This window comes from Onthophagus taurus, chromosome 3 (assembly GCF_036711975.1).
Source record: "Onthophagus taurus isolate NC chromosome 3, IU_Otau_3.0, whole genome shotgun sequence".
NCBI lineage: Eukaryota > Metazoa > Arthropoda > Insecta > Coleoptera > Scarabaeidae > Onthophagus > Onthophagus taurus.
The window spans coordinates 18,307,504-18,368,803 of record NC_091968.1 but is presented as its reverse complement, the minus strand read 5'-3'; the positions used below and the strand labels follow the sequence as shown (position 1 = coordinate 18,368,803).

General features: G+C 33.9%; 2 protein-coding genes and 5 long non-coding RNA genes across 7 annotated transcripts; 5 read left to right on the top strand and 2 right to left on the bottom strand.

Moving 5' to 3' along the window:
* Nucleotides 1-2,769: 2,769 nt before the first annotated feature.
* LOC111415103 (uncharacterized) lies at nt 2,770-3,484 on the bottom strand. Its single transcript, XM_023046613.2, has 3 exons — nt 3,375-3,484; nt 3,111-3,319; nt 2,770-3,042 (listed from the first exon to the last, which is right to left on the bottom strand). The coding sequence occupies exons 1-3, from the start codon at nt 3,391-3,393 to the stop codon at nt 2,812-2,814; spliced, it is 459 nt and encodes a 152-aa protein (XP_022902381.2). The 5' UTR covers nt 3,394-3,484; the 3' UTR covers nt 2,770-2,811.
* Nucleotides 3,485-20,732: 17,248 nt separating this feature from the next.
* Nucleotides 20,733-21,940, top strand: LOC139429611 (odorant receptor 43a-like). Its single transcript, XM_071195544.1, has 5 exons — nt 20,733-21,269; nt 21,328-21,427; nt 21,482-21,571; nt 21,630-21,785; nt 21,837-21,940. The coding sequence occupies exons 1-5, from the start codon at nt 20,761-20,763 to the stop codon at nt 21,900-21,902; spliced, it is 921 nt and encodes a 306-aa protein (XP_071051645.1). The 5' UTR covers nt 20,733-20,760; the 3' UTR covers nt 21,903-21,940.
* Nucleotides 21,941-22,080: 140 nt separating this feature from the next.
* On the bottom strand, nt 22,081-26,218 carry LOC111415105 (uncharacterized). Its single transcript, XR_002706347.2, has 3 exons — nt 24,642-26,218; nt 24,418-24,542; nt 22,081-24,086 (listed from the first exon to the last, which is right to left on the bottom strand). It is a non-coding gene; the product is annotated as an uncharacterized lncRNA (long non-coding RNA).
* A 1,995-nt stretch (nt 26,219-28,213) lies between these two features.
* LOC111415104 (uncharacterized) lies at nt 28,214-29,187 on the top strand. Its single transcript, XR_002706346.2, has 3 exons — nt 28,214-28,558; nt 28,658-28,782; nt 29,114-29,187. It is a non-coding gene; the product is annotated as an uncharacterized lncRNA (long non-coding RNA).
* Nucleotides 29,188-42,501: 13,314 nt separating this feature from the next.
* On the top strand, nt 42,502-43,728 carry LOC139429216 (uncharacterized). The gene is made up of 4 exons (XR_011639877.1): nt 42,502-43,051; nt 43,108-43,351; nt 43,410-43,565; nt 43,617-43,728. It is a non-coding gene; the product is annotated as an uncharacterized lncRNA (long non-coding RNA).
* Nucleotides 43,729-59,742: 16,014 nt separating this feature from the next.
* LOC139429257 (uncharacterized) lies at nt 59,743-60,587 on the top strand. The gene is made up of 3 exons (XR_011639927.1): nt 59,743-60,292; nt 60,349-60,448; nt 60,503-60,587. It is a non-coding gene; the product is annotated as an uncharacterized lncRNA (long non-coding RNA).
* Nucleotides 60,588-60,687: 100 nt separating this feature from the next.
* LOC139429267 (uncharacterized) lies at nt 60,688-61,057 on the top strand. Its single transcript, XR_011639943.1, has 2 exons — nt 60,688-60,806; nt 60,857-61,057. It is a non-coding gene; the product is annotated as an uncharacterized lncRNA (long non-coding RNA).
* The last annotated feature ends 243 nt before the right edge of the window (nt 61,058-61,300 follow it).

Genomic DNA, 61,300 nt, shown 5'->3' with positions numbered 1-61,300 from the left:
AACAACAAAAACCTGTAACAGAAATGAAAACATTTTTAAATCAAAAATCAAGTGAAAAACTTATTAAAACAGCTGAAATTAAAATAGCTTCGTTCATAGTTGAGCATAACATTGCTATAACTGTTGTAGATCATTTAGTATCTTTGATTAAAAGTTTAAATTTAGGTGCAAATGCAAAACAAAAAATTTTGTGTCACAGAACAAAATGTACCGCTTTAATCCATAATGCAATTGGTCAAATTAGTTTCGAAAATTTAGTTAACATAATACAAAAAAATAAATTCTCATTATTGGTAGATGAATCTACAGATAAAAGTGCTGTAAAACATTTGGCACTTGTAGTGCGCATAAATAATAATTTTGCTATATCTGACGAGTTTTTGGCACTTTTGCCAATAAGTGATGCAACCGCAAATAATTTGTATAATGTAATAACAGACTTTTAAAGATAATCTAATCGGATTTGCAGCAAATGGGACTAATGCTGTGAAGGGTGGCCATCATTCATTAAAAACGTTGCTAATGAAAGATGTGCCAAACTTATTTGTCATAAAATGTGTGTGTCATTCGCTAGCCTTTATGTGCATCTTGTGTATGTATGTAGTTTCATGTGAGGTTGGTTAAACCACAGGTGGTATAACCAAAGCACTTGGGCCCCAACGGTCCCTTTGTACATCCTCACGGTTTACTTCGGCCATGTGTAGGTCTATTTGGAGGAGTGAAAGATATTCGAAGATGGCATCCGATCAGGCTGATACCGCTTACAAGAGAAGTAAGAACATACAAAACTATTTTAAACTGCTATATAAAATCAGATTACATTAATAATAATGATGTAACGAGGATTCAGTATCGAAATCTCGAACACTACAAATCTTTAGACAACATTTATTGTGGTGTGTAATTAAGTTATTGACATTTTTAGATCCAGAAAATATCAAATCCGTTAATTCATTGGGACCGGTAGCAACTTTTTTCCCTCATTTAGTTGTAGATATCAATAATTTAGATAGAGAATGGAGATTGCTTCAGAGTAGTGCTGAAATAGATACAAGTCTAGAAACTTTGCAATTTTGGAAAAAAGTTTGTAATCTTCATAACTTTGTTAGTGCACTGTTGGTTTTACCACACAGCAGTGCTTGTGTTGAGCACATTTTCAGTACAATTAATTTAGAAAAAACGAAAATTACATATTACATTCTAAAAGAGAAATTAATAAAAATAATCAGTCGTGTTTTGATTAAAACACGACTTTTGATTTTGACTACAGTTATTCAATGAATATAATACTAGAATAAAATTCACAGTAGAATTGAAAAAAGAAGAACAAATACCATATTTAGATTTGAAAATAATACAAGACCATAACAATAACAACATTTACACAACCTGCTATAAGAAGACCTCTTCTTGCAATAGAACCTTAGATTACTATAGTAACCACCCTAAGATTTAAATCCTAAACACAATGAAGAATTTAATACATAGAATGATACCAATATGATATTCATGAGATATCATCATGAAATAAAGTACATTTTAAAGTAAATTTGATGAAGATTCCATGTGCAGTAAATAATTTCTTATTTTCCATAAACATAGGTGTTATGATTATTTAAATCCAACGTTTGATTGTTATAGCTTTGAAATAAGGAATTTTAAAAAGCCATACCTCAAGAACAAATTGAGATATCATCATGAAATAAATGCAATTTAAAGCAAATTTACTTAGTATTTAATATATTAAAGATCCTTCCTTCCAAGCATTCGGGATTTCTTCGTCAATCACATCTTGAAAGACGGCTGCCAGCATTTCCAACAATGAGTTAGGCGCGTTCTTTATTAACTCCATTTCGATTGTGTTCTTGATTTCTGCTTACACAGCTATTTAGTCTTTTTTGTCGGTAGCGTGTCGACTATTTCTTTTATTTTTATTGTCAATTCTTGTATACCTATATCCTTTCCAAGCATGTATCATTTCCGATTTTTCCTATTCTTCCATGGCTGGCTTTTACGTTTATAGTGATTTAGCTTTTTACGAGGGGCAGATTGCTGGTCACAACACTCCTTCTTCATCCGGGCTTGGGACTGATATCGCTTCATTCTGCGCCACTCGAACCACAATTTGAATAAAAATCCTTTGATAACATTTTTGAATGATGTTTTTTTCTTTCAAAAACAAAAGGTTGTCAAATTCTTTATGTATCTTGCATCACTGTACTTTCTATTAGACCTGCTTATATGTTAATTTTGAAGTCCTTGTCGGAGGATCTATCTTTCTCAACTTATTAATGGTAACACTCAGGAATCGGAGCATATTTAAAAAAAAAACTATTGGAACGAAAGATCCATGCTCTCAGATCCATAAATAGTTGCACACGCCGTATTTTATGTAGAATATTTTCTTAGAAAATAATGATGCCTAGTGTTTCTACAGACTTCTATCATAACTGGTTTTGCGAAGGTTGTAGATTTCAAGTGTCCACCAATATGTCATTGGTTTTAAGCCGCGCAATATTTTCATGGTTTGATTTCTTAACAATTTCAAATTATCTATTTTTAATTGTTATGTACTCTTTTGCAGTACAGCGGTTAGACAATCAGTTTAGAAAGTTGCTGAAGAAATAATTGGCTTTAAAGAACCGTAATGAAGAGAGCAATGATTTGGTGATGAGTCCAGACTGGCTCTTGCATCTTGGAACCAAACCAGAACTAAAATGCTGTATAACATTTTGAGAGCCTCCTTAACCAAAATTAATGAATGAAAAAATAAAACAATTTTTTTAAGTGTTAATTTTTTAAATGTATTTTTTAATGTAATACAAGAATTTCATAATGATTATAAGCGATTTCCTTCCCACCATACGGAATAAAAAGTTTCTTCAGTTTTGGATGAACTTTTCCGACCACTTTAACGCCTTCGTGTTCTGCTCTTTCTATGTAAATCTTTTCATCATCTGAAACTTCTCCACCAACGATGGCGCCTTTAGGAACTTCTCCGTCAGCACACGGAACCCATTTGTATTGTTTTACATAGAGGATCTTTGCGTTAAGAAATAAAGAATAAAATAACATATGAATTAATTTATGTAATACTAAAATGTACATACATCAAACTTTTTAACGGCAATTTGTTCACCATCATTGACAACGTAAGCGATGTTCTTTTTTGGCACAACTTTCGCAGGGATCATAACTTTATTAACCAAAGCTCTCCCTATACAAAATTCGTTTCCGTCAACATCCTCACCCGCAGTTATCATGGAATCTGGGAAAATGTTATTTTCTGAATTCATATCGCGTTCAAGCCAAAGGAAAGCTAAAAAAATTAATTTAAAAGAGATTCGGTCAATAAATTGAACTGATAAACTTACCAACATTGTCGGCACTCATGTTTGTTAAATAGTTTACGTCCACAATGATTTTAGTTTACGTTTGATCACTGTTGATATTCAACAATTCCTTTTATATTTGGTCGATTAACGGAACAACTTATCTTACAAAAACTATTGTTTATATATGGTTAGTATAAACCGCAAACGATAATAAGACAATATATCTATTATCAACAAAAAATATTATTTGTTTTTAGAAATAAGGTTTAAAAAAATATGATATTTTCAAGAAAATAAAATTAAAAATTGATATCAAAATGACAATTTTAAAACGGTAGTTTTTAATTTTGTTTTATATATACATTTCTGATAGTAATGAGTTCGCTTTGCTGCTTGATGTGTTTAATATGATTGAAAAGTTGAGAAGTTCTGATACCAAAGAAAATGATATTGATTACAGCTGTTAGTAAAAAAGACAATAGTGATGCTAAAAGGATAAAGTTTGACCAACTTGATGATCCCATGTCCAATATTTCTAGTGGAATCTGCAGCCTTAAACAACTTCAAAGCATTCACCTCACTTCTTAATTCTTCTTCTAAAATATCTTGCGCTTTACTTTCTTCCAGGACTTGGACACCGTCTGTATCAATGCCATTGTGTCTTTCTTGCTTTCGATATTATTTTTATTTAAGAGGTTTGCAAAGTGATTATCTCTGTTTCTGTACCCAATTTTTTCTTTTCTTGTTCTTTATTTGTCCAATGCAATCTGTTTAATCTTTATTCTTTGATTTTTGTAAGCTTCGTATTTTTCCTTCGTTTTATCCACTAGATAGACAGCATCTTCTTCTTCTTTATATCCTCCTTAAGTTCGTCATGCCAACATGCAGCTCGTTTCTATCTCGTATTAATTATTTGAAGTTCACACACGTTTGTTAGCTTTCGCGGTTATTTCTTACATTACTTTATGTTCGAAGTAGGAGTCAGTCAAAACCAGGTTATCTATGCAGAATTCTAACATTTTTCTGCCATTGCTCCCTTCCAACTTCAATTGTATAGTATTCCAAAATTGCTTGACCATAACATGCTTCATGAATCTTTCTGATATAGCAGTCCAATTTCTCAGTGCATGTGCGAATTCTTTTTTGATCATGCAAGCCACATCTACATGCACCCAAAGTTTTTTCTCTACTAAACTGTAAATTAACGTAATTTCCTCCCCTAAGCCTATTTCAGACTATACTAGTGACTATATATCCGTGATTATACTAGAATTTTTAATAATAGTAAAAGATGTTTGGATCACATCTTAATTAAAAAAATGTTTTTACAGGTGAACTTTCCTGATAGTTGTGATAGTAATAAGAATATTGAAACTAATAGGTATAGGAAAATAATTAATTATAACAAGTTTATTAGCACTATGGGTTCACAAGATTTCACAAGTCTTCCTTTGAATATTGATGATGCAATTAAATTTATATGTGACAAAATAACTAAACACAGGGACGGTGCTTCTTTCAGAAAGAGAATTCCTACCAAAAATAGGAAGCGTAAGCCTTGGATTACGGACGGAGTGGTAAGATCTATAAATGTTAGGGATACCTTGTATAAACGGTACAGATTAGATGATAGAAACAACCAGAGTAAAACAGCATATAAGCAATATAATACTATGTTAAAAAAATCATTAACAGTTTGAAGTGTGGCAAGGAATTAACTGGAAGAAATAAATTACGAGATCATGCATTAAGATTGATAACGATACTAAGATATATGATGAATTGGGTATTGCAAGTGAGTTTAATGTGTACTTTAGAGACGTTGCTGAAAAATTATTGAAAAATTTGTATGTATCTGATGATCAAGATCTCAAACGTATACAACGTTGTGAGAATTCATTTTTTATAACGCCTACTAATCAGTATGAAATTATGGATATTGTTCAAAAATCAAAGAATAGCAACTCGGCCGGGTGCGGTAATATTTCGATGATTCTTATTAAGAAGGTTATTCATTTGATTGCATCTCCATTATCCAATTTATTTAATAGATGTTTTGTGTTAGGTTATTTTCCAAAAGCTTTTAAAAAAAGCTGTGGTCGTACCTGTGTTTAAGGGTGGCGATCCTCAATGTGTAAGTAATTATAGACCTATTTCTTTAGTAAATAATTTCGCAAAAATTTTTGAAAAATAATTAAATGTACGTTTGATAAATTTCTTTGATGAAAATAGTATTATAAGTACGAAGGCTTTCACGGCCGGTGTTAATTAAACTAAAACTAGAACTAACACTAGACCTAGAAACTTTTGTGATAAGCCGTGCGTTTTTTGAAAAAATGTTTGGCGTTTCGGAAACATAAGGAAGGCAGATAAAACCGGCTGCTGTCGTACTTACCGAGTCATCCTTCTGTTTGCGTGGTTTGGTGGCTCGTCGGATATCTCCCATCGCATAGCCGTTCTTCTGTAGCACATCTTCTAAGAATCTTTCTTCTTTTCTTCGGTTCTCTTTATCGCATATCCTCTATGCTCGCTGTAATAAGGTTTGAATCACGGACCTCTTCTGTTGTGGGTGGTGGTGGGATGAAGCCTGCAGGTACCTATTCGTATGCGTCTTCTTCTGATATATTCCCAATTCCATGTCCCCAACTGTCTTCCTAGTGACTAACACATCCAGGAATGACAACTGTTTTGCAGTTTCTGTTTTCATGGTAAATTTTATCATGGGGTGCTGTGTATTGAGGTGGTCTAGAAATTTCTGGAGTTGCTATTTTCCATGTTGCCACATCACGAAAGTGTCATCGACGTAATGGAGCCATAGCTTCGGTTTCCAAGGACTCTTCTTTAAAGCTTCCTCTTCAAACATCTCCATGTAAAAATTGGCTATCACAGGAGACAGAGGTGATCCCATGGCTGCCCCTTCGCATTGCTCGTAGAATTCCCCCTTCCAGCTGAAGTATGTCGACGATAGGCGGTACTCCACTAGTCCTGGGACATAGTTGGGCAAACCCTCCGGGATGAGTTTCTGGCGAAGACCATCCACTTCATCTTTGACTGGTACTCTGGTGAATAGATTCCACGTCGAAACTTACCAGCATATTCTGAGGGTCTAGCTTCATGCTTTTAATTGATTAATGTGTGGAGTCTCTGACATATGACTCTGTTCTACCTGTAAAAGGAGACGAATAAGCTTTTCTGTTGATCTGCTGGGATTTCTGTGGATTTTACCAGTTCTTTCATTTTCCTTACTATCTTCTCGGTTGGGTCCTTTTTTATTTTCTTATAGGTGGCTGGGTCCAAAAGGCTCTTGATCTTGTCGTCGTATTCCTTTCTGTCCATAACCACGGTCGAATAATAACCACGATTCGAATTTCTTAATCTGCTTATCCCGACATCTTTTGAATTCATGTTCCGCCTTCTCTATGGTTATCCTGTCTACTTTGCCCCAGTCTTCTCTTGCCATGGAATTGGAAAGTGAGAGGTGGAGTCGTAGTAACCCCTCACTTATTCTCTGCAGATCTTTAAAGGTTTTGTGAATTCTTTCTCGTATCAGCGCCTGTTCTGTCTTGATCAAGATCCTACGTGCTGCAGCGGTGTCGATATGGGGCTTCACTCTGAGGAAATTTGGCGTTACTTTCTTTTCTCTGCATCTACGTAGGAAAGCCAAGCCACTTAATAGCTTGCGTTGTCTAATCCGTAAGTTGTCAAGATCCTTGATTTGTTTGTTCTATTGAAAATAGTATTCTTTCTAAGAATCAATATGACTTCACTAAGGGTAAATCAACAAGTGATGCCATTGCGGAACTTACAACAAAAGTTAAAAATAGTTTTGAGAAATCAAGGCCTTGCCTAGCTATTTTTTGGATATAGCTAAAGCCTTTGACACGGTTGACTACAGTTTTTGTTGCGTTAGCTCGATATTTATGGGGTGAGAGGTATACCTTTGAAATTAATGTGGGACTATCTGCAAGAGAGATCTCAATATGTGAAGATTGGTCAAAGTCTCAGCTGTTCGGTATCGATGAATGTCAGGGTGCCACCGGGAACGGTTTTGGGTCAGCTTTTGTTTTTAATTTATATAAATGACTTGCTTTCATTAACACTCAATGGAGACTTAATCTGTTATGCGGATGATACCGTTCTGTATGTGGAAGGCCGTTCTTGGGCGGATGTTGAAGATAGAGCTATAGCAGATTTCATATTAATAAATAACTGGCTAAATAGCAGTAAACTTATTTTAAATGATAGCAAGTCAAATTTTATAAGGTGTACCATTAGAAAGGATACCAATAATTGGTTTTCTAGCCTTCCAATTCATGAAAATGATTGTTGTGTGGACGATTGCAATTGTAAAAGGATTACATCTGTGCAAGTTGCTACTTATTTGGGTGTATTAATTGACAATCATTTGAGATGGAATGCTCATATTGCAAGGATGGTTGACGTAGTACTTACATGTTTAAAAGATTACGTCATCTATGCGATTTCATTTTAAGATATATTACTTTGGAGTTATATAATCAAACCTGCAGTATGGCACTTTGGCATGGGGCTCTGCAGCTGATTCTTATCTTCAGAAATTAATTACGTTTCAAAAATGTGCTATTAAAATAATGATGCATAGGTCCCGTACTTTCCCATCTGCGTTATTGTTTGCTGAGTGTGACTTATTTACTATTAAACTGTTATACACCTTAGCAATTATGAATAACATTTTAAAATCACCGGACCGACTGTCTCACATGGTTACTCTATTCGGATTGCATCCCAGAATGATTTTTCAATTTTTGCGGTTACCCCCATGCGCCAGCTTGGTACTGATCATAATAGAAATTAGTTATATGGGAGTGTTATGGGAGTTTTTGTTTTTGTTTACCTTATATGTGTTTACTATTAATTTAAATAAATAAAAAAATAAATAAATTAGACAAATTTTCAACATTGTTGCTTGTACAATGGCTAAGAAATACAGTTCAAATACTGTTGCTTGCGCTCGAGGTTCAATGATTAAACCCTTGGATATCCATTTCGCCAACGATGGCATCTTCTTCTTCTTCGGGTGCCTATCGTTTCGATTATTGGCGATCATTGTGGATATAACCCTTGTTTATAGATATACATAGTTATCCAACCGGTCGAGTTGGGCTGCTCTAGCTCGTGCTGCCTCTAACGGCAAACGAGAAAAACATCATTTATGAATGAATTGAATAAAATTGGAAATCCAACTTGTAGTAGAAGTTGCATACTCAGAATAAAAGATTAATTGAAATTATGTGATTGAACACGAAATTGTTTAACATATAAAATATTTAATTACTTTAACCCATTTACGGACAAGGTAGAAAATAATAATTGTAAAGTTTAGAAAAAAATTATTGTTTATTGCAAAAAATATGATAAGTAAGACGATTCGGCATAAATCAAATCAAAAAAAAAATTGGGTATATGAAAAAGATGATGGTGCGTAAAGGCACCTTTGACTAATTCAAATCATAAATCATTTTCCGCCTACATCAGACGTACGGCAATGTATGACTTGAAGTCCAATTGCGTAATTTTATTATTATTTGCCATGTTGAACAATTTCCAATAATTGATGGTAATGTCTAGCAAATTTACAAACAACGGCCACCACCACTTTTTGCCTCCCACATTTATTATATAGTTGGAAATTCCATATCATGTAAGTTTATGCCTCCCATATATTTGTTATACTCAGAGATTATATTTGGTTGAGGAATCATAACGATTTTCCGCTCTCTTCGGTTGTATCGTCTAGCGGTGGTCAAAGGTTGCACACTAAAGTTATTGCTAATAATGGTAACTACTGAATTGTCGTTCCATCTAGTCAAGGATATTTTTGTCGCTTTGTCAAATACGGAATCATAACTCCCTTGTTTCTTTTTCGAAATAACTTTGATACTTTCTAAAGGACATTTAGCTGTTCGGTTATCTCTTATGGTTCCCGTAGCGTAAAAGTCCTTTTCATTCAAACATTTCAACAACTTGTACGAAGAGAAAAAGTTTTTAAGGGGTTTTTACGATCTTTAGCAAATCAACAACAACTTGGCCTCCTAAGCTAAGTTCTGACTTTTCTCTTGATGTGTTTGCCCCTTCATATGGAGCAAATTGAAATAAATATCCATCCGAAGACGACAGACACCCTTTTATAAACATTTTGCAACAATGTCTTCCAAAATAAGGCACCATCTGTCTGGACTTGTATTCTCAGGTGAAATATACGTATCTGGCCAATGGTGCACTTATGCACTACCGAGTTTAGCGTAATTTTTTATAAAGAAAATCACAAAACATTTCCAAAGTAATGCACTAATATCAAAATATAAAGATTTGAGTTTACGAATATCCACGTAGAAAAATTAAGATCAAAATTAGCAACAATTTATATAAAAAATAGTTCGGGGACGGGCAAATGTCCAAATTTGTGAAATTTTAACAGATACCATAGCATTAACTCGTAATATTAGAAGAATATAAATTATCGTTAAAAATAACCTAATCTTTTAAGTAACTTTTCATCCTAGAATAAAAGGTGTGTTGCCAATAATAAGTGAAAAAACATTTTTTTAACAGTGGTGCGCTAACGCACCGCTGGCCTTAAATGGGTTAAGCATTACATCTAAATATTTTAAAAAATATCCTTTTTTATAATAGAAAACCAAAAATTAACTTGCTAATTAAATAAATCAATTAGTACTTTTCTCGGATAAAATAAAAAAAAACCAATAATTATTCTCGATTTAAATTGTAGTAGAAATACAAAAAGTCAGTTTTGATTTTTGTTCGTCCTATTACAGACTTAATTCCAGACGTGGTAGCTCCGACCGTTCCTTTGAGCAATTGGCCGACCGACAGTTTAATAGATCACTGTAGCATGCTGTGCACACGACATGTACAAAACAAAAAGAACGTTACTATATAAAATTATTAATATTATTATCATTAAAAATAATCAATCCTGTCAGTCCTATCAATCCTGTGAATGTAGTTATATTAGTGTAGTCATATTATTACTTATTAAAATATTAATTTATATTGTGGACACACATACATATATATCCACAAAGGAATTATAAAATTTGCAATATGTTCCTCCACATTTAACATTCTTTTGGCAAATTTACCCACTGAGATCATCTGTACTGTGGTAGATCTCATACAGAACCCTCCAGACATAAATCCATATTCTTCACTCAAAAAATTGTTAATCGACAGGTTATCATTGAGTGAAGAAAAACGGCTGGACGATGTTCTGTTAGGTTCGCAAATGGGAGATCAAAAACCGTCAGATTTTTATCGAGCGATGTTGACCACGGTTGGTGGTTCTCAGGTGGTTAGTCCAAATTTATTATTAAAATTGTGGCAAAGGAGACTACCCGTGTTGTTTCGGTTGCACTCCTCGCTTCTGGTAAAGAGGACGTGGTGGACATTCTTTCCATTGCCGACAAGGTGTGGGAATCAATGAATTTGACGTCGACCTCAACACACCTCTCGGAAGGAAAAAACATCGCACCACAAAAACACCACCACACGACGAATTACTAACAACAATCCAAAATCTGACGTTAACGTGTCAAGCACTAGTGACTACCATTACACAACAACAACAACAACAGGACAAAAAATTTGGAAAATCAAATAAATTCTTTGACTACCCAATTTCAAAACATACCAACAAATACGTCGAAGAATTGTAATTGTAATTGTTTTCACAATTCTCGAGATAGACATCGTTCTTCGTCACGTCATTCGCGGAATAGATCTAATTCTACGAGTTATTCGACTATTTGTTGGTATCACCGTAAATTTGGAGACAACGCGGTTAAATGTGGAGGAACATATTGCAAATTTTATAATTCCTTCACCGACAAAAACAAAAATTTTCCATCGACATCAAAAAACTAATAAAGGTTTCAAAAGAAAAACAAAATTTTTCCAAATTCAAAATTTTGACAAAAAGTCAACCTCAATTTACGGTAAATTCTGTCAATTTGCGACTTTTCATTTTTGACAATCAAAATAACCTAAATTTTTCAATTGACACTGGAGCTGACATTTCGGTTCTACCTCACAAATTATATCCGAAACGTAACCAAGATACCAACTCAAACCTTTCTGCCGCTAATGGTACTACAATTACTACATACGGTAAAAAAATGCTTACAATTTCATTAAATCTAAGAAGGAATTTCCCATTCGTATTTACTATAGCTAATGTTAGTAAACCAATCATTGGTGCGGATTTCCTTCATGCATTTGGTATCTTGGTGGATATAAAAAAGAAGCGATTGGTAGATTCGAAAACCAATCTGTTTTCAATTGGTTCCATTGTCAAAAATACTATTCCAACTCCCAAAATTTTTTCTTTTGAAACCAAATATACAACACTCTTAAAAAAATTTCCAAAATTAACGTCTACACCGGACTTTACAAAACCAGTTGGACATAACACTCGACACAGAATTGTTACCAACTCACACTTACCGTTTTGTCGTCCCCGACGTTTAGACGTGCACAAACACAACATCGCAAAGAAAGAATTCGAACAAATGGTGGCATTAGGAATCTGCCGACCCTCTTCTTCTTCTACAGCGTCGCCTCTTCACATGGTTCCTAAGAAAGATTCCAACGATTGGAGACCATGTGGAGACTACCGACAACTCAACAACATCACAGTTCCAGATCGTTATCCTCTTCCGCACATTCAAGATTTTAATTTACATTTACACAATTGCAACATTTTTTCAAAATTAGATCTGGTACGAGCTTATCACCAAATTCCTGTAGAAGAAGACGATATTCCTAAAACGGCTATCACTACACCATTTGGTCTGTTCGAGTTCACGAGAATGCCTTTCGGTTTACGTAATGCGGCACAAACCTTTCAAAGATTTATAAACGAAGTTCTATCTGGCTTAGATTTCCTATTCGTATATCTAGATGATATTCTAGTAGCCAGTCGCAATGAAGAAGAACATTATCTTCATTTACAACAATTGTTTGAGAGGTTAAGCTCTTGTAATATTAATATACAACCAACAAAATGTGTTTTTGGAGTTACAGATTTAAATTTCCTAAGTCATCAAATTTCTGCTGAAGGCGTTCGCCCTTCGCAATCTAAGGTTAATGCCATAACTGAATTTCCAAAACCAACCACACTAAAACAATTACAGCGATTCTTAGGAATGATAAATTTTTATCACAGATTTTTACCAAACATCTCAAACATTTTAGCTCCTTTACATCATTTATCAAAAACACTTTATTCACAAAAACTTAAATCAATCACCTCTTGGACACACCTTCACGACATTTCTTTCACTAAAGCCAAAGAACTTTTATCAAAATCCGTCACTCTTGCACACCCATCACCACAAGCAACTCTTTCACTGACGACAGACGCCTCAAGTAAAGGTATAGGAGCAGTTTTATCACAGACTATAGACAATAAAACACAACCTTTAGCATTTTTTTCTCAAAAATTATCTTCAAGCCAAATAAATTATTCAACTTTTGATAGAGAATTGTTAGCAATTTACACTAGTATCAAATTCTTTAAACATTTTTTACATGGACATCAATTTGTAGTTTACACTGATCACAAACCTCTAATCAACACAATTTTTTCTAACACAGAAAAAACTCCACGTCAGACACGATATCTTACTTACATAACACAATTCACATCAGATATCAGGTACATTACAGGAGAATCAAACATTGTAGCGGACACGTTGTCCAGAACAAATATTGATTCTCTAAATTCACAGTACCCTGACACACAAACCTTAAAAAACGCGCAATTTAACGATACAGAATTAACACATTTACTAAACAAACAATACTCAAAGACACAAACTACTAAATATAACCTATCGCAACAAACAACATCACATTCAGATGTAAAGCTTTGGTGCGACATTTCAACAAACAATCCTCGAACATACATACCACAAAAATTTCGTAAAACAATTTTCAACAAATTTCACAACTTAACACATCCTGGTATTCGCGCTACTACACACATCATCAAAACACGATTCTTTTGGCCTCACATGACAAAACACATTCAGTTATGGACAAAAACCTGTTTGCGATGTCAACAAACAAAAGTTCAAAAGTACACAAAATCACCTATTAGTAAAATTCCGATACCAAAATTAAGATTCGACCATATCCACATTGATTTGGTCGGTCCTCTCACTCCGTCCCTTGGCTGCACATATGTGCTCACCGTAATAGATCGTTTCACGCGTTGGCCAGAAGCTTTTCCTCTCAAAGATATTGGTTCTTCTTCTATTGCGGATACTTTGTTTCGACATTATTTCAGCCGATTTGGCATTCCTAGCACTATAACCCATGATCAGGGACGACAATTCGAATCAAAACTCTTTTCAAAATTTCACACCCTTCTAGGAACACGTCAAATTCATACATCCACCTTCCATCCCCAAAGCAACGGAATTTTAGAAAGGTTTCACTGTTCTTTAAAAACAGCCATAACTGCCAGAGGTAACACTACGAGGTGGAACAATGATCTTCCCTTGGTTCTCCTAGGCCTCAGATCATCTCTAAAGGAAGACCTAGGTTGTTCATCTGCCGAACTTGTATACGGTCAACCACTTAGGCTTCCAGGAAAATTTTTTGTTAATATTCAACACCCTTTGGAATCTGATCCATTGCTATCTAGTTTACGAGAAACATTCTCTTGTTTGAAATCAGTAAACACAGTTTTTCATTCTAACCAAAAACCATTTATTCATAAAGATTTATTCATTTCAAAATTTGTTTTTGTCAAAATTAATGGGATTCAACCCTCTTTAACACCAAGATATGAAGGCCCATTTAAAGTGATAAAAACATTTCCGAAATATTTTGTAATTTTCAAAAATAACAAGGAAGTAGCTGTTAACATCAACAACCTTAAACCAGCATTTCTTTTAAAAGAAAATTCAACTTGTCACCACAGCGAGGCAATCAATTCTCATGATATAAAAATTCAAAAAAAAGTTACTTTCAATTTTTAAATATGATTTATTTGTTCTTTAACCACCATATTCCTCTTTTTATTAATCTTTATAGGCTGGGAAGTGGCTGTAGCATGCTGTGCACACGACATGTACAAAACAAAAAGAACGTTACTATATAAAATTATTAATATTATTATCATTAAAAATAATCAATCCTGTCAGTCCTATCAATCCTGTGAATGTAGTTATATTAGTGTAGTCATATTATTACTTATTAAAATATTAATTTATATTGTGGACACACATACATATATATCCACAATCACACATATCAAACGAGTATGTAGTATAAACAAAGTTTTTTTGCAACTACTCGAGTTTGGATAAAGGACTTCACGTATACAAATTCCTTCTTTATTATTTCCTCGTTGAGAATTCTTTGGTTAAAATACAAATACGAAAATTAAGAAACATTAATTAGAATCAATTAAATAAATAAAAATGAAGTATTTCTGATTTTATTATACCAGTGTTTCTAAATTGATGTGAAAGATTTCAAGGGATGATTTTTCATCGAAAATTACGGGGTGTCTTTCATATAACTTTTCGTTTGAAACCCCTTCTCCTCCAAGTTATATAGCCCTCTAAAATTAAGGGAAAAATCTGCAACTTTCTTATCTCTTGACATTTTATTACTAACAAATTGTTAATTTGATCATAAAAAATAAAATAATGCTGAGAACAATTTGACATAACTTCATTTCTTTGACTAATAATAATCAATCTCTGAATTAACTCACTTGAGCCTATGTATTATTTTATTTTTTTGTGATCAAACTAACAATTTTAGGAGAAAATGTCAAGAGACAAAAAAGTTGCGTATTGAATCCTACTATTTAAATCAAGTTTTTAAATAGAAAAATGTAGACGTATTAAAAAGTTCTAATGCAAACTATTATGGTGTTGATTTGTTCAGCCTCTTGTAATAACATTTTCGGGTTATAGAAATCGTCAAAAAGTGTCATTTTATTAACAACAGTTACCTGCAATGTTTCAATGTTCTAAATTCCTCCATAGTGGATTTATTAAATAAAAACAATTTTTTCCCCTAACTTTAGAGTGCTGTAACTCGGTGGGGAAGGGGTTTTTTGAACAAAAAGTTATATGAAAGACTCCCCTAAATTTTTGTTGAAAAATCACTCCTTGATATCGCAATTTAGAAACAGCCTGTATATTAATGAACTTTTTTAAGGTTGACTTTATTGTGTTGACTGAACATAATGAAAATCATTAATACATAACAACAAAAAACATAACAAATCCTGCTAACTACTTATAATTGCAAATTACAAATTACTTATGTTGTAAAATAGTAACTTTATTGCTTATTTTAATTATGCATGGAAAGGGCACAATTGCTGAAAAAACTAAAATGACTTTTGTTTATGGAGCAGGCAGAGATATTAATTATGCCCAAAATTTATTCGAACAAAGATTTCCAGACAGAAACATCCTATATTGTGTAGGTCCCTTTTTATATGAAAAAGGCGCTACAAGAAATTCAATGTTTAAGCTGATGTTCGTAATAATCCATATATTTAAAAAAGGACACGACGAAATTTGTAAACTTTGCGACAAATTACAACTAATTAAACGACAATTAATGCAATATTTTTTTCTATTGAAATCGCAAGATGTAGTGCCAACTTGACAGACGACTTTGCATCAAGAGCTTTAGGAGAATGATATCCAAAAGCTAATTTCATTTTGTTATTAGATACAAGTATGCTTTATTGGTTACGTGAAATGAATTACTAACGACGTTGGGCAGCTAATATATTGTGTGGGATTATAGGTAACTTTTTAATTGGCCCTTTCTTCGAAAAACCATGCTTATCAAAAAACATGTACCTTTTGGAAAGCATACTTAACAATTGAAAAATATTGATGGCGCTTCTAATATGCAATAAAAATCGTTCAAAATACTTTCCGCCTTTATACGATGAAAGTTCTATCTGAAACTTTTTTGATAAAATTGATGTTTTATGGGTTATTAGGTAGTCTCAATTTGAATGCCTTACAATGCCTTAAATGCCTTAAAATATAGTCTTTTAAACAAACGTCTTAAAAAGACTCAACGCTGTTGGTTTCCTCTCATAAAACCTGTTCATACACCTACTTAAAAAAATTTGGCGTCTACAAATCGGTACCTACCGACGTATTCGGTATTATTCTCGAAGGACACATTATCGATTTTTTTTCTATGCAAGAAATACTAAAATACTTGCAACTTATTTTACGTTTTTCGTAGTAATACGTTAGGGTGCGTATAGTAAAATTTAAATTTTGATGAATGGCGCCACATAAGTCACCCTGCCATCTAGGCATCATGACCACGAACTACATTCTTTGGATAACTATGTATATCTATAAACAAGGATATAACTTTATTCACAGCGGTTATGTATAGTTCGGTGGTAGTATTTGAGAACCATGCCCTTAAGTTTCTTTACGGCATCCTCTTCTACCATACATTTTCCCTTGGAGGACGGATCTCAAAAGGCGGCATTTGTGTCTGTTTCTTGTAATATGTCCTGCTTAATAATACTCCAGTTCATCATCTCCAATTCCTCATCCTAATCCACCGTTTTTATTACTTTTTTTATTTTTCTTTCGACCGTAAATTTTCACTTTGTTTACTCAATATACATTTCTCATCGATGAAGATCTTTTGAAATCTAACTCTTACTTTCCTTCCTGACTATTTTTTAGATACTTTACCTGTAACGAAATTTTAAAAAAATTTTTCAATTACATTTTTTTATAATGTTTAATATCTTAATTTTATTCAATGCTTTTCAAAAGATCCATTTAATATGAACTTGAAATGAACTTTGCATACGACGTTACAACCTTCATTATATATCACATTTAATAATTAACCTTAATGTCTTTTAAATGTACTTTTGCAGCTGCGTATTAATATTCTCCACCAGTTGCAATCAGTGATGCCATATTGCTCCAACAAGAAATCACTAGATGTCCATGAAAAAATCCCTAGTATATCCCTAAATTGTAAACACTCTAAAATCGCTAGAATATCTCCAAAGCACAGAATCATTGACATGCATATTATTTGTAACGAACAAATAAAAAGTTAAAATTAGCTAAATATATTTTTATTTCACAAAAATACTAATAACAACATAAGTAACATAAATAAGGAAAAGGTATATTTTTAACTCTTATAAACGTTCATTTGCTATACAAATTACTAGCTGCCATCAAACTGAAGTGATCTTTATCTATATGAAAATTTTGACAGCAGTTGGCACTAGAGAAACGAGTAACACAAATGGCGTTTAGTGCTTCGCTACTTAATTTATTTCTTTTTTTTGTTTTTACATCAGTTATTGCGGAAAAAACTCTTTCTGTTTGTGCATTGCTATGAGGCAACGACATGCACAAGGTAGCTATGTCTTTAAATTCTCTCTCATCGTTGAAATTTGTATATTGTCCTAGTTTGAACCAAAATTCTTCAACGGATTGTTCTGGGGGTTCAGTGCTTTCACTATAGTGAATAGCTATCTTTTTCCACTGAAAATCAATTCGATCTCCATTTATTTCCTCTAAAGAGATAAATTTAGACCATACTACTTTTAAGGATTTTAAGCTGTCCGGCTTACTTATGCTTTTAGCAACTGCAGGGTTCAAAAAGATTAAACTGTTAAAAAAATCGTCGTGTAAAGGAAATCGCTTTTGTATCTACTCAGCAGCAGTTATGAGGTACTCCAAACACAATTTTTTAATTGATATTTGCACCGGTTCCGGTAAATTTTGTAACAGTGTGTTACAATTTTGTCCTAGGTCTATATCCTTGAGATCCAGAAAATGTCGTGGATTTTTGCAGTTGAATTGAAAATCATTTAAATATTCAGGCTTAATGTGCATTGTTATGCTTTTATATATTTTCTTACACTCAGTCGACAGTTCATGAATTAAGAGTTTTTTGCAATGGAACAAAGCATTAAAGGTATTGAAGTACTTCAGAATATGATTGAGGAACAGCAGAATAGCCTTTGTGCTTTTGTTGTTGAGTTCTTCAAAAAGGGTGGCCACGACTTTCGAGTTTTCCTCTAACATCTCTAGTCTGAAATATTCGATCAAAACGTCCCAATTTTCTAAAACTCGCTCAACTACATGTTGCATGCAAAGCCATCTAGTAACAGATAACTTTAACATAACTTTAAAACTGTGCACTTCTCTTTGCCGACACCGAAAAGTAGCTAGCCATGTTCCGTAAAAATTCTTCTGGAGTCCGTGACAATTTCGAGCAGGCTCTACTTGCCACTAAAGCAGACGAATGACATATGCAGGGTAAAACTACAAGAGTTTTTGTTTCTGCTTGAAGGCGCGTCATAAAAGAGTAGTTTTTTCCCACCATGACACTGGCGTTATCTGAAGAAAGTCCTATCACATTAGAGATAGAAATACCTTTTGATGTTAGGCAGTTACTGAATGCTAGAAATAGTTTCTCGGCACTACAATCCCTCGCATCAATTGTTATCAACTGTAGAAGCTTGTCACATATTTTGCCGTAATCATCGACGTACTTTACTACAATACATAGTAATTTATTAATCAAGACACTAAAGTATTTTGTTGCCAGTAATTTAGAAAGATCAGCGGTTTCTTTATGGGCGATTACATTTTTGATTATATTAACAGTTTTTGTACGTCCTTTAAAATACTCGAATCAGGGAAACAATCTTTCAAAACTGGAATTAAATGATCGGCGAACTGATATGCTACGTTATGATGCGCTAAAAGGTTAGCTAACTTAATTTCAGCAGTTGTCACTTTGCTTTTATTTGACGCACTTAAATTAAATAAAGCAGTAACCGGTTGTAAACCCCTCACTTTGGCGACATTTTTCTTGCGTTTAGCTCTCGTAGTGTGCCGCACCAATTCCGATTTGCCGCATTTCAATTCAGCATTGCATGCTGTACACATGCAAAGGGTCTTGTCGCCGGATGGATGTTCTGTTAGCCAGCCCTTAAAATGAGGATGCTGCTTCCATTCTGGTCTAAATTTTTGAGCGTATTGTTTCTGTTTAGATAGCTTGTGACGCACTTTCTGTAATTTCAGCTTCTTAATTGGCGTTCGGTCATCATCGCGAGACATTGACGGTTGTGGGGATTCTTCACCATTAAGGGACAAAGGCCTTTTGTTAAGGTTAATTAAACATAGTCGTCTGATGAAGAGCTCATTTTTCGCAAACAATACACATATTTACTAGTTGCCGTTACGTGAACTGTCATAAACTCGAGTCATAAACTGAACGCTGCACTAAATTTTATTTAGAATAACTTTATTCGGTAAATCCTCGGGCAACGCAATGTTACTTCTCCGGATATCGTAAATCAAATAGCTGCCTTCAAATCAATTTACTAAACATTCTGTTACCCTTTACTAGATAGCGCAGAATGTCTGTATTCTACATACTGTATTTTGGTATGTATCCTACTCTATATTATGTGTACACCGACGGCACGAGTTTATTGCGGATTAATAATTAAATAGTTTAAAATAAGCAATAACCGTGGTGGCGAACAACATGTGAATACTTGAGTAAAATCCCTAGAAATCAATCAAAAATCCCATTATCCCTTTTAGTCGGATTTGTCCCTAAAACTAGGGATAAAATCCCTAATCTGGCATCACTGCGTCCAGCGGACATCAGTGAATAACTTTGTTATTTTTCTGTAAAATTATTCAAAAAAATTCACAAAAGTTGTTCGAAATATAAACAAAATAGTGTCAAAATTTGATTAAATTCTAATCAATTCTTTCCACCCAAAAAATCCTAAAAAATCAATGAAAATGAGCCTCCTAATGTGGTTTCCCTCCTTAAGCTAAATTAAAAAAAATATGTTTCAATTATTTTTTTTTATAAAGTCTTATATCTTAATTTTATTCAATACTTTTCAAAAGATCCATTTAATATGAACTTGAAATGAACTTTGTAAACGACGTTAGAACATTTATTGTACATCACATTTAATAATTAATCTTAATATCTTTTGAATGTACTTTTGCAGCTGCGTATTAATATTTTCCTAACATTATATATATATTATTTCTTGGCTACTTCGTTCAATTCAGTCAGTGCAGTTGCTACAAAATGTCGAGAACCCTTGGTTGTTACCTTATCGAAAAATATTTGCAGAAATACCACAGTTGGCCCACCAACCAAAGATTTGCAGGACTCGGGGGAATAATTTTGGTTGCTCTAAATATATCTTTCAGCGCATATCCTGCGCTAAAAGAATTTATGAGTAAGAATTATCTAACTGTTTAAAGAATGGAAATATTTTTTTTTATTTTCAGATTACCAGGCCAATTTTTACAAATGTTTATTTCATTTGCAATTTATTATGGTCGCAGCTCTATTTTTGTCTGGTTCTATGCAAGCATTGCAACATCGAAATCAAGTGTTTGAGATGATTAAATTATTAAGCGACTTTAATCATTTTGATATTCCGCAAAGATTGGAAATTGTTGAAAGAAACATAAAAAATGTATTAAAAATAATCAATTATGGTACCTACCTTTGGGCATACTTCATAGCATATCTTACTCTGTTGGACGATAATTGCGCTACATTTAAAACAACTAAACATTGTTTACTATTGGAATATTATTTCCCATTTAATCTGAAACCATGGAGTATGACATTAATAATACTATTTCAAACATTCATTATGAGGATAGTACTTACTATTATATTCGTTACGGTAGTGATGTATTGTTATTCGTTGGAATTATTGATTATACGTATTGAAAAACTTAATCAGATGATGGATGACATCACATTAACCAAAAATAAGGAAAGAAATTTTAGAATACTCCAACCTATTATCACGTATCATCAAGAAATATTCAGGTATCTTACCCTTAAAAAATGTGTTAGTACATAAATAAGTATTTTTTTTTTATTTTAGGATGTTTCAATTCAGTAATAAAGTGCACATCAAATTAGTTGTACCTCAAAAACTGCTTGGTGTATGTGTTTCAATCATCTCCACTACTTCATTTCTTTTGGTTTCAATTTTAATTAAACGTAATGATATAATTAATAAAATGTTATTTTTTTAGAGAAAAGATATAACAAGCTTTACCGTTGGTGTAACAACTTGGTTTGGGTTATTTTTAAGTCACACATTTGGACAAAAAATGACTACGGCGGTATGAATTATTTTGAATATGTAAAACAAAAATGTTTGATGTATTTTTATTTTGTTAGGGTAACAATGTTGCGAACGTGGTGTATAATTTGAACTGGTATGATGCGGATGTGGTGACACGAAAACAAGTGTTGACTTTACTTTGTTTGAGCCAACAACCACTCACTATACGAGTTCCTTTATTTGGTGAAATGTCCTATACTGCATCAGCAAATGTAAATAATTTGAATTAAAAGCAGAAAAGCGATTTAAATATATTTTTTTAGGAACTCAAGAAGTCCTATCTCTTCATTAATTCTTTAGTAACAATCATCAAAAAGAAATTTTTTTGAACTCTATTTCAAATTAAGTACCCAATTACATATTGTTATTAATAGCATAAAACACAACACATGTTAAAAAATTAATTATGTTTAAATGATTTATTCAAAATAAAAATATTGATATCACGATAACGCATCTTATAAATATTTAATAAAATCATTGATTTTGTATTCCTAGTGTTTCTGGTTTACTTGTCCGACGCTGAATATTTTTTCAGTTGTTGATTCTTCTTGATTGATTCCGTCGGCAATTAAAAGATAATAAATATTTGTACGTAATACACTGAATTGTTTGTCTCACAGTCCGTTTTTCAGATCCCGAATTATTAAAATTATGGGTGATACAAAGTGTAGGGGGAGACAACGATCAAAATTTCACAAAAGAAGTATAGAAAAGATGTTCTACAGCTATTTGGTATGGAAAACTCAAAACCAGTCAGTACACCAATGGACCCAAATTCAAAATTACAAAAACCTGAAGTAATCAGATATCAAAGTCTGATCGGAAGTTTAATGTATGCATCAATTGGTACAAGACCAGATATTACATTTAGCGTTAACTTCTTAAGTCAATTTAACACAAATTATAACGAGAGTCATTGGATTGCCGCAAAAAGAGTGTTAAAGTATTTAAAAGGAACAATAAATTTGGAACTAACTTATAGAACTTCAGGGAAAGAAATGGAATGTTGTACAGATGCAGGTTGGGATCATCTATAGATGATCGGCGCACCTATACTGGTTATCTGTTTAAAATGGCAAACGCAACCTGATAGTTTACTTGTCTGACCCTGAATATTTGGTCAGTTGTTGATTCTCCAGCATTAAACCTGGCCTGGTACTCTCCTAATATTCGTCTGGTTTCTGCCATTTAAACTAGTATTATATATAGGTACACGTTAAGTATAATTTACATTGCATACTATTGTATAACGGCTCCTGCAATGACGGAACCGTATTATATTCCTAATACAATGATGCATTAGTGATAGATAAATGTGTGTATAAATTGGCGTAAAAGTTATACGTGGCGATATTCTCCGTTTGATACTGAAGTGAAAATCTTAATACAAAAATGTTGTACTTTGCTTCGTACCTGTTCACGAGGTTCTCAAAGGTCGAACTTTCGGATTTTCAAGAGTAAGCGATAACTTGCCTTCGTTGAAACAAAAATTGCATGAAAATTGATACAAAAAACGGAATAGTTACCGTCAATGTGGTACACATATGAGTAATCGGGAAATCGTATACATATATATAAATCATTTCATTGAAGTAAATTAGAAAAGGTCACTCAAAGAACATGTAAAAATCCTTCAGAAAAAACAAAAGGGTCGAACCACTACAAGTGAATTTGAAAAACATAAAACTTAACTTAATGAACAGAGTTTATGTAACTTACTTGAAAAGGACGAAAAACAATACTAACAAAATGTTCAAAGAATGTCAGTTGATCTAAAAGTATAAACGCGAAAGTACAACAGTTAAAGAACAAGAATGGGACGCGTGCTATACAGGTTTTTAACAAAGAATAAAAACCTATCGTTGTGAAAAATAGACTTGCGCGCGAAGAAATTAAATGTATTTTATAAAGAATCTAAAATTGTTGATATCCGTTATGTTGTTAATAAGTTTGTTTTCTGTAGATATGAAGTTCCTCGTATAAATCTAAAAGTTTGGATTTTTTAATATTCTTTAGTATTTTTGTACAATTGAGACTGGTTTTATGATTATTTTCTTTTAGGTGTTGGTATATTGCGGAGTTTTTACATTTAAGATGTTCCTTAAACCTGGTTTGGATGTTCCTGCCTGTCTGTCCTATATAAAACCGATCACAATCTTCGCATTCGATCCTGTATACTCCACTTAACTCGGACTTGTCAAAACGGTGTTTGTTATTAGTTAGCATATGACCTAATTTCTTATTGGAAGAGAACGCCGTAGATATGTTAAACTTTTGAGTGATTTTATGCTGTATGGAGGGCGCAAATGGAAGGGAGATTATCTTGTTTCTATTGTTGTGTCGGGGATATACTATTCTGTTAATTAACGATGAGTGAACTCTGTTGTATATGAAAAGAGTTATCCATGTTGCAAGAATAATGATCAAATAAAAACCATATAAAAACTTCTAACTTGCGTTTATTAATATAAAGTCGTACTAGTTTCGGGTTACCCCATCATCAGCGACAACTATAAAGAGTACGAAAAATAAGATAACAATCAAAAAGTGATAAATATAATAAAGTGAAGTTAACTCGATAAAAAATATATTTTATAAATAATAAATTTTGTTGAAAAAAAGTTAGAAGTTAAGTTAAAATATAAAACGTTCAAAGAATTTATTTAAAAAACGCGAAAAAACTATAAACTAATCTTAAATCAAACAAAAATAATCTAAAATTAGAGGCAAAACAATCAAAAAGGAAAACTTTTTATGGAGAAAATTTAAATTTTAAATAGAGTTGACCACGAGGAAAATGAGGAAAAATGAAAAAATCTCAAAAAACTGAAAAATACTTACAGTCAATGAAGCTATAAAAGGTGCAGACTGGAAATCAGGTGAAAGTAAAGCATTTTGCTATCTGATGGATAAACAAAATGAAGATGAAGTTGAAAATACAAATGGCGACGTTAAAAATGTAGAATCTAAAAATAATAAAAAGGGGGAAAAATGAAAACCTTATAAAAATTTAATTATTAGAAGGACCAAATCAAAAAATGAAGTATAAAAATGAAAAAACTTACGTTAAAAAATTAGAAATTCGAATAAATCTTTAAGATCGTATTAAAGATGTGTTGGTGGGATGAGATGAGGCGAGACTGAGTAAATCAAGCCAGAGCAAATGTTAAACTGGATAAGAGAGATAAAAATAAAAGAGAAAAAGATGAGGGAAATAATCGCTCTGTGAAAAAAATTTTAAAATTTAAAACATAAAGAAAAAGAATATTAGAATGTAAATTATTTAGATTGAAGGTATGTGAATATAGGTTTGTATAAATTCTGAATTTGGTCATTAAGCAAAGTAAAGTTATTATTATTATTATGTCTATGGATTTCTAATAATTCCAATAGATCAAGTCTATAGCTTTTCTGGCATTTATGAATAAGTGAAATATTATTAAAATTAATGTTATGTCCCGTTTCAACTCTATGTTTGTAAATATTTGATTGAATTTTGGTTTTGTGTTCATTAATTCTGTTTTCCAGTCTACGGCCAGTTTGACCCACATAAATTCCCTTACAATTAGAGCATCCGATTGAATACACCCCACTCTCCTTGAGAACATCAAATTGTTTATAATGATAATTAGATAGAAGCTTAAGAAGAGAATTATTGTTAGAAAAGGCTAAGGTTATATTAAATTTTTTGAAAATATGTTTAGACTCCATAGTAATATGATTGAAAGAGATGGGTTTATAAATGGAAATGTTATCGGTTTTAGTGAATAACGGATCTTTTTGTTGTTGTATTTTATTATGTAATTTACTAATGACATTAGAAGGAAAACCGAAATGATAAGCTAAGTTATAGATATAATTAAATTCCTTTATTTTGTTAATCTCTGATAAAGGGTAATTAAGGGCTCTATTAATCAAGTATCTGAAATTAGCTAATTTATGTGACATGGGGTGAGCAGAATCAAAAGGAATTGTGGTAGGAATAACTGTTGGCTTCCTAAAAATGTCATAAGTAATGGAATCAGAGTTATCTCTGGTAACAGTAAGATCAAGAAAGTTGAGAGTTTTATTCCCTTCAATTTCTAGTGTAAAGTTAAGTTTAGGAAATAAGCTGTTAAGGTAGTTATGAAAATCGTTTAGCTCGGCAGCACTCCCCTCCCAAACACAAAAGACATCATCCACATATCGAATCCATTTATAAATATGGTTTTGAAAAGGATTGTTGTTGTTAATTATATATTTATTTTCAACATGATCAAGGAAGATGTCAGAGAGAAGACCGGACAAGGGCATGCCCATAGGAAGTCCTTCACTGATATGGTAAAATTCATTGTTAAAAGAACAATAGTTTTGAGATACGACATGTTTAAGTAATTTATTTAAATGTTCTGTAGTATTATTATTATTGAAGAAATCTTTAAAAATTTTAGAAACTAGGTTTAAAGTAAAATCAATTGGGACATTGGAATACAAATTTGTTACATCAAAGGATATTAGGATTTTATTTTTATAATTTAAATGTTCAGTTTGTTCAATGAATTTAGTGGAATTATTAATCGAGAATTTAGGTTTGAAATTTATAGTTTTGAAAATCTTTAGTAAAAAACATGATATCTTTTCTGTGGGTGAGTTATTAAATGAAGTGATATGCCCATTCGGCCTATCACGAGGCCAACATCACGAAGAGAGACGATCTACGTAGGAAAATGAGGAAGATAGATAGTTTGAGGAAGAATAGGGATAAGGTCAGGACTGATAATTACAAAGAAAAACAATTTAATAGTTTAAACAAAACATCACAATTCACCAACTTAACTGACATCACCTTCACCGAAGAAGAGGTTAATCTCATTGAAAAGGGTTATAAGTTTGCTCTTTCTAGTAAACCTAATTTAACTGATATCGCTGTTGATTTTGATGTCATCATAAAAAACCAACCCGAATTCAATGAGATTAAAAATCAATTAATATCCTTTGTTAAAAAGAAAGAGATTCAACAGAAATTTAATAAAAATAAAAATAAAGATAAAAATAATTAACTCTTCACAGTGGAAGATCATAAAAAGCATAAAAGCAAAACTCGATGAGGGTGATGGTATTTTTGTTAAAGCTGACAAGGGCGCCGGCGTTGTGATTATTAGTAAGAGTGATTACATTGATAAAACTCATGATTTTATGTTAGCAAACAGCTATGTCAAACTTAACATCAACCCACTTGAGAGAACTATACGAAGGACCAGAGAAGTAATAAACCAATGTAAGGAGACTCTGATTGAATACACACCCTCTCTGCAGAACCAAACATTTTTTAATAGTTCACTTTTTATTCACATGAACCCTACTATACCTAGGTTGTACTCGCTTCCCAAACTATATAAGATAAACATGCCCATTCGGCCTATCACTTCATTTAATAACTCACCTACAGAAAAGATATCATGTTTTTTACTAAAGATTTTCAAAACTATAAATTTCAAACCTAAATTCTCGATTAATAATTCCACTAAATTCATTGAACAAACTGAACATTTAAATTATAAAAATAAAATCCTAATATCCTTTGATGTAACAAATTTGTATTCCAATGTCCCAATTGATTTTACTTTAAACCTAGTTTCTAAAATTTTTAAAGATTTCTTCAATAATAATAATACTACAGAACATTTAAATAAATTACTTAAACATGTCGTATCTCAAAACTATTGTTCTTTTAACAATGAATTTTACCATATCAGTGAAGGACTTCCTATGGGCATGCCCTTGTCCGGTCTTCTCTCTGACATCTTCCTTGATCATGTTGAAAATAAATATATAATTAACAACAACAATCCTTTTCAAAACCATATTTATAAATGGATTCGATATGTGGATGATGTCTTTTGTGTTTGGGAGGGGAGTGCTGCCGAGCTAAACGATTTTCATAACTACCTTAACAGCTTATTTCCTAAACTTAACTTTACACTAGAAATTGAAGGGAATAAAACTCTCAACTTTCTTGATCTTACTGTTACCAGAGATAACTCTGATTCCATTACTTATGACATTTTTAGGAAGCCAACAGTTATTCCTACCACAATTCCTTTTGATTCTGCTCACCCCATGTCACATAAATTAGCTAATTTCAGATACTTGATTAATAGAGCCCTTAATTACCCTTTATCAGAGATTAACAAAATAAAGGAATTTAATTATATCTATAACTTAGCTTATCATTTCGGTTTTCCTTCTAATGTCATTAGTAAATTACATAATAAAATACAACAACAAAAAGATCCGTTATTCACTAAAACCGATAACATTTCCATTTATAAACCCATCGCTTTCAATCATATTACTATGGAGTCTAAACATATTTTCAAAAAATTTAATATAACCTTAGCCTTTTCTAACAATAATTCTCTTCTTAAGCTTCTATCTAATTATCATTATAAACAATTTGATGTTCTCAAGGAGAGTGGGGTGTATTCAATCGGATGCTCTAATTGTAAGGGAATTTATGTGGGTCAAACTGGCCGTAGACTGGAAAACAGAATGAATGAACACAAAACCAAAATTCAATCAAATATTTACAAACATAGAGTTGAAACGGGACATAACATTAATTTTAATAATATTTCACTTATTTATAAATGCCAGAAAAGCTATAGACTTGATCTATTGGAATTATTAGAAATCCATAGACATAATAATAATAATAACTTTACTTTGCTTAATGACCAAATTCAGAATTTATACAAACCTATATTCACATACCTTCAATCTAAATAATTTACATTCTAATATTCTTTTTCTTTATGTTTTAAATTTTAAAATTTTTTTCACAGAGCGATTATTTCCCTCATCTTTTTCTCTTTTATTTTTATCTCTCTTATCCAGTTTAACATTTGCTCTGGCTTGATTTACTCAGTCTCGCCTCATCTCATCCCACCAACACATCTTTAATACGATCTTAAAGATTTATTCGAATTTCTAATTTTTTAACGTAAGTTTTTTCATTTTTATACTTCATTTTTTGATTTGGTCCTTCTAATAATTAAATTTTTATAAGGTTTTCATTTTTCCCCCTTTTTATTATTTTTAGATTCTACATTTTTAACGTCGCCATTTGTATTTTCAACTTCATCTTCATTTTGTTTATCCATCAGATAGCAAAATGCTTTACTTTCACCTGATTTCCAGTCTGCACCTTTTATAGCTTCATTGACTGTAAGTATTTTTCAGTTTTTTGAGATTTTTTCATTTTTCCTCATTTTCCTCGTGGTCAACTCTATTTAAAATTTAAATTTTCTCCATAAAAAGTTTTCCTTTTTGATTGTTTTGCCTCTAATTTTAGATTATTTTTGTTTGATTTAAGATTAGTTTATAGTTTTTTCGCGTTTTTTAAATAAATTCTTTGAACGTCTTATATTTTAACTTAACTTCTAACTTTTTTTCAACAAAATTTATTATTTATAAAATATATTTTTTATCGAGTTAACTTCACTTTATTATATTTATCACTTTTTGATTGTTATCTTATTTTTCGTACTCTTTATAGTTGTCGCTGATGATGGGGTAACCCGAAACTAGTACGACTTTATATTAATAAACGCAAGTTAGAAGTTTTTATATGGTTTTTATCTGTTGTATATGTTTTGCATGTCCCAGAAACTATAACCATTATTTGTTCCGATACTAAGAATTATTTTAAGTTCTGAAATGTAGTCTGAATAATTGAGTGGTATGGTGTTAAGCCGATTAAAGTTGAATCTGAAGGCAGCTTCTTTGTGTGACGTTAGATTAAAAGAATTCTTCGGAATTATCGAATCTGTAGATGTTGGTTTTCTATATATATTAAAAGACAGATGGTCGTTATGATCTCTGGAGATACTAAAGTCGAGGAAGTTAATGCTCTTATTTAGTTCCTTTTCCATAGTGAATTCTAAGTTGTTGATGTTGAAGATGTTGTACAATGCCCTAAGTTTAGCAGCGTTACTCTCATAAACGATAAGTATATCGTCTACGTAGCGTCCATAGTATGAGATATCGGATGTGAAAAGTTTATATTTCTCTGAGAATAACTGCTTCTCGAAGTCATTGACGAACATTTCCGCGATGATGCCCGAAATTGGAGATCCCATGGGAAGACCATCAGACATTTGATAATGTCGATTGTGAAATATAAAGAAGTTTTGATTACAAACTATTTTCAGAAGGTTGCAGAAAGTTGTTATTTCATTATGATTAATATTAAGATATTGGTGGTGGTTATCTAGGTGATTTTTTATTATAGATATGGACTCATGAATTGGGATATTCGAATATAGCACTTTGATATGAGCACTTGTTAGCCGAAACATGTTGTACTGAAAAAGATAAATAAAGAAATCGCATCGTTTCGTTTAGAAACGTTTTCTTACTCTTTCATTTAGTAAGCGATAAAATACAAAACACTATTAGCCTTGCGGAAACCATTTCAATAACAACAGCCATGTGGACTTGTGATGGAAATAATTCAAGTTTTTTAAGTTTTACTGGTCACTGGATTTCAGAAACCTTCCAAGTTCATTATGCTGTACTTGAAATGAAACATTTTGAAGGTAGTCACACTGTGGAAGATATAGCCCAAACATTAACTGATGTTATAGCTAGTTGGAACTTGACAAAATTTCAAAATGAGTGCAATTGTGCACGACAATGGACCGAACATAGTTAAAGGAGTAAGAGAGTCCGACTGCCAGTCAGTACGATGTTTCATCCATACGCTGCACTTAGCAATAAATAATTTTTTGAAAACACAACCCGAAATAATCGAAATGATAATTAGATCCAGAAAAATAGTTACATACTTTAACCACGCCGGCCATGAAAAATTACATGCAATTCAAGCAGAATTAAAAAGTTCCTGTACACAAATTTGTGCAGGATGTTTCCACTCGATGGCATTCAACCTATTATTTATTAGATCGCTTGCTAGAACAAAGGCGAGCGGTTTTATTATACAGGGTGTCTCACGTAAGTCTGATGTGATTCTACACACAAAACTAAGTTGACTTTGATAAGACATGTTGATACCTAGTGCTTCTAGTTTTTGAGTTATTTTAATTAGAACCTTTTTTTAGCAATTAAAATCTTCAAATCTGAATTTCTTGGCAATTGATCGAGCTAGAAAGCTAAAATTTGTAACAGTTGCTGCTTAAATATCCTTAAATAGAGCACCATTGGCTACATCGGTTTATCTTATACAGGATGTTCAAAAATGCAACTACTGTTTTTCCATATTCAATTGCAAGAAAGTCGAAAATTTTAAATAGAACACCCCATATTTGATTAGCTTATCAGATAGAGTTGAGATAAAAACTTCCGAGCAGGCGATGTTTCGATATGAACTGATATTGGAGATTGGAGATATTGGAAGTGTGGACATACGTAAACGTCGAGAAAAGTCGTATGTAGTTCGAGAAGAGAACAACGAACTAAATGTTTTATTAAGTTTGTAAAAGAATCCGCATGTGAGTGCACGACAGATCGCTAGAGCAACAGATATGAGTAAAAGCTCAGTAAACTGAATTATGAGGCTTCACAACTACCACCAAGAATTTCATGGAGATGATTTTACTAACAGAGCAGTTTTCTGTACGACAACTTTATATGAAATAAATGAAAACCCTCTTTTGGTATCATCAATTCTATTTAGTGATGAATAATAATGCATATTATGCAACCGAAAATCCTCTATGGCTAAGGCGCGTAAATAATCAAAATGTATGGTCGTTAAATGTTTGGGGCGGAATATTTAACCGTAAATTAGGCATACTGGCGGGACAAATTGGTAAAACTTTTTAGAAGAAGAGTTGCCAAAGTTGCTAGAAGATGTTGATTTAGAAACTAGACAAAAAACGATATTTCAACACGACGGAGCACCTGCATGTTGTTTCAGAGATGTTTTTCAAACCTTTTTAAATAGTGGATATGGAACACATTCAATTGGTCGTGGAGGTCCAATACCATGGCCAGCAAGATTACCTGATCTAACTCCTGATCTAATATTGCAACGACGAAAGAAGATATGAAAAATAGAATAAGGGAAAGCTCTAGAAATATCTCTGCTGAAACACTACATATTTTGTCTTTGTTCCCTGCTCAAATCTACAAGTAACGTTGGAAGACGTCATCTAAAAAATTTCAGTACTTCTCCCCATTTAGCATACCATCAATAAAGTATGGACCGATCAATTTATCACCAATTATGCCACACCAAACATTGACCGACCAAGGTCGTTGATATTCTACTTCACGCAACCATCTCGGATTTTCAGCGCTCCAATAGTGCATGTTATGTCTATTGATTTGTCCTTTGTTTGTAAAAGTAGACTCATCCGATAATAGCACGTTATCAAAGAAATTGACGTCCAACCGCATTCGTTCTTGTGCCCATTGACAAAATATTAATCGATTTTCAAAATTGCCTCCATAAAGCTGTTGACGCAATGAAATGTGGTGATACTTGTCGCGCTTTAATATTCTTAAAATACTGGTCTTCGATATTCCGGCGTCAATTGCAAGTCGTCGAGTGCTAATTTGAGGATTTACCTCAACGCTAGCTAATACCGGAATTTCCTTTCCTTCCGTAGTTACAGTTGCTCGCTCAGTTCGTTTTCTTGATTCCACATTTCAAGTGTTAGTGAAATCAATCACAACTCTGTAACACTTACTTCTCAAATGCGTATTTCGATAATTCTTAATTCTTAGAATACTATTTAAGAATGCTCAACAAAAAAAATCCAGAAGAGGTCTCGTGGGAAATACGTTTGGAAAGACATTTCTCCGCCTTTGTCAATTTGATAATAGAATAACGCATAAAAAACAGGAGTTCGTGGAACAGCTTATGTCAGCATTTTCAGAATATTGCTTTCAGAGACTTAATTGGTTGAATTGTTTTAAAATGTAAAACTAAATTTGCATAAAAACTGCTTGAAAACAAATTCTGAATTCATTCCATCGTTTTGCATTAAGGCAAAGTGTTTAAACTAAGTCAAAGACAATGTATCGAAGCGGGTAGGAAAATGTTTAAAAATTCATAAATCTTATTTGTTCTTACTAGATTATAAACGTTAGTTAATTGTTTCTGAAGAAGTTTCAATTTTTTTCAAAAAATGTTTTGCCGTTGTACTGGCAAAATCACACAGTAAATTTTTTTTAATTACTTTACTTTTATCCACAGATTCAGATTTTGTAATAAAATATATAGGGTGCCATTTAAAAAATAGGTAATCATATAACCTTGAAAATAAGGTCAAGGTTAAAAAATGTTATCGTCATATAGTTTCCCCCTTCGAACAACTTTTATTTGGTTCATTTTTATGTAAAATGAACCGTTTTCGAGATAATCGCTTGTCTCACGTTAAATGGACCCATTTTTATTCTGCTTTTCAAAAGAAATGAACCACCCCGTAGGAGTAGGCGAAGAACTTTGAAATTATATAGATACAGTTAGTCTATGTAGACAAACAAATGATTAAATTTTGACGATCATCTGCCATAGCTGATAGAAATTATCTGTCTGTTAGGTCCTGAAATTGCGTGTTGTTGAATAGTATTTTTTGGAGTAGTTTGCCGTTTGTTTGTGATTGTTGTCATTGCATTAGTAAAGTTATTGTCTCAAAAATGCCACGAGTTCGAAGACGTGCAAATTTTCGTCATCTTAAGTCCTTCCAAAGAGGACGAAGTGTCGGGATGCATGAGGCTGGTTTAAGCTTTCGGGAAATTGGCCGACGCATGGGCCAACCTCACGCCATTATCAGATGGACTTGGATGGATTGGCAGGAAGAACGCTTAGAAACCCGTCGTAGAAGCAGTGGACGTCCTAGAGGGACAGCAGCACGCGAAGATCGGCTGTTAAGACGAAGTGCAATACAAGACCCAGTAGAAATAACGCGTGCTGTTGCAATCAATTGGATACGAGCAATTGGTCGCAGAGTGTCTATGAGTACGATTCATATCGTCCTTATTTTCGTCTTCCTATGACTTAACAACATAAAGATGCCAGACTGCAGTGGAGCCAAAACCGACAACATTGGGAACATGAATGGGAAACTATCGTCTTCAGCGACGAATCCCGATTTTGCTTATGGAATTCTGACGGACGTTTACGGATCAGACGACCTAGAAGATAGAGGCAAAATTTACAGTTTGTTCAGCGTTCACCGTCTTCCAACACAATAATGCGCGACTTCATATTGCTCACGTAACGTTAGAGTTCCTAGCACAAAACAATGTTCTGCAATTGCCTTGGCCGGCAAGATCCCCGGACTTAAACCCTATTGAACATGTCTGGGATATGATAGACAGAAAATTGCGTCGATTAAACCATCCTCACAACACTTTAGAGGAATTACGTCAACAGCTACAGGTAGCCTTGAATGAACTGTTCCAAGAGGAAATCGACCATCTGATTTCCAGCATGCCACGAAGGGTTACTGAATGTATAAGAGTACGCGGAGATGCAACAGATTATTAACGATATTGTTAATAAATATTGTCATTTGTTTATGAAAATTTAATCATTTGTTTGTCTCTAGGCACTAACTATTTCTGCGTAATTTTAAAGTTCTGCGTCTCTTCTTTCGGGGTGGTTTATTTCTTTTGAAACCCTGTATATTTACAAGTTGTTCATTTTTAATAAAATAGTAACTTTTTTTTAAATACCAGTACCCAAGTACCCGGGTCCTGACCTTGGGTACATTAAATTGTGAAAAGTACTCGTAAAAAGTATCCCATACCCGAATACTATTAAAGTACCCGTACCCACCTTTGATGTATAGTGCCTAAGGAATACGGTTTAAACTTGCGGTCGAGGCTCAATGATTTTTTCCTTTGGAGGACGGATCTCAGAAGGTGGCATTTGTGTCTGTTTCTTATAATATAATATGCTCCTCATCCTAATTCATCGTTTTTATTACTTTTTTTATTTTTCCTCCCACTGTAAATTTTCCTCATTCATTCCTCCTCATCGATGAACTATATTATTAGATACTTCTCCTATAACCATTTAATAAAGCGAAATTAAAAAAAATATGTTTCAATTATGTTTTTTTATAAAGTACCTTTCAAAAGATCCATTTAATACGAACTTGAAATGAACTTTGTAAACGACGTTAGAACCTTTATTGTACATCATATTTAATAATTAACCTTAATATCTTTTAAACGTACTTTTGCAGCTGCGTATTAATATTTTCCTAACATTAGATATATACTTTCGATTTTAGAAAGATTGTATTTGTTTTTAAAAAATAAGATTTTATTATACTCTTAAAACAAATGATTTACAAAGTTTATTATTGATTAATTCTAAGTTTTACAATTTATAATAACGGAGACGTGCGATTTGGAGCGCGACCGATTACTATATCATTTGGTAAACGGTTCGCTCCTTTTATACGTTTTCTGTTATCTCGTCTTCTTTCTAGGAATCCATCGTTCGTTCTTCGGGTGGATTCCTATTCACACCTCGTAACACCTCCCCCCTTAAGTGGAAGGCTGCAGCCAAGGGTGGCGAAGTCCTTCAGCTTCTGTTGATTCCTCCCTCGGTTGGATTGGCTTTGACCTTTTCCAATATCTCTTTATGATACAGAAACTGATAATTATTACTAAAACACAAAGCAAAATTATAGGTGTCCCTATTGAGGTAAAGTTTTTAAAGGTGTTTATCGCCTGTATTTCTTCTTGTAATGATATCAGTTCCTCACGAGTTTCATTAAGTCGGGTAAATGTAATTTGTTCCAATTCAATATCTTGTTCTTTCCAGTGGGGCACATCTTCAGTTATCTTCTGCAATTCCACTGAATGGATTTGAAAGGATCGATCTTCTATCTTACTGGTATGGGCTTCCATCTTCTCTTCTTTTACGGTTACCATGCATCCTTGTGATATCTGTACTAGGAAGTTTCCTTTTATCATTCTATCCTCTTTTTTATTTTCGCAATTGATAATTATTCTTTCCTCCTTCGATACAGATAGTAACCATTCGTTATTCGTTAATTGTCGTATCATTTCGAATTCCTTTTCTATTTTATAGAAACATCCTGTACCATTGTATTGATGTTTCAACAGTCGATATTCACATGGAGTGTAGATGTCAATGCTCTTACTACTCTTCTCACATAAATAAAATTTTTGTTGGATTTCATTGCATTCTTCTATATCGCTAATATACCTATGATCGCTCTCAGCAAGGTATGGATTTTGGATAGATAGGATTTGAACTTTGTTTTCTATAGGTTGAGGCAATGAAAAGAATTTATAATACTGGTAGGATTCTGAATCTATTAAAGGAATACCCAATATGAAATGAATTTTAATGCCTTTTACGTATGCTTTTACGTCGATTGTCCTTTCAATAGCATAGATGTTTTCATCTTCTATCTTGAGAGGTAATTTTTGATGCTTTTGTATTTCCAAAAGTTCTTCTAAAAATATTTCTGTACTCAAAATAGCTGGGTGGTATGTCTTCAATTTGGCAAATGTTTTTGCTACTACTAATTTTCCTATTAATTCGTTAATAGTTTGCATACTTGTTATTAACATTAATAAATTTGCATACAACGTATTTCTTCTGTGGGCTTCCATTGCAAATATAGTGACATTTTTCAAAGTAACACCCAATTGTAAAATTCTAGATTTAATTACAATTTGGTTCCTTTCGAGTGTTTTTACATTTTCTTCAAATTCCTTTATTGCTTTAAAAGACAGAGAAAGATGTTGTTTGTTAACTTTTATGAATTGTTCTTGGTTTTTTCTTAATTGTTCGATTGCTTGATCGTATCTTTCCGCATCTTCGTTAGCTAGATTTCCTGTTATTGCTTTAATTACGCTTCCAACAAAATTTATTGCTCCTCTGCTTTTTCTCACCTTTGGAACTAACTGTAGCCATCCTTCATTCATTAGGTTCTTGTTTGTTGTTAACGTCGATAGCATTCCTGATAATTCCTGTTTTACTAATCTTGCATCTTTACTTTGCTCGATAATTCCTTGTATTTCTTGATATCTTTCATTCAAATTATTTACTTCAATGCCAATAGGTTGTAAATCGTGTTGTATGATTAAGTCCCATCTTCCCGCTTTATTTACTGCTTTTCCCAGGTAGAGTGGAAAAAGTGGATCTTCTAATTTTGTCATAATTACTTTTCCATTTGCGATCCAGTAAAGGATTCCGCATCTGAAACAATACCATGTTTTAGATATCTTTTATGGTACGTTTGAACTCCTCTTTTCGTCACTACTTCCACTGTATCGTTATCGTTGACTTTTATTATTTTATATGGTCCGAAGAAAGGTTTGGCAATCTTACTACTTTTTGTAATGTTCTTTACATAAATCATTTCTCCGATCTTCCATTCCGTTTCTTTCGTCTTTTCTGATTGTTTTTCCTGGGTCTTGCGCTTTCTTTCTTCATCTTTATCTCTTATTCGTTTATACAAAATTTTCATACGATCTTTGTGCTTTTGGATGATATTTTGGTAAGTAGTTTCGTCATAAAACATGTCCATAGGATCTCTTGCTTTCGTATGTCCTAATAATGCTTCCATTGGTGTTAAACCTGTTGGTGTTGATATGGTGTTGTTATATGCTATTATAGCACTTCTTATTTGCTCTTGCATCGTGGCAGTATTATCTTCTTCTAAACATCTTAGATGCTCCACCAATGTTGAGTGAAATCGCTCTACATTACCTTGCGATTCGGGATTCTTCGCTGTTGTTACATGCAAGTTTATTTTATGAATTTTTGCGAGTTCCTTCACAATTTCGTTATCGAATTCTGCACCTTGATCTGCACTTATTTCGTTCGGTATCCCATAGTATGCAAAATACGTTAGCAGGGCATCCACGATTTCTGTCGGATTTTTACTTTTTATTGGTATCGCTTGACCTAGTCGTGAGAATGAATCGACAATGGTTAGATATTTTCCTTGATTTATTGAAAATATATCGACAAATAGCTTTTCTATGGGTGCTTCCGGTGTGTATGTTATCGGTAATGGTGGTACTTCAGGACCTCTGTTATATTTACTTCTGTTACATACTTCGCAATTTTTTATGAATTTGGCAATCGTGCTTTTCATTTTCTTCCACCAATAGTTCTTTTGGAGATGTTGTAACGTTTCTTCAATTCCTCGATGGTTAGTTATACCTTGATGGTGTCTGGTAATTATTTCTACTTGTTCTTTTGGGTTGATTATTACTCTTACCCTCTTTAAACATCTGATTATTCTGGGACCATTATCGCTCATTATTTTCGTATAAACTTGACATAATTTTTGGTACAAATCCTCGTCGTCGGTATGGATGTAAAATGAAGTTTTTTCTGTCATATACTCTTTATAGATCTTTGCAATGCTTTCTTCATAATTATCTTTTGGTAATTTGATCTGGTAGATTGTTTTTTCATCCTTTTGTTCGAAATGAATCTTCATATTCCTTCCTTGTCCCCATGAGAATAAAAATTGTTTTCTTTTATTATCTATAGGTGTTTCTCTAATTTCGATTGCTCTTTTTGGTTCTTGTGTTTGATTTGAGTGAATTGTGTCCGAGTCGTCATCTTGATTTTCAGAGTTTTCTTTCATCGTTATTTCTTTTCTTGCAGTTCCTATTCCTAATTTTTGTCTTGCAGGTTTGATCTGTCCTAATATCTTTATAGACATTTCATCTGCTAATCTTAGCAATTCTTCATCGTCTATGTTGGGTAATAGCGATGCTTCGTCGTCTGAATCCATCATGTTCAGTTGGTCTAATTTTATTCTTGATAAAGCATCGGCGTTCCTATTTAGCTTTCCCTTCTTATAAACCACTTCGAAATTATATTCTTCCAATCGTGTTCTCCATCTCATCAGTCGTGAGTTCGGTTCTTTGAGTGACCACAACCAAACTAACGGCTTATGATCGGTAAAGATCGTAAATTTGCGTCCATATAAATATGGTCTAAATTGTTTAATTGCGTAAACAATAGCCAATAATTCCTTTTCAATGGTCGAATATCGTGTTTCGGTTTCTGATAATGTTCGCGACGCATAGCAGACTGGTTTGTCACTTCCTATTTTTCCTTGTGACAGTACTGCTCCTAATGCTATATCTGAAGCATCAGTTGTTACAATAAACTCTTTTCCGAAATCAGGGTATTGTAAAATCGGGTCATTTGTCAATAGCTGTTTACATTTCTCAAACGCTTCTTCATATTCCGATGTTATTTCAATTTTTGCGTTCTTCTGTAAACACTTCGTGAAGGGTTTGGTTACTTGGGCAAAGTTCTTTATAAATCGCCTATAGTATCCTAACAATCCTAAGAAAGATTTTATTTCTTTGCGTGTTGTAGGAATTGGATACCTTTCTATCGCTTCTATTTTTTCCGGATTAGGTTTCACACCTTCATTCGTAACCAAATGTCCTAAGTATTTAAGGCCCTTCTTCAGGAAATTACATTTCTCGAATTTTAATTTGAAATTTGCTTCGATTAATCTATCAAAAACTTTTGTTAATTTTACAATATGCTCTTCCAATGATGCCGAATATATTACGATGTCATCGAGGTACACCATACACGTGTCTTCTTGTAAACCTCTTAATACGTTGTCCATTAGTCTTTGAAACGTAGCTGGTGCGTTTTTCAATCCAAACGGCATTCGTTTAAATTGAAAATGCCCTTGTTCCGTACTAAACGCTGTTTTAGGTGCATCTTTTTCTTCCATCTCGACTTGATGGTAACCACTCGCCAAATCTAACGATGTAAAGTATTGGCTTCGGCCTAACTTATCTAAAATGTCTGATATATTCGGAATTGGGTATTTGTCCTCAATCATTTTTTCATTCAATTTTCGGTAATCTATTACCATACGATGTTTTAATCTGCCGTCCTTCTGCGTAGTTACAATGTGTACGGGGGCGGACCACGGAGATATACTTTCCTCTATGATATCTTGTTTCAGAAGTTCCGAGACTTGCTTCTTAATTTCCTTTCTTATCACCATTGGTTGTCGGTATCGTTTTACAAACACGGGTTCATTATCTTTCATGTTTAATTGGTGTTTAATCTTGTGAGTAAAAGTTAAACGCTCACCGTCTGTATGGAATAATTTATTATACTTCATCAAAAGTGCTTTTAAGGTCGCTTGTTCTTCGATGTTCAGGTTATCATTTTCTACGAATTCTTCGATTTGTTCTATGTTTAGTTGATGTAATTGGTCTTTTTCTTGGTACCTTATATTAATTCGTTCTTCTATCTCGTGAATTGGTTCCACCTTAATATGATGCAATCGGTTATAGGTTTTTAACATCATATTAGTAGGGTTGTTCACTCTAATTAATGTTTCATTGTTCGTTACTTTTACAAGCGCTTCTGGTGCTAAAGTTATCTCTTCTCCTGTTGGTAATTGTGTCTTCGTCTTTGGAAATAACGCATATCCATTTTTCATATTATTAACTCTATATTTTAGTATTTGATTTTGATTAGGGAGTAGCTTAACTTCATCCAATTTGGTATAATAGGGTATTTTCGTTTTTGATGTTATCACAATTTCGTTTTCCGTATCTACTTTTCCTTTGATTGCCTTTAAGATGTCCATTCCAATTAATATGTCGTATAATTTTGAAAAATTGAAACAATAAAATACGTATTCTTTATTATCTTTAAATAAGTCCGGTAAAGGGGCTTTGATAGCTTGATGTCCGATTTCAAGTCCGTGAGGCGTTTGAATTTTAAAATTTTCTTCGAAACCATAATCTTCTTTCATTTCATTGTAAATTTTTGTGTTTACCAAGCTTTTCGACGCACCTGTGTCTATTAAAATTTTAAAACCGTTAAACTTTATGTAAGGCAATCCGGGGTTATCAGTTGCGTTGTAAGTTATAACTCCTGTTATGTGACGTGCTGGTTTGGTTGAACCATGAGAAAATTTAGAGCACTTGCTTCCTCTTGGTATTCTTCATAAAATTCACTCTGAGGAATTTGCTCGACATTTACTTCGCCGAATTCTGTGTTATCGAAGTTCTCATACTCGTCTGTCTCGTACATCTGTGGTTGTGAGAATTCCTGGTTGTTCACATTCTCATTTCCCATATCTTCAGGCTGTCTTATCATGTTATTGTTTTGCCACGGTCTCTTAGCAGGTCTTTGAAAGCTAGACGCTGGACGTTTCATCGCTGACGTGTCAATGTCCATAGGCGTTGGTCTATCAGGTGTTCTCTGTTGAACTTGAGCTGGTGATAACGCAAATCTTGGCGTATAATTTCTTTGTTGTACCGGCGCTGGCGGTATGAATCGTTGAGATTGGAAATTTTGACGAAATTGCGGTTGTCCTTGCGGCCAAGGTAACGATAATCTCGCTACTGGTTGTTGTTGTGCTCGCATCATTTTATTGGGATTCGGATTTTGAGATATCGATCTGAATACTGGAGTAAATGGTCGTTTACACGCATCTAAATACCTTTTCTTCTGTACGTTGTAATTTTCGATTTCAATTGCGTATCCTTCCGCTGTTTCGATGTCGCCTGGCTGTCGTAGTTTTACTTCCATGCCCAATTTCTCGTTGATCATGTCAAGACCAAACAGAAATGTACGTAATGCCAATTGATTATATTGGTTAATCTTCATATGACGAATATCTAAATTATCTTCTGTTAGATTTATCTTTGATAATAGGGTGTACAACGTTCCCTTAATTCTAACTGCGTAATCTTGCGCACTTTCGTTTGTTTTCGGGGTCACATTATTCAAATCGTGCACCAAAACATCCTCTGACCTTTTGTCTCCAAAACTATGCACTAAAATTTCTTTTAGCTCCGGCCACGAAGTTGGAATTCTGTTCGCATCAACTGCTTCTCTAGCTCTTCCTTCTAATTTTCCCATAAAAATCATAAGGAGTCTTCTGGCCATTCTGGCATTGTTTGGGTTTGGATTTAAAAATTCTTCGATCAGGTATTCGCATGCTGTTACATAACTACGGAGAGTGGTTTTATCTCCACTAAAAACTGGTATCAGGTTCTGATCTACCGGTTTTATTTCCATGTTTAATTGTTCTTCAACTTCACGTAAGGCAATTAATATGTCTTCGCAATTTAGGTTCTCAATTTTGGATGTAGGGTTTTATACTGGGATCACTGAGTTAAATCAATAGGTACTTACAGTATGATTGTTGTTGTTGTTTTCATTTGGTTCATCAATCCAGGGATTTTCCAATTTTAGGGTCCTCCTCGACTGGTTGATCTTCTCGTTGGTTAATCGATCCAGGGAATTTCCAATTTTAGAATCCTCCTCGACTGGTCGATCTTCTCGTTGGTTCGGATAGTCCTCAAAGGATTAAAATCCACCGTTCACTCGCGACGTTTTTAATTCACAAATGTCCGTAGTAACTATCCTACTGACTGCGCCACTTTCGATTTTAGAAAGATTGTATTTGTTTTTAAAAAATAAGATTTTATTATACTCTTAAAACAAATGATTTACAAAGTTTATTATTGATTAATTCTAAGTTTTACAATTTATAATAACGGAGACGTGCGATTTGGAGCGCGACCGATTACTATATCATTTGGTAAACGGTTCGCTCCTTTTATACGTTTTCTGTTATCTCGTCTTCTTTCTAGGAATCCATCGTTCGTTCTTCGGGTGGATTCCTATTCACACCTCGTAACAATATATTATTTCTTAGCTACTTCGTTCAATTCAGTTAGTGCAGTTGCTACAAAATGTCGAGAACCCTTGGTTTCGACTAAAATATTTGCAGAAATACCACAGTTGGCCCACCAATCAAAGATTTGCAGGACTCGGAGGAATAATTTTGGTTGCTCTAAATATAACTTTGGTGATTTATCCTTCGCTAAAAGAATTTATGAGTAAGAATTATCTAACTGTTTAAAGAACAGAAATATTTTTTTTTAAATTTTCAGATTACCAGGCGAATTTTTACAAATGTTTATTTCATATGCAATTTATTATGGTGGCAGCTCTAGTTATGTCTGGTTCTATGCAAGCATTGCAACATCGAAATCAAGTGTTTGAGATGATTAAATTATTAAGCGACTTTAATCGTTTTGATATTCCGCAAAGATTGGAAATTGTTGAAAGAAACATAAAAAATGTATTAAAAATAGTCAATTATGGTGCCTACCTCTGGGCATACCTCATAACATATCTTACTCTGTTGGACGATAATTGCGCTACATTTAAAACAACTAAACATTGTTTAATATTGGAATCTTATGTACCATTTGATCTAAAACCATGGAGTATGGCACTAATAATATTTTTTCAAACATTCATTATAAGAATATTATTTAATATTATATTCGTTACGGTAATGATGTATTGTTATTCGTTGGAATTATTGATTATACGTATTGAAAAACTTAATCAGATGATTGATGACATCACATTATCCAAAAATAAGGAAAGAAATTTTAGAGTACTCCAACCTATTATCACGTATCATCAAGAAATATTCAGGTATCTTAGCCTTAAAAAATGTGTTAGTACATAAATAAGTAAATTTTTTATTTTAGGATGTTTCAATTCACTAATAAAGTGCACATCAAATTAGTTGTACCTCAAAAACTGTTTGGTTTATGTGTTTCAATCATCTCCACTACTTAATTTCTTTTGGTTTCAATTTTAATTAAACGTAATGATATAATCCATAAAATGTTATTTTTTTAGAGAAAAGATATGACAAGCTTTACCGTTGGTGTAACAACTTGGTTTGGGTTATTTTTAACTCACACATTTGGACACAAAATAATTACGGTGGTATGAATTATTTTGAATATGTAAAACAAAAATTTTTGATGTATTTTTATGTTGTTAGGGTAACAATGTTGCGAACGTGGTATATAATTTGAACTGGTATGATGCGGATGTGGTGACACGTAAACAAGTGTTGACTTTACTTTGTTTGAGCCAACAACCACTCACTTTACGAGTTCCTTTATTTGGCGAAATGTCCCATACTGCATTAGCAAACGTAAATAATTTTAATTAAAAGTAGAAAAGCGATATAAATATATGTTTTTAGGAACTCAAGAAGTCCTATCTCTTCATTAATTCTGTAATAACAATTATCAAAAAGAAATTTTTTTGAACTCTATTTCAAATGAAGTACCAATTACATATTGTTATTAATAGTATAAAACACAACACATGTTAAAAAATTAATTATGTTTAAATGATTTATTCAAAATAAAAATATTAATATCACTATAACGCATCTTATAAATATTTAATAAAATCATTGACTTTGTATTCCCAGTGTCTGTTGTTGATTCTTCTTGATTGATTCCGTTGGCAATTAAAACAGAATAAATATTTGTACGTAATACACTGAATTGTTTGTCTCACAGTCTGTTTTTTCAGATCCCGAATTATTAAAATTATGGGTGATACAAAGTGTAGGGGGAGACAACGATCAAAATTTCACAAAAGAAGTATAGAAAAGATGTTCTACAACTATTTGGTACGGAAAACTCAAAACCAGTCAGTACACCAATGGACCCAAATTCAAAATTACGAAAACCTGAAGTAATCAGATATCAAAGTCTGATCGGAAGTTTAATGTATACATTTAGCGTAGATATTACATTTAGCGTTAACTTCTTAAGTCAATTTAACACAAATTACAACGAGAGTCATTCGATTGCCGCAAAAAGTGTGTTAAAGTATTAAAAAAGGAACAATAAATTTGGAACTAACTTATAGAACTTCAGGGAAAGAAATGGAATGTTATACAGATGCATATTGGGGATCATCTATAGATGATCAGCGCTCCTATACTGGTTATCTGTTTAAAATGGCAAACGCAGCAACGTCATGGGAAACTAAAAAAAAAAGGACCGTTGCATTATCAACCACAGAAGCCCAATACATGAGCCTTACTGAAGCAGCTAAAGAAGCACTGTATGAGAAAAAATTCTTATTGGAATTAAAATTCAATTCAAAAAAACCAATCGTCCTTTACAATGATAATCAAAGTTGTCAAAAGTTGGCAAAAAACGACGTTTATTAAACACATAGATATAAAATATCATTTCATAAGAAAAGCTTTGGAAGATAACGTTATCAATTTAAAGCATTGTCAAACAGAAGAAATGATTGCCGACGTGCTAACAAAGCCGTTACCAAAACCAAAATTAGAAAAGTTTATAACTATGATTGGCCTTGAGGGGGAGTGTTGAAATGTTATATTTTAACATAAAGCAATCCCAATCAAGAGTAATTCCATTTGAAGGACATCGATTTCTTATGTAATTTGCTGCGTTGATTGCTTCTGCCCAAAATGATGGTGGTAAGACTTCTTGGAGAGATTTTTCATTTAAGTGTCCTAATTTATAATGCCAGCCTTGAACTTTGCTTTCATCTTTTATTAAATTTGCTTCTTCTTTTGCAAAAAAGTGTAAGTCTCCTTTTCTATCTGTTATTCCTAGTAGATTTCTGTTTCTTTTATTAATTATAAATGTTCCATTCTTTGTAAATGTAACATCATATCCATGACCTGTAATTTTAGCTATAGATAATAAATTAGTGCGCAAACTTGGTACATATGTGTTTTCGAGTTGGACTTGATCTATTGAAAAATTATTCTTTAGATTTATTTTTATTTTGCCAATTCCTTCAACGGACGTTATTGGCTAATTTTAATTCTTTCGACGTTTTATGTATCTTTTCAAAACTTTCTTTTGCTGTCGAGACACCAACCTTGCTTTTTCTTTTCTTCTTCATTTATCATTGCTTTTGATTCATTAATGTACAATATTGAACTATTAGATTGTTTGAAGACTTTCTTCTTTTGATTAAAATAACAATCAATTGATTTATGTCCTATTTTCTCACAAATATGACATTTAAATTTGAACATTTCATTTTTAAATTTATTTTCATTTGGTTTTTGAAAATATTTCCTATTAAATGTTTTTGGTTTATTAACGTATAATACATTTCCTTCGGTTTGTTTATTTTCTCTTTCTTCTCTTGCTTCATATTCTTCCAGTATCTTAATTCTCAGTACCTCAGGTTTTTGTAGATCGTCTCTGGTTTCAATGGCAATACGGAAATTTTCGAATTTTTCTGGCAGACTATATAACATGAGTATTGTAAGTATATCTTCGTTGATTTCTAAATTCATTTCTTTTAGTTTGTCTACAGTATGAAAGAAATTATTTAAATATTCATTTATATTTTCTCCATCTTTCATTTTTGACAATGTCAATTTTGTTAATAGAAATGCCTTTTTAGCAGGTCCGCTTGATTGATGTATTTTTTCTAGTTTCTTCCATACTTCATACGATGTTAAACAATGTTTTATTTGTTTGGGCATATATTGATTTTTTATTTGATTGACTCCCATGCGTCATTTTTAATTAATATTGCTTCCATTTGGTCCAAGTATAAAATTTATAATAAATGTTCAAATATTTCCCCACCCACTTCAATACATTAATTAACTCTTCTACTAAAACTTTCTTTACATCTTAAAAGGTTTTCTAGGCTACCGTTTCTGCATGCATTTCTTATTCGCTCTTTCATGTTTTCTGACGCACCACAAAAAAAATCAAGAGGTGTTAAATCAGGTGATCTGACAGGCCAGGAAATTGAACCTCCCCTTCCAATCCATCGCCCAGCATAATCCCGATCTAAAGTTTTACGTGTAATATGTGTTGGACGCCCATCATTTTGCAGCTACATATTTTGTCTTTCTTCCCTGCTCAAATCTACAAGTAACGTTGGAAGACGTCATCTAAAAAATTTCGGTACTTCTCCCCATTCAGCATACCATCAATAAAGTATGGACCGATCAATTTATCACCAATTATGTCACGCCAAACATTAACCGACCAAAGTTGTTGATGTTCTACTTCACGCAACCATCTCGGATTTTCAACGCTCCAATAGTGCATGTGTCTATTGATTTGTTCTTTGTTTGTAAAAGGAGACTCATCCGAGAATAGCACGTTATCAAAGAAATTGACGTCCAACCGCATTCGTTCTTGTGCCCATTGACAAAATATTAATCGATTTTCAAAATCACCTCCATAAAGCTGTTGATGCAATGAAATGTGGTGATACTTGTCGCGCTTTAATATTCTTAAAATGCTGGTCTTCGATATTCCGGCGTCAATTGCAAGTCGTCGAGTGCTAACTTGAGGATTTACCTCAACGCTAGCTAATACCGCAATTTCCTTTTCTTCCGTAGTTACAGTTGCTCGCCCAGTTCTTTTTCTTGACTCCCCATTTCCAGTGTTAGTGAATTCAATCACAACTGTAAAAGGTAACTTCTCGAAGGCGTATTTCGATCAGGAAAACGTTCTCGATACTAAGCTATATTATCAGCAACTTTTCTGCCAATTTCTCCATAAATAAAAATCATTTCGACTTTTTCTGCCACACTTAGAGTATCCATGATTTAATGACTTAGTTTAAACACTTTGCCTTAATGTGAAACGATGGAATTAATTCAGAATTTGTTTCCAAGCAGTTTTTATGCAAATTTAGTTTTATCTGTTACATTTTAAAACAATTCAACCAATTAAGTCTCTGAAAGCAATATTCTGAAAATGCCGACATAAGCAGTTCCACGAACTCCTGTTTTTTATGCGTTATTCTATTATCAAATTGACAAAGGCGGTGAAATGTCTTTCCAAACGTATTTCCGACGAGACCTCTTCTGGATTTTTTTGTTGAGCATTCTTAAATAGTATTCTAAGAATTAAGAATTAAAGACAATGTATCGAAGCGGGTAGGAAAATGTTTAAAAATTCGTAAATCTAATTTGTTCTTGCTAGATTATAAACGTTAGTTAATTGTTTCTGAAGAAGTTTCAATTTTTTCCAAAAAATGTTTTGCCGCTGTACTGGCAAAACCACAGTAATCTTTTTCTATTTTTTTTTTATTACTTTACTTTTATCCACAGATTCAGATTTTGTAATAAAACATGTAGGTGCCATTTAAAAAATGGGTCGTGACCTTCATATAACCTTGAAAATAAAGTCAAGGTCAAAAAATGTTATCGTCATATGGTTTCCCCCTTCGTACAGAACAACTTTTATTTGGTTCATTTTTATGTAAAATGAACCGTTTTCGAGATAATCGCTTGTCTCACGTTAAATGGACCCATTTTTATTCTGCTTTTCAAAAGAAATGAACCACTCCGTAGGATTAGGCGAAGAACTTTGAAATTATGTAGATACAGTTGTTTGTATATAGACAAACAAATGATTAAATTTTGACGATCATCTGCCACAGCTGATAGAAATTCTCTGTCTGTTAGGTCCTGAAATTGCGTGTTGTTGAATAGTATTTTTTGGAGTAGTTCGCCGTTTGTTTGTGATTGTTGTCATTGCATTAGTAAAGTTAGTGTCTCAAAAATGCCACGAGTTCGAAGACGTGCAAATTTTCGCCATTTTAAGCCCTTCGAAAGAGGACGAATTGTCGGGATGCGTGAGGCTGGTTTAAGGTTTCGGGAAATTGGCAGACGCATGGGCCGATCTCACGCCACTATCAGACGGACTTGGATGGATTGGCAGGAAGAACGATTAGAAACCCGTTGTAGAGGCAGTGGACGTCCTAGAGTGACATCAGCACGCGAAGATCGGCTTTTAAGGCGAAGTGCAATACAAGACCCAGTAGAACCAACGCGTGCTGTTGCAATCAATTGGATACGAGCAATTGGTCGCAGAGCGTCTATGAGTACGATTCATATCGTCCTTATTTTCGTCTTCTATGACTTAACAACATAAAGACGCCAGACTGCAGTGGAGCCAAAACCGACAACATTGGAAACATGAATGGGAAACTATCGTCTTCAGCGACGAATCCCGATTTTGCTTATGGAATTCTGACGGACGTTTACGGATCAGACGACCTAGAGGTCAGAGGCAAAATTTACCGTTTGTTCAGCGTCGCCACACGGCTCAAACTCATGGTGTAATGCTGTGGGGAGCAATACGCTACGGTGGGAGGTCTCCTTTGACATTCATTCAGGGCACCCTAAACGCTATTCTGGAGCCCGTGTTAGTGCCTTTCCTCCAAGAGCTTCAAGCAGGTGTTGGAAGGTAAAAAGATGGGTATTGCAGATTCCCCAAATGCAGGCTATTCAAGAGGTCATCATCTCAAGAATTGTGGACCTTAGCGAGGGACATGAAGGCGACATCAAGCCTAAGTTCCTCGGCACCACATTTAAGGCAGGATGGCTGGTAGTCAACTGCGAAAACCAGGAAACAGCGGACTGGATAAAGTCCGTAACTCCAACCCTACAACCATGGGAGGGCGCATCCCTAATGGCTATCGATGAAAAGGAGCTACCTAGAGCGACTATCATGAACGCCTATTTCCCCAACAGTGCGGATGAAAAATCAGGCCGCATTTTAAAAATTGTTAAAGGCCAAAACGAAGGTCTGAACACCAACGAATGAAGGGTGCTCAAAAGGACGACCGAAGGCAGTAGTGCCTTTCTTACGTTGTCCGTTGACCATCCCTCCGTAGAGAACCTTAAAAGAACAAACTATAAGGTTAGCTACAAGTTCGGGCAAATCACCCTGAGGCAAAAGAGCGGCAAGCCTACGCCACAGAAGGAAGAACCCGAACCAACACCTGGAACTTCCGGAACCGCCAAGGACCCCAAGAAGGGTAAAGGTAAGGTTAGTTCCGAAAAAAAGGGTAAGGGCAAAACTGCCGCTCCCAAAATTGCACCCGCCAAACAATCATGGCGGGAGTAGGCTTCATCCAGGCCAACATCCAGCACTGTAAAAGCGCCTCCGACGTGCTGGTCAAGGGCTTCCAAAGCCCCAACATACATGTTGCGTTGATTCAGGAACCATATGTATATGGAGGAATAGTCAGAAGACTATCAACAAAAAGCAGGTAAGTTATTTTATCACAGAGGAGAGTGCCCTGCGCGAGCAGCGATACTCGCTAAATCTTCTTTAAACTGCCTACCATTAACCCAGTTTATCTCTAGGGACTTGGTTGCAATGTCAGCGGTATTGCCGACGCCGGGAGGTAAGCAAGAGGCGATTATAGCCTCGGCATACTTCCCCGGTGAATCGGACGATCCACCGCCACAAGAGGTGAAAAACCTCATCGAATATTGCAGTAAATATACAGAGGATGCTAAGGAATCGTTGGAGCTCCTACTGAGTACATACTTTCCTTCCTCAAAAGTCTGCCCCCATGCAGATGCCGACCCTGAAGTAATGGACATAACCCGTCCATCAGGTAGGGTTCGCAGCACAGCTGGGAATATTTTCACACCCAACAGAGTAAGGTGGGCTATCTCGAATTTCAAGCCCCTAAAATCACCTGGAGGAGATGGAATTCTGCCTATCTTTCTGCAAAAAGGCTTAGAAGAACTTCTCCCAATAATAATATCCCTATATATACCTAGCTACAGCTTTAGCTATATACCCACTCTATGGAGGAAAGTAAAGGTGGTCTTCATACCTAAAGGTGGTAGGCGTTCAAACGCGGACCCCAAGGCGTACAGACCAATTAGCCTAACTTCATTTCTCCTCAAAGGGATGGAAAAGGTAATCGATCAATACCTAAGGAATGGAGTGCTTCTCACAAATCCACTCCACCCTAGCCAACATGCTTACCAGAAAGTAAAATCAACAATTACCGCTCTCCATGCTTTGACTAGCACCTTAGAGGAGGCAATTGCAACCAAAGAAATAGCCCTTTGTGCTTTCATAGATATAGAGAGTGCGTTTGATAACACCTCATATGAATCCATAGAGAAGGCTTTAAACGTAAAAGACATACATCCGTCGACAATCAAGTGGTGTATAGCCATGTTGAAAAGTCGGCAGATCACAGCCAGTCTGGGAGGCGAGTCGCTGACTATAAAGGCGCTAAGAGTATGTCCCCAAGGGGGAGTGCTGTCACCTCTATTATGGTGCCTGGTAGTTGATGACTTGATGAACATCCTAACTAAAAACGGATTTAAGATACAAGGGTATGCTGATGACCTGGTAATCACAATCCGAGGTAAATATGATTCAATCATAACTCAGCTAATGCAGAAAGCCCTACTACTCACCAGTACTTGGTGCAGAAGCAATGGGCTCAGCATCAATCCCAATAAAATCGAAATAGTCCCTTTCACTCGGAGAAGGAAGCTACAAATAAAAGCACCCTCCATTGAAAGCAGAACTATTAACCTCAAAACAGAAACTAAATACCTAGGGGTAATACTTGACAGTAAACTAAACTGGAACTCACACTTAGATAAGGTGAGGAAAAAGGCCATCATGGCAAACCAGATCTGCCGCAGGCTCCTAGGAAGGAACTGGGGTCTCAAACCACGAATGGCTCATTGGGACTACGTAGCAATAATCAGACCCATGGTCGCCTACGCCTCATTGGTTTGGTGGCCAAAAACAAAACATAAGACAGCTCAACAACAGCTGGCACAAATCCAGCGGTTAACATGTCTTAACATAACTGGTGCAATGAGATCCTGTCCGACGGCTGCTTTGGAAGCCCTACTCGGTCTCACACCGCTCCACATATATATACAAAAGGAGGCAGCCTTAAGTGCCTTATCACTGAAAACAGTTTCTTCACTCAAGTTGATGCAGGGTAATCTCAGAGGACACCTCGAGATCCTCAAAGACCCATGTCTAAATCACCTGATTGAAATTAAAACGGACCTTATACCGACGGAATACAATTTTAACCAACCGTATAAGGTCATATTTAGTAGCAGGGATGATTGGGCAAAAGGAGGGCCTCAACTAAAAAGAGGAGCCCTAGCCTGGTACACCGATGCTTCAAAGACAGTAAGATCTGGAGTAGGCATGGGCATTAGTGGACCAAATAGCCACATCAAATTGCCCCTCAGCTCGGACTTAACAATTTTCCAAGCAGAAGTTCTTGCTATAAACTTCTGCACCGCTTTGAACCTACAGAAGGGACAAAAAGGTGCATCCATAAACATTTTCACAGACAGTCGGGCCGCCTTAAAGGCAATTCAGGCCTACACGTGTGGCTCCGCACTGATCAGAGAGTGCACCAACAACCTGAGAGAACTCGCTAGGGGCAATGATGTTACCCTATGGTGGGTTCCAGGTCACAGCAACATTGAGGGCAATGAGAAGGCCGACAAGCTGGCCAAAGAGGCAGCAAACACGCCCTTCATTGGACCCCAACCTGGATGTGGACTACAAAAAAGCCACCTAAAACAAATAATCAACAACTGGGAGGCTTCAAAGATAGCCTTACGCTGGAAAGAACTTCCAGGTCACAGACAAGCGAAGAGTATGATAACTCCGTCGCAAAACAAAACCAAAGAGGTTTTATGCCTCAGCAAAGGGGATCTAAGAACGCTCTCAGGCTACCTAACCGGCCATGTGCCCCTAAAATACCACCTCTTCCACATTGGACAAGCTGAGGATCAAACTTGTCGACTATGCAACGACGAGTCAGAAACTGCTGAACATATACTGTGCAATTGCGTCGCCAGAGGACGTCTAAGGCACAACATCTTCGGTAAAACTCCCCTGTTACCTACCGACATAAAGGTTCAAGACCTCAGGACAATACTAAGGTTCATTAAGGACCTACATTTGCCCTAAACCTTTGGAGGGCTAAAGTTACAATAGATCTTATAGGTCGCGGTAACGAGAGGGGCCGCCCTCCTCAGCCCGGCAGCAATAATAATAATAATAATAACTAGATAATAGGAAGTTAATAGTTACCGTCAAATTACGAGATTTTAATCAGAGAGTAGAATTCAATTAACATCTATCATCAACAAAATACGACACATTGGACAACCTCTAAAGTTTAAATTCCAAATTAATCGTTACTACTGGAGACAAGGGCGCGGGTATTGTTATTTTGGATAAGGAACTGTACATTAGAAAAACCTCAGACTTCTTTTTAGACAACAACATAACAGAAATCAATAAAAACCCCACGATTACATTTAATAATAACCATAAAAAATTAATTAAAAATAATTTGACCCACTTGAAAAAATTTAATATCAATTCTTTTAACTCAATGGAAATGAACCCTCTCATACCCTGTTTAAAGAGTCTCATTAAACTATCTATATATTATCATAGGTAATATTAATACTCCTACTGGTAAAATTTCAAAAATCCCTCAAACCTTTCTTTATCACCATTTTAACCCTCTTTTTTCTAACACCATAAAAAACTCTTCAGATTTGATTAATAAACTCAAAGATTTCAACGCTAACAAAAATTGTAAATTAATATCTTTTGATATAAAAAATCTCTACTCAAATGTTCCTATATCACAAACTTTAGATCTTGTCAAAAAACATCTTATAAAATCACAAGATCTGAATAACCTTAACATTTTAGAAATTTCATGCTTCATTGATCTTCTTGAGATAATTTGTAAACAGAATTTTTTCACATTCAATAATAAGTTTTATAAAATGATGGACGGTTTGCCTATGGGTTCTCCCATCTCTGGTATACTTTCAGACATCTTTGTGAACGAATTCGAAACAGAACTTTTTTCAACCAAATACAACCTTTTCATTAGAGACATCAAATTTTATGCAAGGTATGTTGATGATATCTTCATTATTTACGAGGGTAACTCAGCAAAGTTATCAGCACTTTTTAACATTTTCAATAATATCAATAACTTAAACTTTACAATAGAATTGGAAAATAATCGAACACTTAACTTCTTAGATCTACAAATACACAGAAATGTCATCCTAAATAAATTACAATTCAACATATTTAGAAAACCCACCACTACTGATAGTATTATTCAAAAGAACTCCTTTACATGTGATCAACACAAATTAGCAGCCTTTAGGTTCTTCTTTAATCGTTTATATAATGTCCCCCTAAACTACATTAATCTTGTTTCAGAAGTTAAAAAAATAATTAAAATTGGTTTCAACAATGACTTTTTCCTAGTTGACATCCAAAACATTTCTTACAAAGTACATAATTCACAACTAAATAAAATTATATATCCTCACCACAAATTGAAAACCAGATTTGTTGTGTTACCTTACGTTCCCTCGATCACTAACCCCCTTTCACGTAATCTTAGAAAATTTGGCATCACCCCTGCTTCTGTCTCCCGAAATAAAATCCATAATCGTTTAATTAATAACAAACACATATTTAAGAGCGAGGAACTTAGTGGTGTTTACAGAATTGATTGTCCGGACTGTGATAGAACCTACATCGGCCAAACAGGACGTAATATCAACACCAGATTTAAGGAACATATTTCCAAAAATACCTCTGCAGTCATATTAACATATTAGTAAATTTAAACATAACATTAAGATCGTTAATTGTAAGCTATTAAAGAACATTAATAAGTCCAAAGAGATGGATCTCTATGAAGAATTATACATTAACATTCTCAACAAAGAAGATAAACTCATCAATGACACTCTAGATCACAATGTCTTTAGACACTTTACTATGTTTATTTAATTGCACGCGTTTATATTTATAAATATTTAAAGTATTTTGAGTGGTACAACTTCATTGAAATCCCTTTCTTACCTTATCTCCCGATCATGCGCTAAACCACAGAATAATAAAGCTTTTTGTGCCGCACTTTTCCAATTACGAACAAACCACTCTCGTCCAAATAGAAACAAAGTGCCTTGTTCTTGAAAAATAGCATGGTATTCCGAGGGATCTACGATGGTCACTTTTTTTTTGAACTTTTTTTCCAACATTCCAAAAACACGATCAGGAGGCATGAACGAATGTCCAGTTATAGGAAACACTATTTCCACCTTTATAACCTGCTTTGGAGCTTCTAGTAACCATTTCATTACCATTGCCAAAATAATAGTGTTTTTATTTTAGCCGGCAAAGCCATCGGATACCAACCGAACAGTGTTAACACCTGTCATTTCCGATTCATTACGTTTTAGACAATGATATAAGGCTGATGCTATTTCGTTAGAACCCTTCGGACTTTCAGTTTCTAACCACGAGTATGTGAAAACATTTTCTTGTCGAAGTGGGTCTTTTGACGAACCTTTTGACTACACAAAAGTTATAGCAGTATAGCTGACGACTGTAATATGCTTTTTGATCAGGGACCTTCGGCAAAACTAAATTTTTTTGACAATCATAAGAAAATGTCATTAATCCTTGCTTTTTCTCGTTTAAAAGGTGATAAAAACCTTTTGCTCGTGCTTTATGTACTCTCAAATCTGTTCTTAATTTGTTTTTCTTTTCGGTATCTTTTTCTATTTTTAGGCTCTCACTGATACCTAAGCATGTAGAACAGGCGTCTGTTTTGGGAGAGCCGAAACCAACATTAAAGAACGTAACAAAAACGTGTCGAAAGTAACTTTTTTTTATAGTTGTCAATTCGTCGTTAGTGTTTTCAGAAAGAAACATGTTATAAAGCTTTGAGATATTCAGTTCCGATGATAAATACTGTCTAATTGACTTTTCTCTGCAATAATGTGACTCTAGTGCTTTTAGTGATTTTATGAACCCTTTACAGCTTCTAGCTTTTTAGAATAAAGGTGGTTTTTGCGATTACCGCCTCGGTTTTCTAATACCTTCCCAGTTTTATAAAAGCGATCGAGTACACCCAAAACTAGGTGTTTAGTGATGCCCAGAATATTGAGAAATGCGGCTCTACATACACGCACTTCTGTACCATCCTGTTTTTTAACAAAATATGCAATCGACATACCTTTTACTTTTTATTTTCCTTGCCACGTCTTCTAGCAGGTGGGAAGCAAACACAAAATCTTGTAATTAACTGGTCTTGTTGCAATTTGTTTGCATTTTTATAGAATATGTCCTTGAAAATTTGAATATCGGGAATTGTAAGCGAAGGACACTTAAATGTACCATGACCATGGGTACAATTCATCAACTGCGAATGTAAATTCTTGCAGGAGTACCTATAATTGCAAAAAAGGCCGTGGAAAATGCAATAACAATGTGTAACATGCATTACCGTTCTTTTCTTTGTACTTCAGTCTTCCAATGTTGTCTATTAATACCTTTCTTCCGAGCACATTTTGAATCTACTACTTCCTTTATAAATGACGCCATAGTAATTCATAAACCGCAATATGCGAAGAAGATACACCAAATATGCAGTTCCGAACACGTGCAGTTGCGTACATGGTCCGCGTCTGCCAATCCACCGATAGGGAAATTTTTGGTTGAGGTATTCTCGTACAACTAGAGCATAATGAGGAGGCGCGCCATCTTGCTGTAACCAAATTCTGGGATGTAGTGAATTTGGATCTTCTGCATTTGGAAAAATTGCAAGTAAACTTGGAATTAATTCTAATTGAAGGCCGCCTACTATTCTGTTAAAGAAATACGGTCCAATAATTCTGTTCTCCACTATTCCAGCCCACACATTCACCTTTTGGGGATACTGTGTATTTGCCTCGGCTTTCCAATGGGGATTTTCTACTGCCCAATAACGGCAGTTTTGCTTATGGACGGTGCCATTTAAACAAAGTGTTGCTTCATCGGAGAATAGAATGTTTTTAATAAATTCCGGATTTGCGTAGCATATTTCCGTCATTGTTTCGCAGAATTGCACGCGTCGAGCAAAATCGTCATCGGAAAGCTCATGCACCAAGTGTACTTTGTAGGGGTGATATTTCTTTTTCTTAAGAAATCTTGATATTGTGCTTCTAGATGTATTTTAATTTGCAGCAATATTGGAGATGTTTGAATGTGGATTTTCCTCTACACTTAACAGGACATCCAATTGACGCTCTTCATTTAAGGCCAATGGACGTACGGTCTTAGGTTTATCTCGTACCAAGTTCGCGAAATTTACTCTCAATTCGACTTATTGTCGATAGTGATATTGGAGTACGGTTTGGATGTTTTTCGTTAAACAACCCACGGACTTCGTTATACGTTCGGACTCTATTTCCGAAACCAATCATCATAAGAATCTCGATTCTTTCAGTTTCAGTAAGCGTCATTATTAATTTCTTACTTATCGAACAGTCAATAAATAAAAAATAACCAATAATAGATAAACAATAAGATCAAATAACAACAAAAAAGTAACAACGAATAGCGATGAATAGCAACAAATAGCAACAAATAACAACGAATAACAACAATTAACACAAGAAACTCCACAATACTACTCAAAATAATCTCATTAACGCATAATACTCTGTTTCAAATCGAATTTTGACACTTGGAAATTTTGAATCAAAACATTTGGTTGCCATGGTTACGCACGGCTACTACTATTTTTTATATCAAATGAATGGGAAATAATGAAACTTTAAATTAATTTTTCTCGAAAATTTTCTTATGCAACCGACATTAATATTTATTGCACATATTTAGAAAAAAATTCTCTTTCAAATTCCGATATAAAAAATGGGGTTTTCCATTTAAAAAAAACTTCGATGACGTCAGAACTCGTTTAAAAATGGCGGAAAAAATTTAAAATATACACCAAAAAATTGTTATATACCGTATAAAATTGTTATATACCGTATGCAGTTGTTTTGAAGTCTTTGCAGTTTGTTTCGTAGTGTTACCGAAAGATCAGGATATGCCGTGTCAGCATAATCAATATGGGGGGAAATCAGGGAAAAACAAAGATTACGACGGATCATGGGAGGAAGGAAGCAACGGAGACTTTTCAGTGAGTGGAAACAATGATAGACCTTTCTGCAGACGGATTGAATTTGAGGTTTCCAGGACATTGTAGAATCCATAACCACCCCAAGGTTTCTAACCGTGTCTGACAGCTGAATAATGTCTCCGTCAAGCATTAAGTGAATGGATGAAAAATCATTCAGCTTTGCCAGTAAAGGTCGACTGCCAAACGCAATTGCTTGAGTTTTAGCAGTATTTAATTTAAGGCCATAACGTTTGGATCAATCCAAAATATTGGAAAGGTCATGATTAAGACGTGCAATTGCTTCCGGAAAATCATCAATAGTTGTCGTAGTGTAAATTTGGAGGTCATCAGCATACACATGATAATTACAAGAAATACAGTGGGTGACGGCATTAATAAAAATCGAAAAGAGCAACGGACCCAACACACTACCCTGGCACAGAATAATACAGAAACGAAACTGCCCTTTAAATGTGAAACTCGGCCGCCACCTTGATGGTAGTTATATAAGTGAGATCATTAATGTTAAAACAAAACAAACGTAGTTATAATGTAAATAATATTAAGTTAAGTATTGTAAATAATACATGATTTACCACCTAAAATACAGCTTTAATTTCCGTGTCTGTAAATCAGCTGCAAAAGAACTAAACAAAAAAAGGCGCCAAATCATTTGCTTTGTTAACTACCAACAAGATGGCGAATCTGTACACCTCCAACATCAAAGAAGCCGACAGCGCTGTCGTTTCTGTATTATTCTGTGGCTAAACTGTACTTGTACGCCATGTGGTTCTTCACATTCAGTCCTCGATAGATGTTCTTACACACCAGATGGACTCTCAATAATTTTTTAGTTTTTCAACAATTTCAGAATTTTATATTAGTAAGTTAACTTTTTCTAAGCTTCCCTCATAAATTCTTATAATCTTATCTTTTCAGTTTTAATTTTAGAACGTTCACACTTTTTTGGCTTTTCTTTAACGATGAAAATCATGTTTTAAGATTCAATTCTTAATTTCTTTTATTATATCTTGCCCATCAGGCTTTTAACTTTGTTAATAATTTGGAATTTTTGGAATTTAAAGTTTAGAGGTTGTTCAATGTGTCGTATTTTGTATACTTTTTCTCGTGGATCGTTTAAGATGTTCATTGAATTCTACTCTCTGATTAAAATCTCGTAATTTGACGGTAACTATTAACTTCCTATTATCTAGTTAATTTTAATAATAACAAATAATTTGTACATTTCAGTCGTGCCAGAAGAAGGGAGAAGTTACTCCCGAAACTAGTAGCACTGATTTTAAATACTTTTTAATAAATATATTTTCATCGTTTTTTCAAATTTTTTCTTTCGACCATTACGATGAACCTCGAATCAAAGATCGCAAGACCTATTGAACATGTCTGGGATATGATGGACAGAAAATTGCGTCGATTACCTCATCCTCCCAACACTTTAGAGTTAGAGGAATTACGTCAACAGCTACAGGTAGCCTGGAATGAGCTGCTCCAAGAGGCGACCATCTGATTTCCAGCATGCCACGAAGGATTACTGAATGTATAAGAGTATGCGGAGATGCAACACATTATTAACGATATGTCAATAAATATTGTCATTTGTTTATGAAAATTTAATCATTTGTTTGTCTCTAGGCACTAACTATTTCTACGTAATTTTGAAGTTCTGCGTCTCCTCCTTCGGGGTGGTTCATTTCTTTTGAAACCCAGTGTATTTACAAGTTGTTCATTTTTAACACAAGAGTAACTTTTTTTCAAATAGCCGTACCCAAGTATCCGCTAATAGTACCCGAGTCCTGTACTTGGGTACTTTAAATTGTGAAAAGTAATAAGCGCCTAAGGAATACGGTTTAAACTTGCGGTCGAGGCTCAATGATTTGTTCCTTTGGAGGACGAATCTCAGAAGGCAGCATTTGTGTCTGTTTCTTATAATATAATATGTTCCTCATCCTAATTCATCGTTTTTATTACTTTTTTTATTTTTCCTCTCACTGTAAATTTTCCTCATCCATTCCTCCTCATCGATGAACTATATTATTAGATACTTCTCCTATAACCATTTAATAAAGCGAAATTTTAAAAAAATGTTTCAATTATGTTTTTTTATAAAGTACCTTTCAAAAGATCCATTTAATATGAACTTGAAATGAACTTTGTAAACGACGTTAGAACCTTTATTGTACATCATATTTAATAATTAATCTTAATATCTTTTAAACGTACTTTTGCAGCTGCGTATTAATATTTTCCTAACATTAGATATATATTATTTCTTAGCTACTTCGTTCAATTCAGTCAGTGCCGTTGCTACAAAATGTCGAGAACCCTTGGTTTTTACCTTATCGAAAAACATTTGCAGAAATACCATAGTTGGCCCACCAATCAAACATTCACAGGACTCGGGGGAATAATTTTGGTTGCTCTAAATATACCCTTGGTGATTTATCCTTCGCTACAAGAATTTATGAGTAAGAATTATCTAACTGTTTAAAGAATGGAAATATTTTTTTTTTAATTTTCAGATTACCAGGAGAATTTTTACAAATGTTTATTTCATATGCAATTTATTATGGTGGCAGCTCTAGTTGTGTCTGGTTCTATGCAAGCATTGCAACATCGAAATCAAGTGTTTGAGATGATTAAATTATTAAGCGATTTTAATCATATTGATATTCCGGAAAGATTGGAAATTGTTGAAAGAAACATAAAAAATGTATTAAAAATAATCAATTATGGTGCCTACCTTTGGGCATACTTCATAACATATCTTACTCTGTTGGATGATAATTGCGCTACATTTAAAACAACTAAACATTGTTTAATATTGGAATCTTATGTACCATTTGATCTGAAACCATGGAGTATGGCACTAATAATATTTTTTCAAACATTCATTATAAGAATATTATTTAATATTATATTCGTTACGGTAATGATGTATTGTTATTCGTTGGAATTATTGATTATACGTATTGAAAAACTTAATCAGATGATTGATGACATCACATTAACCAAAAATAAGGAAAGAAATTTTAGAGTACTCCAACCTATTATCACGTATCATCAAGAAATATTCAGGTATCTTAGCCTTAAAAAATGTGTTAGTACATAAATAAGTAATTGTTTTATTTTAGGATGTTTCAATTCAGTAATAAAGTGCACATCAAATTAGTTGTACCTCAAAAACTGCTTGGTGTATGTGTTTCAATCATCTCCACTACTTCATTTCTTTTGGTTTCAATTTTAATTAAACGTAATGATATAATCAATAAAATGTTATTTTTTTAGAGAAAAGATATAACAAGCTTTACCGTTGGTGTAACAACTTGGTTTGGGTTATTTTTAAGTCACACATTTGGACAAAAAATGACTACGGCGGTATGAATTATTTTGAATATGTAAAACAAAAATTTTTGATGTATTTTTATTTTGTTAGGGTAACAATGTTGCGAACGTGGTATATAATTTGAACTGGTATGATGCGGATGTGGTGACACGAAAACAAGTGTTGACTTTACTTTGTTTGAGCCAACAACCACTCACTATACGAGTTCCTTTATTTGGCGAAATGTCCTATACTGCATTAGCAAACGTAAATAATTTTAATTAAAGTAGAAAAGCGATATAAATATATGTTTTTAGGAACTCAAGAAGTCCTGTCTCTTCATTAATTCTTTAGTAACAATTATCAAAAAGAAATTTTTTTGAACTCTATTTCAAATTAAGTACCCAATTACATATTGTTACAAATACAAATACAAATATCTTTATTTACTGTAACAACAAATTTACAATAAAATGTCCACAAACAAGAAAAACAAAAAAATGTATTATCAATGTTAATTCTTATCAATTTCATTCACTGCCTCCCTAATAAATTCCTCAAAAGTGTAATATGCACTTTTAATTAGGTGTTTTTTTGTAATTATATTGAATTTACTTCTTGACATTGCCGCAATGGAGTGTGGAACTATGTTGAAAAATTTTGGACCCCAATAGTCCATCGATTGTTGTGTTCTTGAGAGTCGATGATATGGTGTAGCAAGTTGATAGCACGATCTAGTTGCATAACTATGTGATTCGCCG

What these genes read in the sequence shown, in the direction of transcription:
- LOC111415103 (XM_023046613.2), bottom strand. An exon ending in TTGCCGTTAAAAAGTTTGAT is followed by an intron (nt 3,043 to 3,110) that starts GTATGTACATTT and finishes CTTAACGCAAAG; the next exon opens with ATCCTCTATGTAAAACAATA.
- LOC139429611 (XM_071195544.1), top strand. Translation starts at nt 20,761, where the DNA reads ATGGTCGCAGCTCTATTTTTGTCTGGTTCTATGCAAGCATTGCAACAT. An exon ending in TATCATCAAGAAATATTCAG is followed by an intron (nt 21,270 to 21,327) that starts GTATCTTACCCT and finishes TTTTTATTTTAG; the next exon opens with GATGTTTCAATTCAGTAATA. An exon ending in GACAAAAAATGACTACGGCG is followed by an intron (nt 21,572 to 21,629) that starts GTATGAATTATT and finishes TTATTTTGTTAG; the next exon opens with GGTAACAATGTTGCGAACGT.